This window comes from Neoarius graeffei, chromosome 16 (assembly GCF_027579695.1).
Source record: "Neoarius graeffei isolate fNeoGra1 chromosome 16, fNeoGra1.pri, whole genome shotgun sequence".
NCBI lineage: Eukaryota > Metazoa > Chordata > Actinopteri > Siluriformes > Ariidae > Neoarius > Neoarius graeffei.
Genome location: NC_083584.1, coordinates 35,881,963 through 35,954,051, shown reverse-complemented (window position 1 = coordinate 35,954,051; position 72,089 = coordinate 35,881,963). Strand labels below are relative to the sequence as shown.

General features: G+C 42.0%; 3 protein-coding genes across 4 annotated transcripts in view; 2 read left to right on the top strand and 1 right to left on the bottom strand.

The window, feature by feature from the left end:
* bzw2 (basic leucine zipper and W2 domains 2) overlaps positions 1-24,136 on the top strand; it is a 33,067-nt gene extending 8,931 nt beyond the window's left edge. Inside the window, exons 1-12 of one of the 2 annotated variants that reach the window (XM_060942849.1) lie at positions 9,851-9,992; positions 10,978-11,048; positions 11,961-12,137; positions 15,300-15,403; positions 15,636-15,701; positions 17,011-17,146; positions 19,137-19,246; positions 20,047-20,217; positions 21,471-21,617; positions 21,960-22,098; positions 23,605-23,727; positions 23,860-24,136. In XM_060942849.1, the coding sequence (XP_060798832.1) occupies positions 10,985-11,048; positions 11,961-12,137; positions 15,300-15,403; positions 15,636-15,701; positions 17,011-17,146; positions 19,137-19,246; positions 20,047-20,217; positions 21,471-21,617; positions 21,960-22,098; positions 23,605-23,727; positions 23,860-23,885 (1,263 nt within the window). In that variant the 5' untranslated portion in view covers positions 9,851-9,992; positions 10,978-10,984 and the 3' untranslated portion in view covers positions 23,886-24,136. Of the gene's footprint in view, positions 1-9,850; positions 9,993-10,977; positions 11,049-11,960; positions 12,138-15,299; positions 15,404-15,635; positions 15,702-17,010; positions 17,147-19,136; positions 19,247-20,046; positions 20,218-21,470; positions 21,618-21,959; positions 22,099-23,604; positions 23,728-23,859 lie in introns of those variants that run through there. The other variant, XM_060942850.1, reaches the window with a different exon arrangement.
* Positions 24,137-29,416: 5,280 nt separating this feature from the next.
* On the top strand, positions 29,417-52,388 carry rbbp4 (retinoblastoma binding protein 4). The gene is made up of 12 exons (XM_060942847.1): positions 29,417-29,572; positions 30,197-30,344; positions 33,236-33,381; positions 33,490-33,663; positions 38,881-38,996; positions 39,090-39,250; positions 45,995-46,121; positions 46,255-46,332; positions 46,418-46,494; positions 46,601-46,658; positions 46,745-46,855; positions 51,611-52,388. The coding sequence occupies exons 1-12, from the start codon at positions 29,557-29,559 to the stop codon at positions 51,671-51,673; spliced, it is 1,275 nt and encodes a 424-aa protein (XP_060798830.1). The 5' UTR covers positions 29,417-29,556; the 3' UTR covers positions 51,674-52,388.
* Positions 52,389-52,525: 137 nt separating this feature from the next.
* On the bottom strand, positions 52,526-65,574 carry sync (syncoilin, intermediate filament protein). Its single transcript, XM_060942846.1, has 5 exons — positions 65,454-65,574; positions 58,709-59,463; positions 54,926-55,348; positions 53,037-53,161; positions 52,526-52,954 (listed from the first exon to the last, which is right to left on the bottom strand). The coding sequence occupies exons 2-5, from the start codon at positions 59,447-59,449 to the stop codon at positions 52,897-52,899; spliced, it is 1,347 nt and encodes a 448-aa protein (XP_060798829.1). The 5' UTR covers positions 59,450-59,463; positions 65,454-65,574; the 3' UTR covers positions 52,526-52,896.
* Between the last annotated feature and the right edge of the window lie 6,515 nt (positions 65,575-72,089).

Genomic DNA, 72,089 nt, shown 5'->3' with positions numbered 1-72,089 from the left:
CGGTGCCGCACTCGGCTGAAGAGTTTGACCATCGATTACTCTCACTTGGTCAAACGCATGCCGCAGAGTCTCGTCCCGCGACTGCTCTAACGGGAAATCCCCAAGGGACTCCCCGAGAGAGGGAGGAGCGGGCTGCTCCTCACTCTGACGTGGTATCAACGTGGACGGCTCTGCGACAGCTTCTCCAGCCAATGCCACACCCGGATCTTCCCATGACCTACTAAGGCAGGACCCACTACGTGTTAAATACTCCATTAATTCTTTAAATCACGGTGTGGCAGCGGGGGCGTGGTCAAGTGCCAGTCTGTGACAGGAGGGCGGAGTCAGGGAAGGTGAGTGGCAGAATCACTACACCTGAGAGCAATTAACCTGTTTGTGTGTCTTCCCAGTGACCGCGCCCTATATAAGGAGGGAGAGCAGATAGCAGAGGAGCTCAACCCTGAACGAGACACTCGTCATGTGTGTGTGTCTATTTGAATTGTTAGAATGAAAAGTGTGACAATAAACGCTAAGTTGGACCTGATCTCTGTCCTGCCGTCCTCTGTGCTCCACCCACCAGTATTGAACTACTACACACGGCCAATCAGTTCCCAAAATCAACGAGTGGGTAAGACAAGGACTAACCGCCACCTTTATTCTATGCGTTTGGCCCCGGAATAGAATATGGACAGACACTAGTGGGTAATGGTGAACATCCCCGTGCACACACAACACCTTCACCGCTTGTGCTCCCCCCAATGCCTCACCTTGCACCAGGCGTTGGTGAATTGAGGTCTGATTACGACCGGAATCCACCAAAGCGTGATATGTATCCCCTTGAATACTCACCGGTATGCGATACGTTCCGGCCCAATTGGGGGGCGGTTTCTGGAGCGTCGGGCATCCGGATGACAGCACCCACCTCCCTTGCGGAGCTCTGACTCTGGAGACACTCCGATTCCCCGCCGCGCCAGCACACCGGCTTAGGCTTTCCCTCTGCACTGGTGTTATGGGTGTCACTCACCTGAGGGGGAGACAACACAGACACAGAAGAGGGAGATGGGAGGACACCACGGGTGCGATGGGCCGGCTGGGGAGGAGCCAGCCGCCGCCTTCGTGGCAGGGGAACGGGGTGGAGAGGGGGACAAGAGACAGGAGAGAGGGAGAGAGAGAGAGAGGGAAGAGAAGCAAGGGGAAACGCCTCATCTGCCTGCCATCAGAGACGCCTCCAGATTGTCCTCCGCCAGCTCGATGGCTCGTTCCAGCGACGCCGAGCGGCGACACTGGACCCATTCCGCTGTTCCTTCCGGAAGTTGAGAGATAAACTGCTCCAGTGCCACCAGATCGATGATCTCCTCAGCGTCGCGGTCTTCCGCCCTCAGCCACCGCCGGCAGGCGTCCCGGAGTTGCTGGCCGAATGCAAATGCCTGGCCGACCTCCTCCAGTGTCAGTGTCCGGAAGCGCTGATGGTGTTTCTCCGGGGAGCGGCCGAGCCGCTGCAGGATGGCTTTCTTTAGGCCCGCATAGACCAGCCGGCTGTCAGCAGGGAGCTGCTGCGCTGTGAGCTGCGCCTCGCCAGTCAGGAGCGGGAGGAGGCGCGCCGCGCGCTGCTCCAGCAGCCACCCCCATGCCTCGGCTGCTTGCTCAAAGAGAGCGAGGAACGCTTCCGGATCGTCCCGCGGTCCCATCTTCGTGAGGGTGGCGGCAGCGGTGGCCGACGCCCCGGCTGGTGTGAGCAGGTGCCAGAACGCCTGGTGATCTTCCTGCTGGGCCAGCATCAAGGCTTCGAAGTGCTGCTGCTGCTGCTCCTTCCGGAGGGTGATCAGCGCTTGATGCTGGTTCTGCTGGGCGGTAGCGAGGGCAAGGATGAGCTCTTCGAACAGGGAGGACTCCATGGGGTGGTTCTCTTCTGTGTCCCGGGTTTCAGCACCACTGTAGTAATCCCTGATGTGGGTGGGGCACAGAAGCATGGCAGGCGAGAGTAAGTGTTCACACAGATACTTTATTTTGCTGTTTTCCTTAGCTTTTCAGCTTTTCTCAGTCACACACGCAACACACACGTGTTCTGGTCAGGGGAGAGCTTCTTCTCTCCTCTCCCCCTCCCTTTAAGCCTCGGTCACAACCGGCCTTACGTGCTCCTACGGCCGGTCTACGTGCAAAAAACGCAAGAAATGCACGGAGGGCGCGCGTGAAACGCACGGAGGGCGTGCATGTGACGTGCTGATTTTCGAGCCATAGACTGGCCGCAGACCGGCCGCAGAGGTTCTTTGTCATGTCAAACAAACTCTACGGGCGCTTACGTTTTTTTCAGGTTGCAAGACAAACTTATGGCCAACGTGCGTCTTTCTCCATGAACAGAAAAAACGCAGCGATTTGGGAAACGTCAAAAATCGCACGGCCAAAAAATCGTACGTCCGGTTGTGACCTAGGCTTTATACTCCATCCCTGCAACAAACACACACACACACACTAATTGACACCAGGTGTAATGACTTAGCCACTTACCTTCCCTGACCCCGCCCTCCATTCACAGACTGCTGCTTGGCCACGCCCCCGCTGCCACAGTGGTAAAGTGCCAACCGTGTTAAGAGGCGCTTACACGCCATGCATGTAATACATGCCGGTCCCTGGCAATTTTTTTTTATGACACAACATGGACCATCGGAGTAACGGTCAGTCGGGGAAGGTATGATATGAGTTAGATCTGGATGGTCATGTATTGTAATTGAATGGCTGAAGCTGAAAATAAAGTTGACACTTAGTGAACATCAACTGGTTGTTTTATTCTTATTCCATAAATATGTCACTAATATAGTTGAATATTAATTATAAGTCTTCAATCAAAAACAATCACAGCAACTTTTACCAAAAAAAAACCCCAAACCTCATTAATATTACCAAAAGAGTGACTTTCAGGGAGGTCTGCAAGTGCCAGGAAATGCACTCGAATGCATCTCCGAGCATGTAGAACCCATGAGCTTTCGGAGGCCTAAGGCGGCCCCTGAACCCCCTGGTCACTATGACTGGTGCTACTAAGCTGATATTTTGGTCTAGTTAGAACTCTGATTGATATATATCTGCACTGCCTAAAAGCTGAGCTCCCGATGAGTGTAAAATGTGTTAGTAAGTAATCCCATGTTATTTTTAAAACGAAAAAAAAAAGCACTGGATAAAGCCCATCTATATCGTGATTTGGCCTAGTGGTTAGTGTGTCCGCCTCTTGATTGGGAGATCGCGAGTTCTACTCATGGTCAGGTCATTCCAAAGACCATCATAAAAATGATACCTACTGCCATCTGGCAAGGCACGCTGCAATACAGATGTGAGTGGGGAGTCAAGCTCTGGCAGTTACCAGAGGACTAGCCTCCCACTGTAACCCTAGCTATGTAATAGGCGAGAGCCTGAGGGCTACGGAAACGGAGATCAGTGCCACATGGTGTGGGAAGGACTTTGATTTGATTTGAAAACCCATCTATCTTATGTAAATAAAGATACAAATTTTGTTGTCAAGTGTTTATGAGATACATTACCCTGCACTTCCGATCGGGTTCCCGTTGTACGGTTACAAAAGGCATCAATAATCAAGTCGATGCATTACCTTATTCTCTTACGTATGGAGCTTCGCTAAAATATTTTGTAGAGAAAAAAGTATAATACAGGTTGTTTTTGATGTGGTTTTTTTTTTTTTTGTTTCATATACCCAATCTGTGTTAGCTAGATAGTATTTTCACAATTGCTAAAACGCACACCCTTGCATAAAAGGACACATTTTAGACAAAGGGATTGAACCACTCACTTTCTCTACACAGCTGCAGATAAACTTTCGTTAGTCACTACCAGGTATCAAGAGTTCTCAACCCTAACAACTTCTCAACTGGGTAATTAAACAAACTCCCCAACAAGGACTATTATCTATCACTAGAGTCACTAGCTTCCACACCAAATTAGAAAAAAAAAGCCTTTTTCTCCCTCGATAGTCCAGTGTCAGACTTTCATTATCACACTCCTATTTGTTTAGTCTCTCTCTCTATCTCTCACATGCTATTCACCATGTAATAGGATTTATTTTGTGCTTGAATTTGGGGCGTGATGACATTTGATGTTTGAGCTTTGCTTACAGGTTTCCTGCCAAATCCGAGCCAGCACAGTGCTGCAAAGTACTATTACAGCATTGTCAGGGCAACTCACATCAGCTCCAGAGCATAATGTAATATAGTATTTTTTTCTTCCTTCATACAGGTTTTTTTTTTTTTTTTCATTTTTAACAAAAAGTCCTTCTCACTATAACTTTGGAAAGCTGTGTACAATACGACTGTTTGAGCAGAACAGAAGTATGTGATTGTTGCATATTGTTAGCTTAACAAAAGAACAAACGTATTACAGGATATAAGATATAGTGTGTTATTCAGTCTAATAAAGTATAGGTATAATAAAGGAGTGGGGCTTCTTCTTTCTGTCGCATATGGACTCTTATCTGATGTAATTAAAGGGTGAGGCACGACTCAGGCTCCTCATTCATTTGAGAGGTGTGATCTATCTCTCTCGGTGACTCAGTTTCCCAGCTAATTCTCACTGTGTAAATTAACCCAGAGATGACACCCAGAGACTTCCTCTAGCATCAGCGATACCAGGTTATGGATATAGCCAGTGCTTGTGTCGGATACATTTTGTGCATACCGAACAAACGCAGTGTTGTCATTTTTAGCATACAGTGGATGAAGAAATCGGAGCCAGTTAAAGCTGAAGTGAAAACAGACCTTGTGGAACTTGTACAACCCTGATTCCAAAAAAGTTGGGACAAAGTACAAATTGTAAATAAAAACGGAATGCAATGATGTGGAAGTTTCAAAATTCCCTATTTTATTCAGAATAGAACATAGATGACATATCAAATGTTTAAACTGAGAAAATGTATCATTTAAAGAGAAAAATTAGGTGATTTTAAATTTCATGACAGCAACACATCTCAAAAAAGTTGGGACAAGGCCATGTTTACCACTGTGAGACATCCCCTTTTCTCTTTACAACAGTCTGTAAACATCTGGGGACTGAGGAGACAAGTTGCTCAAGTTTACGGATAGGAATGTTCACCCATTCTTGTCTAATGTAGGATTCTAGTTGCTCAACTGTCTTAGGTCTTTTTTGTCATATCTTCCGTTTTATGATGCACCAAATGTTTTCTATGGGTGAAAGATCTGGACTGCAGGCTGGCCAGTTCAGTACCCGGACCCTTCTTCTACGCAGCCATGATGCTGTAATTGATGCAGTATGTGGTTTGGCATTGTCATGTTGGAAAATGCAAGGTCTTCCCTGAAAGAGACGTCGTCTGGATGGGAGCATATGTTGCTCTAGATTAGAACCTGGATATACTTTTCAGCATTGATGGTGTCTTTCCAGATGTGTAAGCTGCCCATGCCACACGCACTAATGCAACCCCATACCATCAGAGATGCAGGCTTCTGAACTGAGCGCTGATAACAACTTGGGTCGTCCTTCTCCTCTTTAGTCTGAATGACACGGCATCCCTAATTTTCATAAAGAACTTCAAATTTTGATTAGTCTGACCACAGAACAGTTTTCCACTTTGCCACAGTCCATTTTAAATGAGCCTTGGCCCAGAGAAGACGTCTGCGCTTCTGAATCATGTTTAGATGCGGCTTCTTCTTTGAACTATAGAGTTTTAGCTGGCAACGGTGGATGGCACGGTGAATTGTGTTCACAGATAATGTTCTCTGGAAATATTCCTGAGCCCATTTTGTGATTTCCAATACAGAAGCATACCTGTATGTGATGCAGTGCCGTCTAAGGGCCCGAAGATCACGGGCACCCAGTATAGTTTTCCGGCCTTGACCCTTACGCACAGAGATTCTTCCAGATTCTCTGAATCTTTTGATGATATTATGCACTGTAGATGATGATATGTTCAAACTCTTTGCAATTTTACACTGTCAAACTCCTTTCTGATATTGCTCCACTATTTGTCAGCGCAGAATTAGGGGGGTTGGTGATCCTCTTCCCATCTTTACTTCTGAGAGCCACTGCCACTCCAAGATGCTCTTTTTATACCCAGTCATGTTAATGACCTATTGCCAATTGACCTAATGAGTTGCAATTTGGTCCTCCAGCTGTTCCTTTTTTGTACCTTTAACTTTTCCAGCCTTTTATTGCCCCTGTCCCAACTTTTTTGAGATGTGTTGCTGTCATGAAATTTCAAATGAGCCAATATTTGGCGTGAAATTTCAAAATGTCTCACTTTTGACATTTGATATGTTGCCTATGTTCTATTGTGAATACCATATCAGTTTTAGAGATTTGTAAATTATTGCATTCCGTTTTTATTTACAATTTGTACTTTGTCCCAACTTTTTTGGAATCGGGGTTGTATTTCTTGTGTCCAAATTCTCTTCAGTGACCGGCGTAGTACTATTTTCATCAGGGCTGTGCCCCTCACAAAATAGTACTATACCGGTCACCTCAGATAATCAATAATTTCAACCAGAGCCTCTCAGTGCATGGTATATTTGATTACTGCACAATGTAAATAAACTATGGCTCCTCCAGTTGAATTAGGCATTATTTGTCTACGACACTTCCTTTTTGCTGCAGAAACTACTTCAAAATCAGGTATCAAATTCAGTTACAATGGCTTTCTTTGGGCTATCTTAAAATTTCAGTAGTTAGGGCTGCATGGGCAGTGCTGATTTCTAATTAAGCTACAAATGATTGATTGTGCAGGTTTGGATATGCACTGATAAAGTTCAGAAAAATGTCAAAAATACTTTCCAAAAAAGTGAATTTGGGAAATGTTGCTGAGGGAATTAAGATTTTCGATATTTTTGCGATTCCTGGCTTTTTGAATGTTGATACTAATGGATAGCTTGATTTGGGAACCATCAGTGGTTGTGTATATGCAATTACCATTCATAAGAATTTCAGCACATTTCCCTGTACTGAGAAAAGAATGGAAAAGCACAACATTTACTCAAAAGCTGCTTATAATGCCTAAGGGCTAGTGTTGAAGAGGTCAGCAAATGCTAATGCAAAACACTTTCATGAATTCTACAATTAAAGGGTTTTGTCCTTTCAGACATGAGCCTGCATTTTCAAAAGGAAGAATCTGTACTTATGCAAAACCAACCAGAATTTTTTAAGGAAAGCAAAAGGAACTGTTAACTGCTGTGGAAAGTTTGATAAATCCAAACAAAGTGCACTATAATCAATTATTATACATACAGGCCACCTTTCCATGGAATAAATACATGTATTCTATTCCCTTCTAGTGGGTTTATTGATGGCATGCAATATTATCATATCGCTTATCCTCCATGTATTATGCCACTCTCCCCAATGGAGAATGAGCGTGAAATATTATGACAATATTGCACGTTGTCAAGACAACATGACGTCACATATCGGAGCGCATGCAAAGATCCAGTGACAAAACTTTTCTGTTGCGTATGTGCACAATCATTTATTTGTCAGCCGGGACAGAGAGAAGACGAGGTTCATCCAGTGCTAGGTTTAAGCATTAAATAAATAAGCTGAAAACTGAAACTAAAGACGCGCTGAACACCCGAAAGGCTACCAGAAGTTCATTATATAGTCTTCACGCATATTTACAAGAGAAAAACATACCAATGGACATTGAAAAACTGGAAAAGAGACATATTGGAGACATAAAACTTCTGCACTAGTGAGTGACTGCGACAGTTTGTACACAAACATGGCTGCCAGGTTTGCTTCATTAAAAGCGGAAGATTTTGAGAGAATTTTGGCTGCCAGGTCGCTCCATTGTGTGTAGTTGTCGATGTTGATTTGAAAAGTAACTAAGTAAATTACACAGGGAAAATAATAAGAAGAAGAACAACAACAACAACTTTATTCATCACACGCTTGTGAAATTCTTCTCTGCATTTAACCCATCTGAAGCAGTGAACACACACATACCCAGAGCTGTGGGTAGCCATGCTAACAGCACCTGGGAGTTCAGTGCCTTGCTCAAGGGCATCTCAGCCCAAGGCTGTCCCATATTAACCTAGCTGCATATCTTTGAACTGTGGGAGAACCAGAGAAAACCCATGCAAACACGGGGAGAACATGCAAACACCACACAGAAAGGCCCCCTGCTGGCCGCTGGGCTCAAACCCAGAACCTTCTTGCTGTGAGGCGACCGTGCTAACTACTTACACCACCGTGCCGCTCTAATATTCAGCTTGACTGCGCTAGCATTGCCCTGCGCTAACACTACACTGGCTAGAGGGTAACTGGACTGCCATGCTAACAGCACCGAGTCACACGTAAGCTTGGATTGGCTTTCACTAACACTACTGCTCAATGCTACACCGACTAGAAGGTAACTGGACTGCCACGCTAGCAGCACCAAGTTGCAGGTAAGCTTGTGTTGGCCTTCGAGAATGCTGATATGAAGAGTATGCATGTATTATAATAATAATAAATTGTCTGGCTTTTTTCATGGTCTATGAGATATATTCCATTCAGCTAGCATGATATTGAACTTGTCTTTGACTCGTTCAATATCATGCTAGCTGATATTGATGGAATATATCTGATAGACCACTCAAAGCCAGCCAATATTATTTAATTATTTTACATACAGGACACTTTTTCAGTGGAATAAAAACATGTATTCTATTCCCTTCTCGCGGGTTTCATTCATTTGGTTTGATATCATGCAGTATTGTTAGCATATCACTTATCCTTCATGTATTACATCACTCTACCCAATGGAGAATGAACGTTGAATATGGTTTACGATATTGCATTGTTGTCAAGACAACATGACGCCACACGTCAGAGACGTAAAACTTCCACGCTAGCAAGCGACTGTGACAATTTGTAAACAAACATGGCCGCCAGGTTTGCTTTGTTAAATACGGAAGATTCTGAGGGAATTTTGGAAGAGAAAGACGCACTGAACACCCAAAAGGAATGTGTATGTATAATAATAATATTGGCTGGCTTTTTTCGTGGTATGTCATCTCATCTCATCTCATTATCTCTAGCTGCTTTATCCTTCTACAGGGTCGCAGGCAAGCTGGAGCCTATCCCAGCTGACTACGGGCGAAAGGCGGGGTACACCCTGGACAAGTCGCCAGGTCATCACAGGGCTGACACATAGACACAGACAACCATTCACACCTACGCTCAATTTAGAGTCACCAGTTAACCTAACCTGCATGTCTTTGGACTGTGGGGGAAACCGGAGCACCCGGAGGAAACCCACGCGGACACGGGGAGAACATGCAAACTCCACACAGAAAGGCCCTCGCCGGCCACGGGGCTCGAACCCAGGACCTTCTTGCTGTGAGGCGACAGCGCTAACCACTACACCACCGTGCCGCCCGTGGTATGTCATATATATTCTATTCAGCTCGCATGATATTGAACTTTGACTTGTTCACTGTCATGCTAGCTGAATGGAATATATCTGATATACCACTCAACGCCAACCAATATTATTTAAATATTCTCATCTTGTTAATATTGTAGTTTTTAATGTCATAGTTAAAACTACTACATTAAGTTAGTAGTTTTAACTACTACATTATAGTGGTAGTATTACATTATAGTAATTTTTAATGTACTGTACTGTATATGCATACTTTAATGTTTATTGATGTAAATCAACTGACCCGAGGCTTTCATAAGTAAGTTTTGACTGTTCTTTTTTCAGTACAAGAAACGGTAACTATTATAGAGAAATGACACTAGAGCATTCCATTAACCGTTGTGAAATCCATTTGTGTGTGTGTGTGTGTGGGCGTGCATGTGCACAATGCCAGGCTATGGACTATGCTCAGACATGTCCTTGCTGTAATACGACACATGTCCCATGCCTGGCTTACTGAAGTTTACGCTGTCACAGAGATGAGCTCCTCTATATTTAGCACAGAGCAGCGTGAGCCTGACCACGGCAGTCACTTTGTGCTGGAGTGCTCACAGAAACACACACACATCACACTCACTCCGTAGTGGAAAGGACATTACAGCTGGTAAGCTTTTCAAACAGCAGGCTTTTTTTATCGTTCTGTGATAATGTGTGGGAAATACCTGGCACAGAAGCAGTTACTGAATATAAAGGAATGAAAATGTTGGGTGTTATGAATTCACTGTTGCTTTGCTTTCTGAATAATGGTGTGGTGTTTTTTTTTTTTTAATGAAGTGGTATCAGATTGTTGAGTGTTATTAACTGGATCGGCTTCAGATTCTACCATCTTCTTTTCGGACTGCTTAATATAACAGAAGCACTTCTAATTTGCACATAAGCTGTGCATTAAAGCAATACACCATCAGTTTTTTAGACATAATTTGTATTTGCTGCATTTGTAACTACTATGGAAAAAAGGTGTGAAAAGAACAGAACAATCCTAATAATGCAAGTCTAAGGGCAGTTACTGAATTGTCAAATATGCTTAAACTAGACAGCTATGCAATGTGAATTCACACATGTGACACAAGCATGAAAGAGCGATACAAAAACAAGCTGCTTTCCTGAGGAGTTTGTGGTTTCTGTGAGCTCAGGTGGAAACCATGGCACTTCTGTATTTACTTAGCGTTACACTGGTTATACAGAAGCACAAATTATTCTGTCTGGAAGAAGTAATCTGAAAGGATGAAGTATACAGGTTTAGAGCTTAGTTTACCTTAAACAGAAGAAGACATGAATATTTCCTCCAAAAATGTTTTGCATATAACAAAAGCCCCAGCAACTGCCCCTAGACGTTGAAGGTTAAGTGAGTTTTGTATAAACAGATGTCGAAATGCTGGTCCTTAATAATCACACATACACGACAGAGGCTGAGATGGAAATTAGGTTGAAAATCTATGGGTTATTCATGTAATGGTCTGGAAGTATTTCAGCCTGCTGGTATCTTTAGATTTCTTTAAATTAAGTAGATAAAAATGCACTCCTGTACGTGTGTCTGGAAAAAAGCATTTGGTCAATTCAGTAAATGTAGCATCTGTTTTTCTTTTCAGGACTTTTATGAATACCGGTAAGCAACAGAAGCCAGTGCTTACAGGCCAACGGTTTAAGACCAGGAAAAGGGGTGAGTGTCCATTTTCAGCACTGTCCATCTACACTGTACAGTATGTTACAGCGATTTAACTAGACTGCATAGCTTTTTTTTTTTTTTGCTTTTTTTTTTTACTTGAAGACTGTTAAACATTTTATTTCCATACAAATTGACTTTTATCCAAGTTTGTCTGGGCGCTTATCCAATAAACACTCGGCTAAGGTACTCATGTGCTGTAGTCTCACTCACTGTTGCAAAAGTCCCTTTTGTGGTTCTCTGCCTTCCATTAATAGCTTGTGTTCACTCTTGCACAACACTAAGCTGTGGCCAAAGCCCCTACCACCTCACTACTGCTGCCACTTTTCCACCTGAGCAACACACACACACACACACACACACACACACACACACACGATCAGATGCAGCAGCACTGAGGCTGCTTCAGATACAGGACTTTTCAAACAGGCTTTACATGATTGAAATGCATTCGAGCTAGAGCACTGCGATTACAGCATGGTGCTTTATAGACAAATGCTCATGAAAAAAAAAACTGTTTTTCATCCTGAGCCTGGCTTGGCCAACAAAATGTTCCTCATGGGCCTGTGACTGCCAAATGTGAGGGTGTTTTTTAATCACAAGACACTGGTGTCACACTTCAAAGCCTTACTCTGTAGATGTTATTGACTGTTCAAATGTTGGGTTTCACAGCCACAGCCAGACTGTTTCATGAACCATGTAAGGTAATGATGGACTGTAATTAGCTACTCCAGCTCATTAAAAAGTGCAGCAGAGCATCCGCAAATGCTCACATTTGTGCACAACTACTATATCAGTTATACAGACAAGAAATGTCTTTAGTGAACATGTCATGAATAGTAGCGTATACCAGTCTGTACCAGTCCCACAGTTAACTTGGTTCTGATTACGTCCCTCTGGTTATTGCAGATGAAAAGGAGAAGTTTGAGCCGACGGTTTTCAGAGACACAATTATTCAAGGCCTCAACGAAGCTGGGGGTGATCTTGATGCTGTAGCGAAGTTTCTGGATGTCACCGGTTCAAGATTGGACTACCGCCGCTATGCTGACACTCTGTTTGACATCCTCATCGCTGGGAGCATGCTTGGTACGAACTAAGGAAGAGGAATGTTAATGGTTTCTGCTATACATTTTTTTCCTTGAATATATTTTAAAAGCTTTCTTCACATTTACAGTACTATCTTTATTATTAATAATTATATATATTTAACATGAACTGGGTCGGATCAGTCTTAACAGGTGTCTGTCACTATGTGGCAATTTATTGGCAGTGCTGTGGTTATGCTTAGCTTAGTATCATGATCAAGAGCAAAGGTGCATTGCCTACAGAATCACTGCACTATACTTTATCCCAAATTAGCTCATGTTCCAGGTTTCTCTGTAAACCTAGCAGCTAAATGGTGTACTTTGGGGTGTATATATAAAGTTGCACTAATCAGAAGGACAAGTATGAAATTGTCTTAAAGAAACAGTTCAGGCAAAGTGATTAACAGTGAGTAGAAGCTGCAGTTATTCAGCAATTAAAGAAGAACTGAAGTCATTTTTAAACTTGCTTTATTTCTTAATTAACGTGTTATTCAATTACGTTTTCGGTTTTAGTGACCTCATATCATGACTCGTATTGGCAACTAATTGCAATTAAATATTACACTTATCGGCCTATTCGGTTTTTAGCCATGTTGAATTTACTTCGTTTGGTCAACGGCAGACGTCACTTATCCACGCGATCTTCACGAGACTTGTGCGAGACTTCGAAACATGAAGTGTCAGCCAGGTGTCAGCGCCACCATTTTGAAAACCGTTTTCCAAACGAAATATTGCACAAAAACGAGTTTAAATGACGATTACTGACTACTTTTTTCAAACTTTCCTGATTGCTATCAAAACAAATAAAACTTCCGGCTTGATTACATCAGCATTCAAAAGAGGGCGCGCGCATCTTTTGACAGCGTTGGCAGATGTTGGTCACTTTGATTTCCGCTGTATGTTTTACTTCCGTCCTACGATGCCTCACACAGGTCTCAACGAATCTCGTTTACGGCCGTTGCTTTGACATATGGACTGATATATTACAGAGCATATTTCAAACACTCATAACTTGCTATAGCAGCGACAAAATAGCTATCAAAATGCATTCCTATATTTAATAAAATGAGATAAATAGATTTGATAATAAAAAATGTGCCTTCAGTTCTCCTTTAAATGTATGTGCACATACAATAGATATGCAATTACTGTACATAGTCTGTTGCTATGCACAGTTTGACAACCCCATATTCACCTAAATAAAGCTAATACACCTAACAAACCTAAACAACAGCTCATTTTTACATTCATACATCAATTTCATCTGCCTTATGTATTATCCTATTTGTTATTTATAGTGATATTCATTTCTCTAGATTGTTACACTATGACTTAGGACGCTCCTTAGTAAAATAATTAATGGCTCTTAATGCCAAGATGTGTATGTGATATGTCCAAAATATTGTAGACACTTGGGAAGGCCACTCCCACATGTTGACTTTTGCTAAATTGTCGCCACAAAGTAGGATGTCTTTGTATGCTGTCGCATTATAATTTCCCTTTACTGCAAACAATGACAATGCTCCTGTGCACAAATGAGGTCCATGAAGACATGGTTTGCTAAGTATAGAGTGGAAGAACTTGATGCCTTGGTCAGATGTCTACAAACATTTGGCCATTTATGGCCCTTTTCCACTACCCTTTTTCAGCTCACTTCAGCCCAACACGGCTCGCGTTTCGACTACCTCAGAGCAGCGCGACTGGGCTCACTTCAGCCTTACTCAGCACCCAAAACTTGCACGGTTTTGGAGTGGGGCTGAAGCGAGCCAAACCGAGCCGAGTGGGGCTAGGGGCGTGAGAAGACACTCCCCTGTGCACTGATTGGTGAGGAGGAGTGTCCTCACATGCCCACACACGCCCCGCGAGCACGCTGGGATCTGTAAACACCATAAACCCGGAAGAAGAATAATTACGAATTACGAGAATTTCTGAAGCCTTATGCGCCTCGCCTCATCTATACGCTCTTGCCAGTATCTGTTGGCGTTGTCGGTGACAACAAGCCACAGCACCAAGACCAGCAACACTAACGACTCCATGTCCTCCATGTTTATTGTTTACTATCCGGGTCATGAGACTACCGCTTAAAAGGTCACTGATGTCACTGTTTGCGCCACCTAACGACATCACGTGACGTCCACCCACTTTCGCTAACTCCACCCAATGTGTCCACCCACTTCCAGCCAGCACGGTTCAGCGCGGTTGTAGTCGAAATGCAACCCCAACAGCCCCACTCAGCTCGACTCAGCACCGCACGGCTCAGCCCAACTCAGCCGCGTTGGTAGTGGAAAAGCGGCAATAGTGTATTTGGAGGCTTACATACACACTGCAGGTGGTGTAGGTGTGAGGTGTTGTGGGTGTTTTTTTTCCTCCCTTGTTGCCATCATCTCCTTAAAGTGCATATCACGGGTAAATCCAGGAGTGAGATCAATGTAATTCTCCTATTTTATATTAAACTTTGGTCAAATATCTGTCACATTTTGCATTTTGTGCAATTTTTTTACCTTGCGCAATACCAGAAAAATTCAGTTGAAATCAAGCCATTTGAGGCGAATTCGTCCGCATCTGAAAAAACTTGCCATTTGGATTTCCCGGCAAACACTGATTTTCGTGACGTCACGTGCGGGACGCCTCCTTCTGAATCCTACATCAGCGCTGGTTTGTTTATGAGAAAACGACCGTATTATTTACATCCCCGGTGTTGTCTCCGTCGTCTTCACTACTTGAATCATCATCAAATCCAAACAGATGAAGCCCCAATTCTGACATCTCATTATATTCTTCATCCAAAGGTGAAGTAACATTGCACTCGGGTCACAATTCCATATTTCAATGCAAAATCGCTAGCTGCTAAACTTGGTCTACACAGGCTGTGCACTGAAACCGTGCAAGCTCTCACAACCTGCTGGCGCTTCCGCAGGTGACGTCACGAACCTGGCTCCAGACTCCCTTGGGATTTTTCCAGACGTGTTTTGTTATTTTATTTTTTTCTGCTGTAGACAGATGGCCTTGTGCAAAATTACCCTTCTGGATGAGTGTGTAAAGGGACATACTTTCATATAAAAAAAACACAAAATTGGTCCAGGATATGCACTTTAAGATTTACTGATATGAGCAGTGTACAGTTGTGGAAGCCATTAACCTCTAACCTCTGTTTCTTCCCCAGCCCCCGGGGGAACACGCATTGATGATGGAGACAAGACCAAGGTGACTATCCACTGTGTGTTCACTACAGAGGAAAATCACACTGCTGCTCGCAGCTATGCTCAGGTAATGCTTGGCAATACTCAGATGTTGCTTCCATAAAACCTCCTTGCTGAACAGTAATGCAGGATATCAGTCATGCCATGTCACAACTACTCTGAAGTACAGATCTACTCGACACCGCCTGTATTAAAAAGTGCTTTATAAATCAATAAATTTTGAACACTTGCCTGGCTGGAAATGACATTTATTGAATTTTTTGTTTCTTATTTTGCTTTGTTCGTGTACGTATCACCAGGTTTTCAATAAACTTATCAGGAGATACAAATATCTGGAGAAGGGATTTGAGGAAGAAATAAAAAAGGTACTTTACTTGTACTCTACTTGTTCCAACAGATGCTGTTTATACTGTGTGGAGATAAAACAGTTCTTGCATCGTTCATCAGTCAGCCTAAATACCGCTATGGTATAAGACCGCCGTGCTGTTTGTTGTGATGAGTCACTGCTGTCTATGTAGCTCCCATTTATAACTCATCTGACAGGCTGCCATTATAAATTTGCACCTTAATTATGAAATGGACCGCATCTGAAGGAACATTTTTATTTTGCCAGAGCTTTACTGCTTTATAAGAATAGTATGCTGAGATCAGAAAACTTTAATAGGTATGAAGGACATGGTGCAGTACTTATTATACAGTATACCCCTTATTATTCTATCCACATTTGCTGGATATGAGCAATCTCGCGCTCTGATTAGCTACTCTACTACTAGGATATCAACTCATATACCGTAAGTAGAGAAAAACAAAATGGCGGAGCGTTTTGTAAAACAAAATAAAAACTACTTGAAAACAAAACACCAAAAAATACAAAAAAAGCAAGAAAATATGTAATAAAAGTATTTCATGGTAAGAACATATCTTATTTTTATTTTTCAATAATTATTATTATAGCATTTTTCACAAGCTGCTACTGTCATTTTGCTGGTTTATTTAAATTCTTCATCTTTAAGCATTAAAATTTGTTTAATTTTTTTAGTCTAGTTCAAAAGCGCAAAGAAGTTTGAAAATTACAGAACTGAAATGTCCAAGGAAGAATTAGTATAAAGGAAGAATTTGTATAAAGTTTTTATTTATCAAATTTGCAAAAAATAAAAATGCTCTGTTTCTCAAAATCCAGTGAATGTGGATAGAATAAAACAGTTCTTCCACTCAATCTCATCGTACATGGCTTATAGCCAGCTCGGCACTTTGTGCCTCGTCGACTATCAGCTCATATACGACTTGATTTTGTGGAATAACTGTTAATTATATTATCCCTAAATAGCCTGGGCTTTGGGCTTTAAGTGGTGTGGTTTTGTTTGTGTCCATCATACTGACTCATGATACTGACTCAGATACCTCATAGATATTTCACAATAAGGTGTACCCAAGGCATAATGATCAAACCACAAAACTGAGGACCCTTGAACACTGGTTTCTGGTTGTTATATAATTAAGAAGTTAACTATTCAGTGTTAATCTGGCTGTTTTATGGCTTAGTAAAAGATGGATAAGGATTTTTTCAGGTAATGTTTTAAAAGAACTCAGATCAAGGCTGAGGTTTTTTTTCTTTCTTTCTGTTTAAAACCCATTTAACATGGACACTTTTTGTTCACTTTTTATCATGGACAGCTGCTTCTCTTTCTGAAAGCCTTCAGCGAGTCTGAGCAGGCAAAACTGGCTATGCTGACAGGGATCCTGCTCGCCACTGGCACACTGCCACCTGCCATCCTTACCAGCCTCTTCAGTGAGAACATAGTGAAAGAAGGTTTGTGTAATGGATAGATTTCACATTTAATTTGACATTGATTAATCTTCAATCACCACTTTATTATTTTATGATTATGATTACATACACGGGCGGCACGGTGGTGTAGTGGTTAGCGCTGTCGCCTCACAGCAAGAAGGTCCGGGTTCGAGCCCCGTGGCCAGCGAGGGCCTTTCTGTGCGGAGTTTGCATGTTCTCCCCGTGTCCGTGTGGGTTTCCTCCGGGTGCTCCAGTTTCCCCCACAGTCCAAAGACATGCAGGTTAGGTTAACTGGTGACTCTAAATTGACCGTAGGTGTGAATGTGAGTGTGAATGGTTGTCTGTGTCTATGTGTCAGCCCTGTGATGACCTGGCGACTTGTCCAGGGTGTACCCCGCCTTTCGCCCGTAGTCAGCTGGGATAGGCTCCAGCTTGCCTGCAACCCTGTAGAACAGGATAAAGGGGTTAGAGATAATGAGATGAGATGAGATGAGATGAGATGAGATGAGATGAGATGAGATGAGATGAGATGAGATGAGATGAGATACACTCACTGAGAACTTTATGTAATGCCCACATCAACCATCAGAATGGGGAAAAATGTGATCTCAGTGATTTTGACCATGGCATGATTGTTGGTGCCAGACAGGCTGGTTTGAGTATTTCTATAACTGCTGACCTCCTGGGATTTTCACCCACAACAGTTTACAAAGAATGGTGCAATAACGAAAACAACATCCAGTGAGTGGCAGTTCTACAGACAGAAATGCCTTGTTGATGAGAGAGGTCAATAAAGAATGGCCATATTGGTTTGAAAGGCTACAGTAACTCAGATAACCACTCTGTACAATGGTGGTGAGCAGGAAAGCATTTCAGAATGCAGAACACAGTCAAACCTTGAGGTGGATGGGCAGAAAGCAAAAAGCCACATCAGTATCCACTTCTGTCAGTCAAGACCAGAAAGCTGAGGCTGCAGTGGGCACATGTTCACAGCTAAAGGCTGGAAAACCACAGCCTGGTCTGATAAATCTCGGTTTCTGCTGAGGTACACAGATCGTGGGGTCAGAATTTGGCGCCAACAGCATGAATCTGTGGGCCCAACCTGCCTTTTATCAACCGTCCAGGCTGGTGGAGGTGGTGTAGTGGTCAGTGTTGCCAGACACTGCTGACGTTTTCCAGCCCAAAATATGTTCAAATCCGCCAAAATGCACTTAAAACCGCCCAATCTGGCAACACTGGTAGTGGTGTGGGGAATGTTTTCTTGACACACTTTAGGTCTGTTAATACCAATCAATCATCACTTGAATCAATCATCACTTATATTTGAAGTTATTAAACTTATTTAAATTTATTTTATTTTTATTCTTTTTTCAGACGATTTTATCTTCTATTTTTAGACATGTTTACTTCTCTGATTCAGGAGCTTTGTAGCAAATTTGAATTTCCCTCCGGGGATAATAAAGTAATTCTGATTCTTATTCTGGTTCTGAATGCCACAGCCTACTTGAGTATTGTTGCTGACCATGTGCAGCCCTTCTTGGCCACAATTTCCCCATCTTCTAATGGCTACTTCCAACATGATAATGTACCATGTCACAAAGCAAAGGTCATCTCAAACTGGTTTCATGAACATGGCAACTTTTTCACTTCTGCCAACCTTAAGAATTTTTTGAAGTTCAGCCTTTTTTTTTTTTAGGAGTTCTCAACATTTCATTAATTAGATGCATGGAAATCCCTGTAGTGATCCCTGTAGTGCTGGGACACGTTGCATGTTTGTGCTCATTAAGCAATACTTAGCTTAGTACTTGCAGTCAATCTTCCATGTAGGTTTAAATTCTTTTGATTTTAGAAACATGTCTTTTTTTGTAGAGTAAACATTCACTGCCAGTAAAGCTTATTTGGAATTTTACACCATATCAGTGCACCCTAAAGGTTTTAGAATCATACTTCTATGTGGGATGTGGGACATTATGATTGTTTCACTTACCTTTGTGTCAATCTTATTATACAGGAATCGCTGCTTCCTTTGCAGTGAAGCTGTTCAAGGCATGGATAGCTGAGAAAGATGCCAACGCAGTGACTTCAGCCCTGAGGAAGGCCAGCCTGGATAAGAAACTCCTTGTATGTTTGTGTGTGCGTGAGAGAGATTGTGTGCGGTTTCAATAAAGCATGATATTTAATATTGTAAACATGCTAAATATTCATGACCGTGAGAACTGGACATGGTAAATGGAGAGAACACAGGATAGACTTTCAACTTATTACTTTGGGCTTGTGTATTATTAATATATATATATATATATATATATATATATATACAAGCACAAAGTAATAAGTTTTTTTACATATACCGTATACACACACACACACACACTATAGGGTGTTTCAAAACATTTGATATTATTTGAGATGTAAATATCCCACAAACTACATAGTCTAGGCAAATGAAAGTGAACAGGCTTAATGTTAAGCAATATGAGATTTATCCCTCAAAATTTGAATGAGAAATTCAGAGGTATGTGGATTCCATGAACAATTTCACAAATTTTCAGTATGCTTGCTGCCTGAGACACGGCACACGTCAAGTCGGTGAATGGCATTTCTATACCTAAGAAGATAAAAACAAAAAACATTAAACATAAAATTTTGACCTGTTTCCGCACATGCTGTTAAAATTTGAGGTCAATTGAATGAGAATTGGCAAAATTATTAGATTGATAAATTATATCAAATTTTTTGAAACACCCTCTATGTGTGTGTATATATATATATATATATATATATATATATATATATATATATATATATATATATATATAATCATTTTAGTATTTATAATTATATATAATTACTAAATGTATTGCTATTTAATTTTCTTTTAACCTGGTTTTCATGAACTCAGTCTCATATAATCTGCTCAGGAACTCTTTCCTGCCAACAAACAAAATGTGGAGCACTTCTCCATGTACTTTAATGAAGCTGGGCTGAAGGAGCTGTCAGATTTCCTGCGTGTGCAGCAGTCTTTGGGCACCCGCAAGGAACTGCAGAAAGAACTGCAAGAGCGTCTGTCTCAAGAGTGTCCCATCAGAGAGGTGAACATACCTCCATGTTTATATACTTGCTTCTAAAGTCATGATCTCATTGGCTGTATTTTAACATCGGTAACTTCACATACGGTATGCTTGGCAGATTTCATATATAGCTCAAAGAAAGATTCTCAAAATTAACACAGATTCATTAGTAGTCTTATTATATGCTTTCAGTTGAATATTATAATTGTAACTGGGGCGGCGATGGTGGTGTAGTGGTTAGCGCTGTCGCCTCACAGCAAGAAGGTCCTGGGTTCGAGCCAGTGGCTGACGGGGGCCTTTCTGTGTGGAGTTTGCATGTTCTCCCCGTGTCTGCATGGGTTTCCTCCGGGTGCTCCGGTTTCCCCCACAGTCCAAAGACATGCAGGTTAGGCTAATTGGTGACTCTAAATTGACCGTGAGTGTGAATGGTTGTTTGTCTCTGATGCTCCTTTTCCACCAAAGCAGTTCCAGGGCTGGTTCGGGGCCAGTGCTTAGTTTGGAACCGGGTTTTCTGTTTCCACTGACAACGAACTGGCTCTGGGGCCAGAAAAACCGGTTCCAGGCTAGCACCAACTCTTTGCTGGGCCAGAGGAAAGAACTGCTTACGTCAGCGGGGGGGCGGAGTCATTAAGACCAACAACAATAGCAAGACTGCGAAAAGTCGCCATTTTTAAGCGACGAGAAGCAGCAGCTGTACAAACGCGAAGTCATCCATTATTGTTGTTGTTGTTGTTGCTGCTTCTTCTTCTCCGTGTTGTTGTTGCTTCGATGTTCGCGCCAAGGTTTATGCAAATGCAGCGACGTAACTGACGCATGCAGCGACATAACTGACGTATACAGCGACGTAATGATGTGGCTCCCCTTAGCACCGCGAGCTATGGAAAAGCAAACTGGTTCTCAGCTGGCTCGCAAGTTGAGCGAGTTGTGAACCAGCACCAGCACTGACCCTGAACCAGCCCTGGAACTGATTTGGTGGAAAAGGGGTATATGTGTCAGCCCTGCGATGACCTGGTGACTTGTCCAGGGTGTACCCTGCCTCTCGCCCATAGTCAGCTGGGATAGGCTTCAGCTTGCCTGCGACCCTGTAGAACAGGATAAGTGGCTATAGATAATGGATGGATCGGAAGAATGGAAAATCATTTTGACCTCGGTGACCTTGGGTGTGCTTGCTAAAGATGGTTTGTTTGTTTTTTTAAAGTCTAGAAAAATCTATTTTTAAAAACTTGCCTTTTTAAGTGTATGGATATTGACCAGATGTGCAACATTGTCTTCAGATTGTGGTGTATGTGAAGGAGGAGATGAAGAGGAATAATCTGCAGGAGCAGGCTGTGATTGGCTTACTCTGGTCCTGCCTTATGAACGCTGTAGAGTGGAACAAGAAGGAAGAGCTGGTTACTGAGCAGGCCCTCAAACATCTAAAGGTACATATGTAGGCTGAGGAAATGTTCTCCTCAAATGCATTAAATACATTTGCCATCCTATTGTAGTGACTTTGAATCTAATTTGCATGGCCCTGGGTGTAGGTAATAGGAAAGCGAACCAATTTATTCATACTGCAGGTGTTATGACATTTATACAAGAATTGCGTTACGGACAGTACAGACTGCACACAAAGCTTTAAATCCTGAACAAAAGTGTAGAGAGTACTTCTTGTACAAGATCTTTTCAATGTTAAGAGTCTGTTCTGCTATTTCATAAGTGTATTTATGAGCCTTTACAACTCTGCATGGTTAGTTATACTGATGTCTCACTCCTTTGTGTAGCACTACGCTCCTCTGCTAGCTGTGTTCAGTACTCAGGGTCAATCTGAACTGGTCTTGCTACTGAAGATTCAGGAGTACTGCTATGACAACATCCACTTCATGAAATCCTTCTCCAAGATAGTCGTACTGTTCTACAAAGGTACTGGTTAACAGCAAAAACCCACTTTTTCCCCAAGCTCAGTTATGGCATGTAGATATGAATAGCTTGGGGAAAAATGATATTTAGACAATTTACCCCTTACCCTGAATGAAACTGATCAGTGATCAGTCAAAAAGTGTTCGGTGTCCAACCAAATATCTTTTGTCCCCAAATGACATACTTGCTTCAAATGATAATGCTAATTAAGCTAATCATCTCTAAATAACTGATTTTTGTATGATAGTCGGATAATCTGGACATACAGTAAACTTCTCAGTGAGGTATTGTCTAGGTATACGAAGGGGGAAAAATATTCCGTTGTCTAAATTGGCTTCTTAATATTATAGCATTTGGCTGTACAATTAGGTTTTGTCCATTTTTCTCGATTACAGCAAGTCATACACTGTCCTGAATCACATCTTCAAGCCTGTCTAAATTTAATCAAATATCCTTAATTGTGACATTAGCTTTATGATGTTTGAGACTCTAAGGAATTATAGCAACACATAATTAAGCAATGAGAAGCACACCCTATTTTACACTCCATTAGGGTTGTGCGAGATGACAAAAATGTGATATCATGATACTTGAGTGTTTTTCTATGGCAGTGTATGTATATCATATATATATATATATATATATATATATATATATATATATATATATATTAGTGCTGTCAAAAATGTTGCGTTATTATCGCGTTAACTTGACTCAATTTTAACGGTGATAATTTTTTTATCGCGAGATTAACGCTCTGTGACATGATGTAGGTTTTTCATAAGCTTTTGAAACTGCCAGGAACTTGGAATAGAGACTTTGCTTAGAAAAACGATAGCAGCTAGACTGTAATGCCACGCTCCGCACAGCCAGAGTCCTCTGCCCTCCCCCCAAAGAACCAGCGCGGGCAGGGCGCGCTAGCCCCGCGCCTCGGGACAAAGAGCCACGGTGCTCGGCTTAGGTTTCGTTTTCCCATCGGCGGCTCCAGCCCGACTTTGCAGTGGCTGTGACAAGACGTGTTATGCTCTGCAATAAAAAAAAAAAAAACATTGGTACAAAGCAAGCCCATTCACTTTTTTATGCTGATAAGAGAATTACAATGGTTTTTCATGTGACAAAAATGTGCGATTAAATTGCGATTAATCGCGAGTTAACTATGACAGTCGCGACATTAATCGCGATTAAATATTTTAATCGCTTGACAGCACTAATATATATATATGTATATATATATATATATATATATATATATATATATATATATATATATATATATATATATATATAAAGCTACTTCACCAAATGGTGGATGTTTTCTAACCCTTTTTACTAATGTGTACAAGGGATGCCAATAATTGTGAAAGGCACTATATATATATATATATATATATATATATATATATATATATATATATATATATATATATATATATATACTGTGTATATAGACATTGTGTAAATTTGATTTTTCAAATGGTGTTCATGTGACCATGCACCCTTCTCTGTTAGCTGATGTCCTTAGTGAGGAAGCCATTTTAAAATGGCACAAAGATGCCCATGCTGCCAAAGGGAAAAGCGTCTTTCTGGAGCAGATGAAGAAATTTGTGGAGTGGCTTCAGAATGCAGAGGAAGGTATGCAGGTTTTACATAAATGCTGAAAAGTATAAACTCTGTGTCATTCTGTTTTGCTTGATTGCACATACAGTATGCCAGCTAATAGTGAAGTAAACAGTCATTATGTGTGTATGACATTCTGTCTGGCAGAGTCTGAATCTGAGAGAGAAGATTAGCATTCAGGACGACTGAAGATCACGCCACACTGCTTTCTGAAACCAGCCTGTTAGTGCACTGTAGTAGGAAACCTCCTGGACACACAAGCACAGCCAATGGAGAAGCCATAGATAACCTTTTAATAAAAGACACACATTCTTTATCAATCCTGTTCAGGACCTCAGTGAATCAGATTCTCAAATATTCAACTAAATAAACCCACTTGTATCTATGACTGCTTTTTATTAATAAAAAAGGTTTTTATATTTACCATCTCTTGTTGAAAAGTCACTTGAAACATCTAAAATCCAGAATTATAATTTAGGCTTTGACCTATGGTGGGGAATTAGAGGTTTATGGTGCGTTCATGTGCTATGGGAATTATGGTAAATACCAAACGCCGACATGGAAAGCACACATGAACGCCCCCTCTTGTGGTATTTTCCACTGGGCAACTCGTAGAAAATTTTGATACACGAGTTGCCGAGATGAGATGAACTTTAACCTTTTCGACATGGCGGCGAGCGGTACAAGACACTTGAATGATAAGCATTGTACGCTACTAAAGTTTTTTTTTACTAGTACTAGTGGGTAGTTTTTGGTGTCTATGCAATGTTGCGTCATTAACAAGTGTAATATAATACGTTAGAAATCCGTTTCCTTTAAAAATGCGTTGTTATGGTTTGTTTTTACCTATCCAGAGCAGACGCTATTGCTAACGATAGCTAACGATTCTGAATCTGGTCCACTATCTTTAATTTGTCAACAACAACAAAAGCATGTGAACACAACACACTGGTAAATACCACTTCCCAACTGGAAAATATCATCTTCCCATAGCACATGAACGCAGCATTATAGTCCCCCCCGAAAATATAATACCATGAAAATACAAAGTATTTTATTGTATTTTTTTTATTTACCAATAAAGTCTTTTTTAAAAGCCAAATGTTTTAATGCTTTTACCTCCCAGTGTAGAATTTTCTTATGATTATTTTATTTTTCTTTAACAAACTTTAAATAATCATAACAAGAAGTGTTGCCAAGCAAAACAAACCTCGGTAGCACTTATAATGAATATGAAGGAAGATATTGCGAAAAAATGATTTTGAACTTTTTTTTTTACCTTGACCTTGATTTTGACCTTGTGTGAACATACTTGGCCAATAAACATAGTTCTGATTCTGATTCTCTGCTGTTCTCAGCCAATCAAAACAAACTGTACTGCTTACTGCTCTTAGCCAATCAGAACACACCGTACTGCTCTCAGCCAATCAGAACATACTGTACTGCTCTTACACTACTGCGCCATTGTTACACTCTTACATTCTTACAATGCGATGACACTGTAAATGAGCCACAAACACTTTGACTGGACGACCCTCAAAATGTTGGAGGTTCTATTTGAGACCAATGGCCATCTATCCTGAAAGTTTCATGAAGATTGGTCCAGCTGTTTTCCCATAATATCATTTACAAAAAAAAAAAAGAAACCCCACCGAAAACAATACTTCGCCCCCTGGTGGACTCCATCCCGGGGTGAGGTAATAATAATAATAATAATAATAATAAGTTCTAAAATACACTTTCTGGTGTTAGACACATCTTCGGTGATGAACCTGGGGTCATCAGGTGTTTCAGGTCTTTAATCATCAGACACTCTCACCCAGGCGACCCAACCAGGGGTCATTCACAGCCACCCTGAGGCCTTTTCAGCAGCTTGGGTATTTATTCCTTTTGCACTTGTTGGCTTCTTCAGTCTAGTCTTCCCAGGGGACAGTCATTTCCAGCAGGACCACTTGCTTTGCCAACTCTGATGTTAAGTAGTTGCAATATTTTTTGGGAACTTGAGCTGCTTTCCTGGGTCGAATTGGAGCTGCCAGTCGTGTGCAGTGGAAAGGAGCCCTCCTGAGGATCAAGGCTGATGCTGTGTCGGTTCCAGTGATGCCCCCCCCCCCCCCCCCCCCCCACACACACACACACACACCTTCTGAGGATGTGCTGTAATTTTACATAATTAAGTATTAATATTTTAAATACTCACATACTTGTAATTACAAAAATAAAACCCATTGGGCAAACTTTATATTATGAGACAGCGAAGGAATGTTACTGTAATGTTCCTGAAAGATTATTGGTACAAAAATTACTACCGAAAAAGCAAACTTTAGCAAATGTTCCTCGTCTGTTGTCATATAATCATACGATTAAATGTTGAGCCACAGAGTGTTTTAAAGTTCCCAGGACTTTTTGGGAACAGCACTGACTTTGTTAAACAAATATAATGTTTTCAGAATATGATGAAATGGCTCCCAAAACGAGGGCGGCACAGTGGTTAGCACTGTCGCCTCACAGCAAGAAGGTCCTGGGTTCGAGTCCAGTGGCCGGTGAAGGCCTTTCTGTATGGAGTTTGCATGTTCTCCCCGTGTGTTTCTGTGTGGGTTTCCTCCGGGTGCTCTGGTTTCCCCCACAGTCCAAAGACATGCGGATTAGGCTAATTGGTGGCTCTAAATTGACCGTAGGTGTGAATGTGAGTGTGAATGGTTGTCTGTGTCTATGTGTCAGCCCTGCGATGACCTGGCGACTTGTCCAGGGTGTACCCTGCCTCTTGCCCATAGTCAGCTGGGATAGGCTCCAGCTTGCCTGCGACCCTGTAGAACAGGATAAGCGGCTACAGATAATGGATGGAAGAATGGAAAATCATTTTGACCTCTGTGACCTTGGGTGTGCTTGCTTAAGATGTTTTTTTTTAAGTCTTGAAAAATCTATTTTTAAAAACGTCCATTTTTAAGTGTATGGATATTGATCATCAGGCCCTGCGATAACCTGGCGACTTGTTCAGGGTGTACCCCGCCTCTCGCCCATAGTCAGCTGGGATAGGCTCCAGCTTGCCTGCGACCTTGTAGGACAGGATAAGCGGCTACAGATCATGGATGGATGGATGGCTCCCAAAATGTAACCAAATGCTAATGATAGGGAATCACTATGTAATGTGATATTAACTTCTGTAATAATCAAGTGCATCATCTAGTGCTTCATCCTTGCACTATGCTGTCTATACATATATTTACCCTTCTACATGTACATAGCTTTTTGTTTTTGTCTACGCTTTTTATCTGTTTGTACTAAGAGAGCGAAGTGAAACCGGAGTCAAATTCCTCATGTGTGTTCACATACCTGGCAAATAAAGTTTTAATTATTATTATTATTATCTAATGAGGAGAGCAAGAGTCCCGGCCCCCATCATGCACACATTCTACAGAGGCACCATCGAGAACATCCTGACCAGCTGCATCACCGTGTGGTACGGCGCCTGCACTGTGTCCTGCTGCAAGACTCTGCAGTGCATCGTGAGAGCAGCTGAGAGGATCATTGGTGTCTCTCTTCCTTCTCTATCGGATATCTATAACTCCCGCCTCACCCGCAAAGCCATCAGGATTGCAGGTGACCCCACCCACCCATCTCACAGCCTCTTCAGCCTGCTGCCGTTGGGGAGGAGACCGCGGAGTCTCCGGGCCAAAACCAGCAGGCTCAAGGACAGTTTCTTTCACCAGGCAGCCAGGAGGCTCAACTCCCTCCCTGTTCTGCCCCTCCTCCCCCCTCTGCCCCCTGCCACAGATTCTGCTCGCACACCCCCCTGCCCCCCTTCAGCATCTGACATGTCACCCTCACAGTTCCCCCCCCCAACACACACACACACACACACACACACACACTCAACGTTCATTAACTCACTGAACTCAGGGACTGCACATTTCACTTTACCTCACTCATTTGCACTATTCTGCACTACCTCACCTTAACAGCTATAAGTTTATTGTTTATACTGCTTATTTCACGTTTACCTGCTATACCTCTAGTGCCCTTGGTGTTCCAATCACTTCCATGGCCATAGGTGAGGTGTATAAAATCAAGCACCTAGGCATGCAGACTGTTTTTACAGTTTGGAGCTGGCCCCTTCCTCTTCCAACATGACTGTGCACCAGTGCACAAAGCAAGGTCCATAAAGACATGGATGACAGAGTCTGGTGTGGATGAACTTGACTGGCCTGCACAGAGTCCTGACCTCAACCCGATAGAACACCTTTGGGATGAATTAGAGCGGAGACTGAGAGCCAGGCCTTCTCGTCCAACATCAGTGTGTGACCTCACAAATGCACTTCTGGAAGAATGGTCAAAAATTCCCAGAAACACACTCCTAAACCTTGTGGACAGCCTTCCCAGAAGAGCTGAAGCTGTTCTAGCTGCAAAGGGTGAACCGACATCATATTGAAACCTATGGATTAGGAATGGGATGTCACTTAAGCTCATATGTGAGTCAAGGCAGGTGAACAAATACTTTTGGCAATATAGTGTGAGTGTTTATGTCTAGTTCTTATCTAGAGTGTTTATACTGTTTGTCTAGTTCTTTTATCTCGAGTGTTTATACTGTTTGTATTGTTTATTTAGTCTATGTCTAGTTCTTATCTAGTGTTTATACTATTTGTATTGTTTATTTAGTCTATGTCTAGTTATTTTATCTAGAGTGTTTGTACTGTTTGTATTGTTTATTTAGTCTATGTCTAGTTATTTTATCTAGAGTGTTCATACTGTTTGTATTGTTTATTTAGTCTATGTCTAGTTTATTTAGTCTATGTCTAGTTCTTATCTAGTGTTTATACTGTTTGTATTGTTTATTTAGTCTATGTCTAGTTATTTTATCTAGAGTGTTCATACTGTTTGTATTGTTTATTTAGTCTATGTCTAGTTTATTTAGTCTATGTCTAGTTCTTATCTAGTGTTTATACTGTTTGTATTGTTTATTTAGTCTATGTCTAGTTCTTTTATCTAGAGTGTTTATACTGTTTGTGTTGTTTATTTAGTCTATGTCTAGTTTATTTAGTCTGTCTAGTTCTTATCTAGAGTGTTTATACTGTTTGTATTGTTTATTTAGTCTATGTCTAGTTTATTTAGTCTATGTCTAGTTCTTATCTAGTGTTTATACTATTTGTATTGTTTATTTAGTCTATGTCTAGTTCTTTTATCTAGAGTGTTTATACTGTTTGTATTGTTTATTTAGTCTATGTCTAGCTTATTTAATGTCTAGTTCTTATCTAGAGTGTTTATATTGTTTATTTCAATTATTCTATTTTTTATTTATTGCATTGCCTGTTTGCACCGTGGGTTAGAGAGGACTGAAATTTCATCTGCGCTGTATGTCGAGCATGTATAGCGTATTTGACAATAAAGTTGACTTGAGTTAACTCCGAAAAAAAAAAAAGGATCTGCCTCATCTAAATTTTGTGGACAATGTGGCCCTCCCGGCTGCTGCTCTCTGATTGGTGGAGAGTGTGCCGTTCCAGTTGCTGCTCTCTGATTGGTGGAGAGTGTGCCGTTCCAGTTGCTGCTCTCTGATTGGTGGAGAGCGTGCTGCCCCTCTTGCTGCTCTCTGATTGGTGAAGAGCGTGCTGTGCCGGCTGCGGTTTCTTCTTATTGGTGTCTCGGCTTCTCTTTTCTGAATGGTGGACATTTTTGCGGTTCCAGATGCTGCTCTCGGATTGGTGGACGGGTTTTGCGGTTCCGGCTGCACTTGGCGCGAACGTGCACGGCAGCGCGAAACAAAGAGCCTCCTGCTCTCGTCAATGTGGACAGTGTGTTCGTGTTGCTCGGTTATCGGACTGTAGGTGTGTAATTACCTCTGACTGACTCGGCATGGCTGATAAGGAAGGTAAGCGCTGTTTAAGGAAGCTGTCTGTGAGGTTGTTTTAAAGTCTGAGAGGTTTGTTCAGCGACACTGCCTGAGCTAATGATGCTAATTGTTAGCCATTTGCGAATCAACACAGGCCGCGCGCGCCCCGCCATATTAACAGCTAACGACGTTATAAACACGGTTTCAGTGCTTTTAGCGTTTTATAAAGAGTTTAATGTGCTGGAGAAGACTGTCGTGTGATACACTTTGAGTTCCGTCCGGAATTAAAGTTACACTCGTGTAAATGAGTGACCGGTTGGTGCGGGTGATGTTGATGCTAGGTGCCGGTGGTAGGCGGCAGTTATTTGAATGAATTAGCATTAGCATGCTAATCTCAGTTAGGTTTATTTTGTAATAAGGATGCGGTGTAAAGTAAATCATGGCTCTAAACTGCTGTATGAGTATTTGTGAACGAGTTCCTTGTGGAGCTGTATGTTTACACTGTCTTTACAAATGTGATTCATAAAGCTAAAAGTTGTCTGTTTTTTTTGGAGTGTTGTTAGAGAGATATGGAGTGTGTGTGTGGTGCCTGAGTTGAAAAGTTTGATAGTTTCAACACATGTGGCTCACTAAGTGTCTGGTTTTCTGTTGGTTGTGTTGCAGCTGCTTTTGATGATGCAGTTGAGGAGAGGGTGATCAACGAAGAGTATAAGATATGGAAGAAAAACACACCTTTCCTCTACGACCTGGTGATGACCCACGCACTCGAGTGGCCAAGTCTCACTGCACAGTGGCTTCCTGATGTCACCAGGTACTTCATCACACAGCCATTATACTCTATGCTGGGGTCAGACTACACATCTCATCTCATTATCTCTAGCCGCTTTATCCTGTTCTACAGGGTCGCAGGCAAGCTGGAGCCTATCCCAGCTGACTACGGGCGAAAGGCGGGGTACACCCTGGACAAGTCGCCAGGTCATCACAGGGCTGACACATAGACACGGACAACCATTCACACCTACGGTCAATTTAGAGTCACCAGTTAACCTAACCTGCATGTCTTTGGACTGTGGGGGAAACCCACGCGGACACGGGGAGAACATACAAACTCCACACAGAAAGGCCCTCGCCGGCCACGGGGCTCGAACCCGGACCTTCTTGCTGTGAGGCAACAGTGCGAACCACTACACCACCGTGCTGCCCCCAGACTACACACATTCACCCCAATTTTACATGATTTTGTCTCTGCTGACAAACGTCTACCATCAGGCCTGAATGTGAACGTCAGGAAGGACAAATAGACATTGTAGACTAACGTAATCAAAGAACGCCGACGTAGTGTCTGAGACACCCCACAACACCCCGATGAAAAGTCTAACGTGTCAGAATCTTCCCACCTTGGTTGGCGACTTGGACAACCTTTATTGTCATTCAGTATGCAACAAGTGTACACCGAATGAAATTTCGTTGCAATTTGGCTCAGCACAGAAATAAATATGAAGCGTATTAAATTAAATTATGCAGCAGCAAAAATATTATAACGTGACCTGTGGAATTAGGAATGTTCAAGTTATAAATAGAAGTTTAGAGTTTGGGTTTGGAGTTCAGCAGTCTGGTGACCTGGGGGGAAAAAGCTGTTCCAGAACCTGGTGGTCCTGCACCGAATGCTGCGGAACCTCTTTTCATAGGCCAGAGGGAAGAACGGTCTATAGTGAGGGGTCACTGATGTTTTCTGGCTCTGGTGATGCGTTCCTTGATTGACAGTTTCTTGACCCTCCTCAACAACATGCAAGGATGTGAATACTGACAAACTGGTAGTGTTGTGTGTTTCTCAACCAAGACATAGCAATAATTTACGGCACTATGATTGCCTAATCTGACATGGTGACCATCATGAAAATATTGTGTAGTCTGATCCCAAGATTATACTGTAGAGCTTTTTCAGTTGAGAAGAGCAGTGCAATACCAAAATCTGGAGCATCGCTGCCCAAAAAACTTAACAGTAAATATTTAACACACAGCAAAAGCTTTACTGAAGGTCCGCTAAATATATTTCAACCATGCAATAGCAGTGTGTGTGCTCTGATGTCAATTAAAAACCAAACTTTGTGATTGCTCTGTCACAGAGTGTAGCAGTGAAACTCCTTGGATTAACGAAGGATACAGGTCAGTTCGTCCAGTAGTTAAGACATCTCGTTCAAAGCCTTTTTTATACGCACTATCAATTATTTTATATTTTGGGTATTTTTTTTGTTCAAAAGATTCAAGATTTTTTATTTGTCATATACACAATAACAGACACAGTTTATTATTGGGTAATGAAATTCTTATTTTGCAACTGCCCAACCAAACTACGCTTACCAATATAAAAAGAAATATATATGTATATGTATAAAGTGCATATGGAATGCAAAAATATAAAGGTAGAGTGAAAAATGAAGATAACATTTAAAAAAAAAAAGAGGCAAACAAACAGTGTGCAAATATAGAGGTAGATATACTGTGCAATGTCTTGAAAAAAAAAAAACTTAAAGGAGGAATTATCAGTGGGATTTGACCGAAGCAAAAACATTTTTGCAGCATGTAGTTTAACCACTTGCCAAATGAGAGTTGTGAAATCTAATGGTGAGTAAAGATCACCCCAGACTTGTCTTTCTCAGCAAGTGTAGTCAAAACAATGGGTTCCTACCTAGCATTCATGTAAAATCCAAGAAATATTCGACAAAAACTCTTTCCTTGTGCGTGTTGGGGGCCGCCATTGCAAAATGAAAACGAAACCAGGAGTGATGGGAATTGGCGAATGTCAACTTCAGGCGCGTTTGGCTGGGGCCGCTTGTGGAGAGAAATCGTTTTTATTAGACAAAATTACATAAATCTTTACTCACACTTGCCAGATATCCTTTTTTATTGTCACCACATATAAAATAATTGATAGTGTGTATGAAAAAGGCTTTGGATGAAATGTCTCAACTACTGGATGAAATGGTCATTGGACGAAGTGTCCTGATCCCTTAATGAATTATTATTGGCAGTGCATGTTTATATTAATCTGTTCGTAGAGATCTATCTTTGTTTCAGACTTCCTTTGGTCATCAAGCATGATGAATAACCGAAAAGTGATTTCAGTAATCAAATTCTGGAGTTTTAAATGTTTACTTTGATTATCTTTGTACACACACCTGAGACTTGTTTTGTGAATAGACGTGTAGAATTTAACTGGTGCTGGCCAATGATCTTGCTCGCAGTAGCTGTAAAACTTAATCTTCAGATTTAGTGTGACAATAGTGAACGATCTGCAGACATTAGCCATTCTTATCAACATCGGTACAGCTTTGACAACTTTTCTCTCTCTAACACTTCATTACATGAATTTCTTTACTGACCAGTGAATGATGAGTCAAAAGTCACTGAAATTGGTGGAATGACAAGTGTGGATATAGCAGTAGAAATTCATGCTCCTCTTTCTTTCTCCCCCCGCCCCGTCAGGTCATGTCCTGTGTGGATTGTGTGGTACTTTTTCTCATGTAAAAGTGTTTCATGTCGGTATAATGGTATGGACAAAATCCATACCTTAAAGAAGAAATAATCAATCCAGGGTAGCAGCAGCAGCAGCCCCCCCCCCCCGAGTGGCATTACTTTAAGGTTTTATTATTCATTGCATCTGCTATGGAATTAAGAAAGGGTTTGTCGTGTGCTCTGCAGGCCTGAGGGGAAGGACTACAGTGTCCACCGGCTGGTCCTCGGCACCCACACCTCTGATGAGCAAAACCACCTGGTCATTGCCAGCGTTCAGCTGCCGAATGATGATGCCCAGTTTGATGCCTCGCATTACGACAGTGAGAAAGGGGGTAAGAGTGTTTATGTAATTTGGTGATAACCTACTAGGTATTTGATACACACACGCTTGTATGTGTATCATTTTTGAGTCTCATTAAGAGCATCCCGTCTGTTTTCAGAGTTTGGTGGCTTTGGATCAGTGAGTGGCAAGATTGAGATTGAGATTAAGATTAACCATGAAGGAGAAGTGAACCGGGCCCGCTACATGCCTCAGAACCCCTGCATCATTGCTACCAAGACTCCAACCAGTGATGTGCTGGTCTTTGATTACACCAAACACCCATCCAAACCAGGTATGAACACCTTTTCTGCGATGATTGTGTAGAATAACCGGTTTATTTCTAATCTGTATGTTGAAGTGCTAATGAAAATTGATGTTTTAGGGCTTTGTGTATGAGTCCAGTGTTTCCCACAGACCAGGTAGCAATTTGTGGTGCTCCACTGTGCCGATGAGGGAATCGTGCGTGGTGGTGTCGTGGCGGTCGGTGGAGTCGGTCATTGGGGTGTATGCAAAGTGTTTACAGCGGGCGGTGTTCAAACACAGTATTTTTCTTCAGTCTCACCTGCTGGGACTATGACCAAGTTCAGACTGCACCCTGAAACGACCCATATCCGATTTTTATTTGCCCATATGTGACCTGTATCCGATTTGTTATTGACAATCTAAACGACACAGATCCGATTTTTTCACATGCGACCCAGGCCGCTTGGATATGTGGTCCTAATTCCGATGCACATCTGATATTTTCACATGCGACTGCAGTCTGACCGGACAGGTCACATTCATGCGACCTACACGTCATCAACAAGAGACAAACGTCGCTATTCTGCGTTGGCTAATCCCGCCTCTTTGGTGGAAAACAAAAACATTTATACAGTTTTCAGAATTTAAATAGACTTTTTTATAGAATTGATCAAGCTAATGGTGGATTTGGTAGGGACCTGGATGTTAAACCATCCTGTATTATAAGATTGTTCTGGAAATTTCCAGTAATTTGACACCTTCGGTCTCATTAGTCTGCTGCCCACATTAATCAGATTATTGTGCGAGTTCCGCCGCCGCCACAAAAACCACATCGCCAGGTCTCGCCTCATCTCCATGCTTTACTTGCAAACTTGAAGAGTGCGCTTGTTTTTTTTTTTTTTTTTTTTTACGTATTACGTAGATGTGCTTATTACATGTCAATTTGCGCATGCGGGACACTTTTGGGTCGTTTTCCGTTCATATTGGAGATCGCATACAAGTCTCATATAATTGGTAATGTGAACGGCCTAACAAAAAAATCGGATTTCACAACAAATCGGATATGGGTCGTTTCAGGTTGCAGTCTGAACGTAGTGTATTTTAAAGCTACAAGAAGCATTTGAGATTATTCAATTCAATCTAAATTCTAAGTTCTTTTTAAGAGAAGACAACTAAAACAATTTTTACCAGAACCCTGCCTGGTTTCATTCCTCGACCCAACTTTACATTACAGGGCAGGCCATTAGTTTGCTGGGCTTGATGTTGGTGGAAAACCCATCTTTTAAATTTATGAAAATTACTCACCAAAATTGAAGTTAAAGTTTAGTTTTTACCTTAGTTTTTTGCCTTTTTGGTGGCAATCTTTCAATCATCTTTAGTTGACATTCAAGGAATAAATTGCAAAAAACAAGCTGGAGGTTCAGTACTCATCTGGGTTAAAGCAGCAAACATTGAGAGTCAATGAAATTATAATAGTCAAATAAATACGAAGTTATTATTAGCCTATGGGCATCCTACAGTAGCCTCTCTCAACTACCGCATTTTATCTTTATCACATTGTTTGCTGCGTTTCCAACGTTATAGGCTGACAGCTGGATGTTCAATATTGATAACGTTATAAGGCTAGCAGTTCATAAAGCTAGCATAAGGCTACCTTTTCTGAGTTACATACTGGGCAGGTGTGTTTGAGCACAGTACATCATACTAACCTTTGGTATACTCCAGATATCGCTGACCGTCTTCTCTGTGCTAAATATCACGCAGCATTGGGTTTTCCTCTTGATAGCCCTCGAGCAGTATGTGCGGAGAGGAGGAGTGGGCGAATCAGCTGCCAGTGTGTGTGTGTGTCAGTGATGCAGTGATGGTTTATCTACTTCGCCAATAAAGCTAATAAAGATGTTTCTTAAACTATTCAGATTTTATGCTTCAGATAGCATCAACTAGGCATCCCTGCGAGTATAACATTTTTATTTAGGCTAGCAGGAAATCTTTATTTATTGTGAATGTCAAGCCATTATTAATAACTTGCATGAATGCTGAAGCGGGATAAACGGGATAATGCAATAAGGCCGGTTCCTCGCGTCAAGCTGCTACTGTATGCATCAAAATTGGTTTATAGCCTGACTCAGGGATGTCCGTTTCCTGTAAGCCAAGAAGGCTATGATAAAGCTCATCACAAGCACGACGTAGACTACCTTTTAAAATAAGGGGTCGGAAGGTGAATCGGGAAGGCTGCGTTATTTTTAATTAGCCTAACAGGCCTACTTGCAGTCCGGGTATATGTGCAACTGCAGGCCTGTGTACATGTCTCTGTGTGTGGGTGTGCGCGCACGTGAACGAGAAAAAAGAGCACTATGAATGAACGGAACGATACGCAGCGGAAATTTTTTTTTTCCAAAATCGCGAGTCTGATTGTGTGGTGATAGGAATCCATTGTGTGTTGCTGCGCCACACAATGGTCTATGTATGGGAAACCCTGTGAGTCTCTTAGCTTTATGCTAATTTACATTTTTGTAGATTTTTTTAAAAATTATTTTAGGGTACAATTTTATGTACTTTATGTAGTCTTACTGTATGTTGTGCAAGTCTCTCATGTGTTCAAATGTGAGGTCACCACATGTTTGAGAGGTGGCATAGTTTGATATCCATTCGTGTTTTGGTCTGACTATTTGAACTGAGAAAGCAGAAAAGGCTGCTTTTTCAGGTGTCTCCCATACTGCTCAGGGCTCGACATTAATTTTTAAACCCATTTGCCCTGGGGGGCAAGTGAGGGTAAATTTCCACTTTCCCCCTATTTTGCGAGTATTTTTCTTTATTTCTTTCTTTATTTATTTATTTTAAGGAAAACCAGTTGTGAATTGCAACATAAAATGAAGATCACACATTGAGTTGAAGTTTGGTTATTGATTAAGTTAATTAAATTTGGTTATTGGTTACTTTTTATTTGTAACAGACAATAACAATTTTGTCCAAAGTAGATTTTCCTGCCGTAGTCGACTCATTTCCATTTCACATGCATGCAGCTGTTGTAAAGTTCAGTGTGTTTGTGTAGAACTCTGACAGTAGGTTCATTAATTACTCGATAATATAGAAATCTGTAACAAAGTTTGCATGAAGAAAACAATAGGGTGCCAAGACCTTTGAACAGTACTGTTTGAGAATATTTATATATCTGGGTTTTTTTTTCTTTTTTTTTTTTTTAAATATATAAAGTTATCATCCACCTCTAGGTTTAAAAAAAAAAAAAAAGGGAGAGGAAAAAAAAACATGCTGTGTCATGACAGACAGGATGATGTTTGAGTTTAAAATTTAGTGTGTAGGTTGTGGGTGTTTTTATACAGACCTGGCAACCTGTAACTGAATCAGTGCAGCTGCTCTGTCATGACGCAGCATGGTTTTATTTTTTAAATATATAAACCTTGAGGTGGATTTTTGTGTTTCTTTGATAAAGCTCCAGCTCTCTCTGCTCTTAATCTGTTCTGTTCTTTCAGGATTTATCGCGCATGTCACCCCTTGTTGATTTTTATTTTTTTAAATGCCAGAGTTGTTTGAAACTAATCTGGGTTTTCTGTGTTGAATAAGGAAGTGGCTTCACCTTTTAAGAAAATCAAACACTTTCATGAAGGTGCTAACTTGAATGCGAGCAGAAAAAAATTAAACAAGATTCTTAAGCAAACTCTTCCATCCTCCCTTCTGACTTTGTTTTTGTAAAATACATTTTAAATATAATCGTGAATTTCGCTGGAGTTTTCAGGCCGAGCTCCTCTCCTTGTATTCTTTAACCACTTCTCTCCTCATTGTTCTTGAAGCATTTGCTTCAATTTGGTAACATTTTTCTTGATCACGGGGAGACGGTAATGCCTTTTATCTATTTCTCTGTTTGAACAAGCAAAAACAGCACAAAAATTAACCATATTGAAGACAGATTAAGCCTTGCTTGTATGAAAGACGGTGTCTGACCTCAGCTGTAATTATCATGTGATGCATGATGTCATGCACAAGAGGTCTATAAACAGTATGTGTACCAACAGCAGGGGTATATAAAATAACTTGTAAAGCAGTAAATGAAACCGAGACTAAGAAAACAGTCAAGACATAATGGCGGATACGTAGTGAGGGACGCTTTTAGGAACTGAAAAGATCAAAAAGCCTAATTTTTGTGGTGCTAGATTGTAATATATGCTCATTCCAACTTGCCTGGACGGGCAAGTCAGGGACATATCCCACTTGCCCAAATGCATGTTTCACTTGCCCCGGGCAATCGGGCAGTCCTTAATGTCAAGCCCTGTTGCTGTAGCAATGTATGAACTTTGAGTCACATTTTTATTATGTTGTATGGTAAATCTGCAGTGAAGGTTTTGTTTTTTTTTTTTTTAAATAAATTATTTTATGTTCTTTGTATGGTGATCTTGAGCTGCTCTGAGTTGCCCTGCAACCTTGTGTTTGTAATTCAGAAAACTAATGGGAAATTTGTACATGCACATCACGCACCAGCTCAGGTAGATCACGTCATCATGCCCCACCTTTAGGCATGAAAGAAGTTTGGGCATGGAATGGCACATGGGAGCCAGCAACCAGTAAACTAACAGGGCAGAGTGTGAATAAGTCTGATATACTAATATAAAAGGGGGAAATGGTTTCAAGACTGGCGTTTTTGTGGACTTGATGGTGTATTTCTAAACTAGTTGAGAAATTGCTGAGGTAGAGAACTCGAGAGACAATTAGTGATTAACAGGAGGTGAAGTGAGGTTTCTCTGTATTTTGTGCATTTTAAGCCTGGGTGAGTGGTGTGTTTTTTTTTTTTTTTTTTTTTTTTTTTTAAATGAGCCAATTTTGTCTTTACTCTGTGGATTTTAGTGTTCCAGGTGTTCTAGTTCATGACGACCCCCCCCCCCCCCCCAAACTGCAGACCAAAATAAACGCTACACTATACTGCACTATTTTGTCTAGAGCTAGTGGGCTATTTGCAGCATCCAAAACTGCATACTGCTAAATAGTAACTCACGACGCACACCATTGGTGTCGTTTACTATTTAGTATGCATTTTGTGGTTTGGAGCACTGCCTAGAATTCAGTCTAAATGTGCGTGCTCATGGCAGGGAGATTAACCTGTGCAGTGGAGGAACAACACTGTAGCTTGAGCTGTTATTCCACAGGCATCTTGCAATGTCATTTTTCTGCCAGAGAGTCTTGAACCCAACATGTTGGAGCATGGAGCTTTATGTGAAGTCTGTCATTGCATTTACACTCTGCCTGTTCCCTGCAGACCCCTCTGGAGAATGCACTCCTGACCTGCGATTGAGAGGACATCAGAAAGAGGGCTATGGTCTGTCTTGGAACCCCAACCTAAGCGGCTGCCTGCTCAGTGCCTCTGATGATCATGTAAAACATGTCATTCCTGTTCTCACAGCTGAATATACCGTTTTGTCAGATCACTGTGTTATAGATCTCTGATTTTCTTTTTTTTTTTCTCAGACGATCTGTCTGTGGGACATCAGCACAGTACCCAAAGAAGGGAAGATAGTTGATGCTAAGACCATTTTCACTGGTCACACAGCTGTGGTGGAGGATGTGTCCTGGCACCTTTTGCATGAATCGCTCTTTGGATCAGTCGCAGATGACCAGAAGCTGATGATGTAAGTTGGCTTAGATGAAGTATGTCTTAACAGAATTTTCTTCAGGGACCCCATAGGCATCTGGGCCTTTTAAGTCTCTTGAGTATCAGAAATGTATCTGGATAGAAATATCTACAGATAAATGCACCAAGGACTCCCTTAAAAGCTTCATTTGCACTTGTCGATCACTTTAAGAAGCCGGAATGGAAATGTATCTGTGTCCGAGCCACACTGCCAACCAAAACCTCACTTAAACCACGATGCTATTAAACATGTGGTCCATTTCTCATCATTGAAATGTGTCAAGCATGATCTTGTGCATAAATCGAAGTAAAAAAGAAAATGCAATCCCAGAGGTTCAAAGTAAACTGTCCTTACTGGGAACAACTGGAAACCAAGGGCATTTTGTTACCAGCCAATGTCAACAGAAATTGAGTTTCTGTCAGAAATCTAACTGCAAGTGTAAATGTTTTTGATTTAAAATCTTCCTGGATGGATGAAACGCCCAGCTATAAATAGAGGTCTTGATAAAGCACTACTTTTATAAAAGCCCTTTTTATTTATTTATTATTTTTTTTAAATACAATAGTTATGAATTAGCCTGGGAAATCTCATGCTGCTTTGCACAATCGTTCCGATCTGAAAAGACAGCATGGAAACTATGGTCTAAAGGCTCACCTGAGTTAGGGAGCCAATCAGAGAGTGGGGAGGGGTGGAAAGACGGTGACGCGTACTACTCGACAAACGGAAGCTTGTAGTTTATTTGGGACTGTTTACGGATGTCCAAATACGGAGGGTCCAGCTTCTCTCATTTGTCTTGCACAAACGGCAGTAATCGTTCGGTGCCATTGTTTTCCTATTTTTGTTTTGTTTTGCCTTCTCTTTCTCTTTCCTTCTCTTCTTCGCCTCTTCGTCGCTCTAACTACGTCACCGGGTACAACTGCCATGATTGGCCATGGGCTACGTATACGCCAAATGATAGACATTCACAATGTCCAATAAACGGCCGTTGACAATCGTAAACCACACCTCCCCTACGAGAAATTCAATAGGCGGATTCCAGACCATATTTCACTTGTGATATGGTCTGGTGTTAACCAGACTAGTAATGAATAGGGCTGGGGGATAAAACGATAATAGCTATTGAGGAATAACTTTTCCTCAATAGATATATGAAACATGGTCGATATACTTTTCGATAGATTACATTCGTCCATCTTTTGACGGACAATACGAATATAGACATGCCAACCATTACGGCTTGCCTGTAATCATTACGGTTTCGGTGGTCCAATTACGCTATTACGACTTTGAAGTCGATTATTATGGTTTTTGCTCATAATTGATATTTTCAAATTTGCCGCCAGAATTCCCACACTTGTGATTTCCCAGTCTCCCGGCAGAGGGCGCTATTACTTGAATGTCAGCCAATGCTTTAGAAACACGGTCTCCATGGGCAGCTCTACCGGGGTGGCATAGGGTGGCAAATGCCACCCTAAAAGAAAGCCTTGCCACCCCAGTTGGCAGCGACAAATTCAAAGAAAAATTACGGCCAATTTTGACATTTATGTGCGCGAATTTCCAATGTCCGACTGCGGCGAATGCAGCCAGAGATTGGTTGTTTTGGAAAATTGAGAGGCGCGAAGCGAGGGAGCCAGGAGTCGCGAGGAAAGGAGACACGGGAGGACAGAGGTAAAAGCTGATTAACTATCTATCAAGAAATGAAATTATAATGAATGAACAGTGCTAGCATAGTTGCGATGCTGATTTTGAGAGGATAAAAATCAGGTTGGAGAATGTTATTTAGCTAACTATACATGTAAGGCCAAAAAAAAGTGTTTCCGGTAACCCGACCGACCGAGAATTTCCGCGTCGAAATTGCCGACCGTAAAGTTTTTATTACAAATTTCCCTTGATATTTTAGTGTAAGCGGCGTTAGTTTGTCATAATTTTTTGTTTCAACGCATTCAAGTTGTGAAAGAAACGATAAAAAGTAAAATGTTTTCGCCACTTCTATCAGCCCTCCTGCATAAACATGGAAGCGCACTTGTATACTGAAGGAGGAAGGGAAAACTGAGCCGAGGCGCCATTTTGAATCCTCATTCAAGGCTGTAATGCAAATTGCTTCCTCTTCAGTATGCAAGTGCACTTCCATGGCAGGGAAAAACACTACATTTTGCTGCCTATGTAGTCCCCTCTTTATACAAATAGGAGTCATTCAGGATTCAGCCATGTTTTTGCTCGACCCAAGTTCTACAGTAGGCTAGACTAGGCCGTCTGCTTTTAATGGAAGTAGCCTAGCCTAGGATGTTGTTTTCACGTTATTTCTTGATAAGGTGTTTTCACGTTATTACATGAAAATATCATGAAATAACGTGATAATTTCGTATCATGAAATTACGTGATATGTTATTACATGATAAATATATTGTAAAAACGTGATAACTTTGTTAACAATATCTTTTCACGTAATTACTTGATTCTAAGCCTCTTTTTTTTTTTTTTTTTTTTTTTTTTTTGGAGTGTGGCAGCAGTACGCTTCCGTAGATCATAACTCGAACTCTTGCGATATTTATTTTATTTTTTTTATTCGTTTAAAGATTTAAAACACTATTTTATTATGATGTGTGGTATAACGGATTCTGTGCCAAAATACTATTTTGTAAAATGTTTGTTAATTTTTTCGAACAAAATAAAAAAATTAAGAAAAAAAACCCCCTTTTTCCTACCTACCAACCTTTATTTTAGTATTTCATGTTACCTGAAATATATATATATATATATATATATAAAATTTTTTTTGGCCTAATGTTAGCTAGGTCTGACATTAGTTTTGTGTAAAGTCGGCCACAAAAGTTAATATTGATTCAACGTCTGTCAAGGAAAACGTTGCTATTGGCTGAAGCTTATGATTCAAATATTGAGGATCTTAAACATGAGTTACATCAGACGAGGAGAGTACTAGACAGAAAAAAGGGGGAACAGGAGAGTCCTACCACTCTCATGGAGTTCACTCAGTTTTTGGACCCATACCAAGATTTTTTTTTTTTTTTTTGAGTTGTTCAGGTTGTGTAAAATAGCGGTTGTCTTGCCTGTGAGCATCCTGTGAATGAAGCTTTTCATCTCTCAGGCTAATAAAGACTTATTTGCGGTCGACTGTGACAGAAAAGAGACTATCAAGTTTGGCTGTACTCAGCATTGAATCAAAGCGCACAAAAGCATTAGATCTTGATAAATTTGTGAAGCATTTTGCTGAGCAACATGGAAATCGCCGCATTCAGCTGTTGTAGGCATGACAAGTTCATGTTATGCTCACTGGTGAGCCTTTACAAAGCGTGAGAAAAAAAAAACTATAAAATGTGACACTGGTGTAAATGGTTTAAATCATGTTGAACTTGAAGTAGTGTTATTGTTTTTTAGTGTCTGTTCTTTTGCATATACAGTATAAAACTGTCCAGAAACGGTATAGACCTCATCTGAGAATGTGTGTTCTTCGTGAACAATAAAAGCATGCGATTAAGTTTGTCTGTATGAGTTTGTAAATGGCAGCCCGTGCCCTTTTGTAGTGTGTACATACTATTTGTCATCAAACTGTGATAACTGTGGTTAAATTCAGTATATATACGTCTGTAATACGTTGCCACCCCTCAAATTCCTGCCCCCCTCTTGCCACCCCATAAATATTTTTCTAGATCTGCCCCTGACGGTCTCTGATTGGTTAACCTCAGCAATTTTATCAAATTTCGACCAATAAGAGCCCCGCGCATATTTTGTACTTTAGAAGAAGCAAAAAATGGCTGACAGTTCAACCGATCCGTCTGACCCGCCGCCGAAAAAAGCAAGAAAAACGATCGGCAAAACTAAGACCGTGTACCAAAAATTTAAAGAGGAATACAGTACCTTGTATCCAGTTATCACAAAATCAGGAAAATCCGCGAGTCATGCGTTGTGCACCGAATGTCCATTTCTCTGTAGCATATTCCGGTGTTAACGATGTCAGACAACACGTGAGTTCTGTCTCGCATCAAACTTTGGCTAAATCTGGAAGTGCGAACCAGACGATCACCTCGATGTTCGTTGATCGATCCTCGATTGACAGCGTGACAAAAGCTGAAGTTTTATTCACAAATTTTCTCGTGGAACACAACCTGCCAATCGCCGCAGCTGATCACAGTGGGCCTCTCTTTAAAGCCGTGTTTCCCGACTCCAAAATCGCTTCGAAGGTAAGTCTGTAGATCTCTAGTCTGTTATGTGATCAAGTTATGGAATAGTAAAGCAGTTGTTAGCGACTCGTATTTTCGTTGCTTTAGCAAAATTCTTAGTATTTGCCTACAACTTACAAGATGTATGAATATTAAAGAAACGTTGATAAAATCACGTTTTTAATTTTTTTTTCTTGTGTAAATTGTTGAAAATTAATCAAAACTCTCTCTCTATGGAGCACTTGCATGTGACGTCACAGCCGATCCAGATTGTGACAGACGCCATCGTGTCGGTCAAACGCCATATTCCGCCTTCTACTTCTGGTTCTACTTCTGCTTTTACTTCTACCTTTTCTTCTGGAAAACCCTACTATATACAATTCAATTCTACTACAACGGCTGCGGCTACAAGCTCTCCCTACCTGTGCACGGTTTTTGTGTGTATTTTTGCGTGTTGTTCGTCTGTACCGGACTTCGATATCCACTACAACCGTATGGACTTACTGGACATTGGTTTCCAGCAGAAAATGACGGTTTGTAGCGATTTCCATCGCATGCACAACATTCCGGATGAGAAAAAAAAACACATTCCGGGGTCTCCGTAGATTGTTATTGGAAGCAAAGCGAAGGAGGCGGCGCCGGGAGCAGAAGCAAAAGCGAGGCTACAGGCAGAGCCGGCCTGTTGACTAAGCTCAGAAAACAGCTACTCAAACCTCCACTGCCAAGCCTCTACCTCTCCAACGTCAGATCCATGTAAATAAGACGGACGATTTGGAATTACCTTATTCTATTCTATAATCGGCTGGTCAGTGCTATACTCAAGACTTAAGTGACTTACCCATCCAATGAGGATTATTTTCTTGTTTACAAGATGCCACATCTGAGTCGCTGACACATCCTGAATTTCTGTAAAGATAACTGTCCAGAGATTTATAAGCACGCAGTGCTTCACCACTGAACAGCGAGGGAAGTTGATGAGGTAATAATACACGTCCGGGTATTCCGCTGGCAGTTCAAAATCCGGTCATGAAAACTCCATCCGGAAAGCCATAAGGGTCACAAATCTGTAGATCGTTTATTTTAGACATATATCTAGTTATCTGTTCATTAGAAAAATGAGCCGTGTAGTCCGTCGGTTGAAATTGATCCATTCTGTACACGAGTGCAGCAGTATTCAGCGGTGTTTTTGACCGACAAGATGGGGGTTGTGTACTTTCCGGTCACGTGACTGCAAGATCTCTATACATACATACATACATACATATATACATATATATATATATATATATATATATATATATATATATATATATATATATATATATATATATATATATATAAAATAAATATATAAATAAAAATAAGGCGCACCCCCCCCGGAACCTCCCCATGCACGCTCTGCGTGCATTATGTCTGCCGTTGGCAGACATGGACAAATATCTCAAAACAACCATTACAGTTTGCTATCATACAGGGTTGGCATGTCTGTGAATAGCCAATGATGAGTTGCGCCGCACTGAACGAATCGCGTGGCTGGAATAGACCCATGCCAGCAGCTAGTCGTGGCGTGTTTGTGCAGCTGCAGCCGTATGAACAAAGAAAATGAGTGCTCCCTCGGAAGAAACGACAGAAGACACAGCCCAAGGCATAAGGGATGACATTGTTGATAAGAAGGGCCCGAAAAGTTCAGTGGTGTGGAGGTATTTTGTTTTTTTTGAAGTCCGACACGAAAGTAGTGTGCACTGCAAATTATTTCGAGCACATGTTCCGACAAAGACAGGGAATACCACTTTTTCATCACCTGAAGCAGCACCACCCGTTTGAGCACGGAGAATGCAAACTTTTACAAACAGCCCGGAACAAGTGCTAATGTTCCCCCAATAACAACGCCTGTGCAGCAGCAACAGAAGACCATAGAGTCTGCTTTATCCAGCGCCATGCCGTATGACAAAAAAAATCTAAGAGACACCGTGATATTTCAAATGCAGTAGCTTCTTGTATTGCAAAAGACATGCTACCAATAAACACAGTGGGAAAATAAGGGGTTCAAGTGGATGCTAAGTTATGGACCCTCGTTACAAACTGCCTGGGCGTAAACATTTCTCCCAGTCCACACTCCCACAGATGTATGTGTAGAGAGAGAGAGTCGAGACATTTGACTTTGACAAAATAATGTCTGTTTTGTTTATGTTCTCCTGCTAAACTTGAAAGATTTTAAGTTTTAGAATTTTTTATTTATTTGGAGTTGACCGGTCAGGTATAGGATTTTAATTTAAAATACCTGTTCTGTATTTATCAAAAACAGTTGTATAGTGTTACATGTCGTGTTCAACTTTTGACAGAAAATAAATATTTAATTAAAAATTAACCTACTGATATCTTCAAATCTCAATTAAGTGTAACAGGGAGCATTTAAAATTCACAAAATAGTGATTTGTTTTATATTGTGATGTATATCGATATCGCCTGATATTTAAAAAAAAAAAAATCGTGATATGACTTTTCCCCATATCGCCTAGCCCTAGTTATGAGAATCTAAATCTGTCCACATTTTCTGTCTCAGTTGGGATACACGTTCCAATAACACATCCAAGCCCAGTCATGCAGTGGATGCACACACTGCAGAGGTCAATTGCCTGTCATTCAATCCTTACAGTGAGTTCATCTTGGCTACTGGATCTGCTGACAAGGTAGGAACAATAATGGAGGAGCCTTTCTCTTATCCTTCTATAAAGACTGTTTATTTTGTCCTTCATGGATGATGTTCTTAAATAGAAGGTCCTCTTTTGATCCCACCATAAACTTTAAGTCTTTCTTTTATAGACTGTTGCCTTGTGGGACCTCAGAAACCTTAAGCTGAAGCTGCATTCCTTCGAGTCGCACAAAGACGAAATATTCCAGGTATTGGAAATGGCTTTAAAATTCACTTGTAGCAGCTGCTTTGAGCTTGAGTGCAAATTTCCCTGACCTCTTAATGTGTTTACAGGTTCAGTGGTCGCCTCATAACGAGACCATCCTGGCCTCCAGCGGAACAGACAGACGTCTCAATGTCTGGGACCTCAGGTGGGTTTCCTCATTTACTCTCACTCCATTTGTGATTCCTCAAAGAACAAAACTGTTTGCTGTAATTCATCACACTATCATGCTGCTCCTTTTTATTTTTGTGCAGTAAAATTGGTGAGGAGCAGTCACCAGAAGATGCAGAAGATGGGCCTCCTGAATTACTGGTGAGGAGGCTGTAAATTGCATCACATTGACTTAGTTATTTAGATGTTCATAATTTTTTTTTTTTTTTTTTTCTCTTTTCTGTCAGTTCATCCATGGTGGGCACACAGCAAAGATCTCAGACTTCTCCTGGAACCCCAATGAGCCATGGGTGATCTGCTCTGTGTCTGAGGACAACATCATGCAAGTCTGGCAGATGGTGGGTAAATATGGTCTGCATATTAACCTTGTCTGAAAGTTATGGCCCTTTTCCACTACCCTTTTTCAGCTCGCTTCAGCCCGACACGGCTCGCGTTTCGACTACCAAAAAATAGCACGACTCAGCTCGCTTCAGCCCTGCTTAGCCCCCAAAACTCGCACCGTTTTGGAGTAGGGCTGAAGCGAGCCAAACCGTGCCGAGTGAGGCTGGGGGCGTGAGCAGACACTCCCCTGTGCACTGATTGGTGAGGAGGAGTGTCCTCACATGCCCACACACGCCCCGTGAGCACGCTGGGGTCTGTAAACACCGTAAACCCAGAAGAAGGAGAATTACGAATTACGAGAATTATGAAGCCTTATGCGCCTCGCCTCATCTATACGCTCTTGCCAGTATCTGTTGGCGTTGTCGGTGACAAGCCACAGCACCAAGACCAGCAACACTAACGACTCCATGTCTCATCTCATCTCATTATCTCTAGCCGCTTTATCCTTCTACAGGGTCGCAGGCAAGCTGGAGCCTATCCCAGCTGACTACGGGCGAAAGGCGGGGTACACCCTGGACAAGTCGCCAGGTCATCACAGGGCTGACACATAGACACAGACAACCATTCACACTCACATTCACACCTACGGTCAATTTAGAGTCACCAGTTAACCTAACCTGCATGTCTTTGGACTGTGGGGGAAACCGGAGCACCCGGAGGAAACCCACGCGGACACGGGGAGAACATGCAAACTCCGCACAGAAAGGCCCTCACCGGCCACGGGGCTCGAACCCGGACCTTCTTGCTGTGAGGCGACAGCGCTAACCACTACACCACCGTGCCGCCCCGACTCCATGTCCTCCATGTTTATTGTTTACTATCCGGGTCGTGAGACTACTGCTTAAAAGCTCACTGATGTCACTGTTTGCGCTGCTTAACGACATCACGTGACGTCCACCCACTTTTGCTAACTCCACCCAATGTGTCCACCCACTTCCAGCCAGCACGGTTCAGCGCGGTTGTAGTCGAAATGCAACTCCAACAGCCCCGCTCAGCTCGACTCAGCCCGACTCAGCACGGCATGGCTCAGCCCAACTCAGCCGCGTTTGTAGTGGAAAAGCGGCATTAGTGTAAATGTGTCAGCTGTTAATGTTCACAACTACAACCCCGATTCCAAAAAAGTTGGGACAAAGTACAAATTGTAAATAAAAACGGAATGCAATGATGTGGAAGTTTCAAAATTCCATATTTTATTCAGAATAGAACATAGATGACATATCAAATGTTTAAACTGAGAAAGTGTATCATTTAAAGAGAAAAATTAGGTGATTTTAAATTTCATGACAACAACACATCTCAAAAAAGTTGGGACAAGGCCATGTTTACCACTGTGAGACATCCCCTTTTCTCTTTACAACAGTCTGTAAACGTCTGGGGACTGAGGAGACAAGTTGCTCAAGTTTAGGGATAGGAATGTTAACCCATTCTTGTCTAATGTAGGATTCTAGTTGCTCAGCTGTCTTAGGTCTTTTTTGTCGTATCTTCCGTTTTATGATGCGGCAAATGTTTTCTGTGGGTGAAAGATCTGGACTGCAGGCTGGCCAATTCAGTACCCGGACCCTTCTTCTACGCAGCCATGATGCTGTAATTGATGCAGTATGTGGTTTGGCATTGTCATGTTGGAAAATGCAAGGTCTTCCCTGAAAGAGATGTCGTCTGGATGGGAGCATATGTTGCTCTAGAACCTGGCTATATCTTTCAGCATTGATGGTGTCTTTCCAGATGTGTAAGCTGCCCATGCCACACGCACTAATGCAACCCCATACCATCAGAGATGCAGGCTTCTGAACTGAGCGCTGATAACAACTCGGGTCGTCTTTCTCCTCTTTAGTCTGAATGACACGGCGTCCCTGATTTCCATAAAGAACTTCAAATTTTGATTCGTCTGACCACAGAACAGTTTTCCACTTTGCCACAGTCCATTTTAAATGAGCCTTGGCCCAGAGAAGACGTCTGCGCTTCTGGATCATGTTTAGATACGGCTTCTTCTTTGAACTATAGAGTTTTAGCTGGCAACGGCGGATGGAACGGTGAATTGTGTTCACAGATAATGTTCTCTGGAAATATTCCTGAGCCCATTTTGTGATTTCCAATACAGAAGCATGCCTGTATGTGATGCAGTGTCATCTAAGGGCCCGAAGATCACGGGCACCCAGTATGGTTTTCCGGCCTTGACCCTTACGCACAGAGATTCTTCCAGATTCTCTGACTCTTTTGATGATATTATGCACTGTAGATGATGATATGTTCAAACGCTTTGCAATTTTACACTGTCGAACTCTTTTCTGATATTGCTCCACTATTTGTCAGTGCAGAATTAGGGGGATTGGTGATCCTCTTCCCATCTTTACTTCTGAGAGCCGCTGCCACTCCAAGATCCTCTTTTTATACCCAGTCATGTTAATGACCTATTGCCAATTGACCTAATGAGTTGCAATTTGGTCCTCCAGCTGTTCCTTTTTTGTACCTTTAACTTTTCCAGCCTCTTATTGCCCCTGTCCCAACTTTTGAGATGTGTTGCTGTCGTGAAATTTCAAATGAGCCAATATTTGGCATGAAATTTCAAAATGTCTCACTTTTGACATTTGATATGTTGCCTATGTTCTATTGTGAATACAATATCAGTTTTTGAGATTTGTAAATTATTGCATTCCGTTTTTATTTACAATTTGTACTTTGTCCCAACTTTTTTGGAATTGCGGTTGTAAACCAAATTGTAGAAATGGTGCAAATGGTTACAATAAACAGTCAGGCTGATGTGTCATCTGTTTATTTTACCTGAGGGGTCATGTCCATGTGTCGAGATGTCATGTGGGGTGGTCAAACCGTATCCTTGTAGACCACAAAACTAGCTTCAGTGCACCTTGGCACAAAATGTACAAATCTCTAAAACCGTATAGAATGAAAAGAACACAATTCCTCCAAATATTTAATACTTAACTAGTGGTGGAATGATGGTACAAAATCATCCATAAGTGTTGAGTTGGGTTGAAATCTGGTGACTATGAAGGACCCAAGATATGATTTACATTATTTTCATACTTCTCAAACAGTTCAGTCTGTTCATGTGCTTTGTGGGTGCTAGTGGGACCATCCCAGAAGACAGCACTCCCATCAGGGTATAAATGTTTCACCATAAACGTGATCAATCAGAAAAACTTTGACTTGATTTGCGGTGAGAGAAAAGTGGACCAAAACCATGATAGAAAAACGCCCTGAAAAGATATAAGCCTTTTGGCTGTTCTTTTACATTGTCATCCAGTGGTTTTGGATAAACCATGCTACAATTTAACATGGCATGCTACGTATTCTGCGTGTGAGCCCATGCACTTCCGTTTGTGTATGTCAGTAAAGGAGAAATGTCAAAAGCTATTACTGTTGCCTCCTGGAATCTCTTCATGATCAAGGAACTCCCTTGAAACAGTTCTATCATGTTATCTCTAGCCACTTTATTCTGTTCTACAGGGTCGCAGGCAAGCTGGAGCCTATCCCAGCTGACTACGCGCAAAAGGCGGGGTACACCCTGGACAAGTCGCCAGGTCATCACAAGGCTGACACATAGACACAGACAACCATTCACACCTACGGTCAATTTAGAGTCACCAGTTAGCCTAACCTGCATGTCTTTGGACTGTGGGGGAAACCGGAGCACCCGGAGGAAACCCACGCGGACATGGGGAGAACATGCAAACTCCGCACAGAAAGGCCCTCGCCGGCCACAGGGCTCGAACCCGGACCTTCTTGCTGTGAGGCGACAGCGCTAACCACTACGCCACCGTGCCGCCTCTATCATGTTATGTGATGCGGATTTGATCCTGTATTAGGGAGGTGCATCTTCATCACTGAGGCCAGTGTGATTTCACATCTCGTTGCATTACCAGTGATCTGATGCATATGAAGCAATTACTAATGTAAAACAGTTCACCCTTATTGCAATGCATGCGGTTTAGCACGATTTGATTCAGTGCAATATGATTCAAAGTAATGCAAAAGAATGTTGCTGTGCAGTTCAATATGGTAGCTCTTCCTCCTTGATGATTATCCTCCATGTGACTTGAGGAGGGTCTGGCATGAAAAGGGTCTTTTTTTTTTTATTTTGAAATCCTGTTGAGCGCTGGTGATCGAGCGACCACATCTCCCATTCTCACCATTTACTCGTGTGATTTGCGTGAACACCTCTCCAGTTATCAAGAGACTTGATGAGAATTAGCCAGTGACTACAGTAGAGATGAGCGAGAACTGTTGGACTGTTTAGAGTGGAGGAATTAATCTAAATAGAAAATTTAGTGATTTTTCTAAATAATAAAGGCAGAGGGCCCAAACTAATTAATTAATTAATTGATAGGATTTAAGCAGTGCAAAGATGTTAGAAATGATGCATTGCTTTTAAACTTTTACATCGGTGAATTTTACCATCTTAGTGTCCATATAAAGATGCGAAATCCCTTTTTTTTTTCCTTTATTTCCTCACACAGCCATAGGATGGTGAGCTGTTGCCATCATGCGGCGTCTGTCCGTCCACAATTCGCAAAAATTGCTACTCCTCCCTGAGTTTTCATTGGATTTTGATTCTGATTGTTTTGTTTGGAAGATCAAATTGTTCTCATGAACGACTTGGCTAATTATAAATGCATCCAGTTTCTCATGATACAGCAGTGTGAGCTACTGCGTCGTTGACACTCTGGTTCCGTTTTGCGTTTGTTTTTCTACAGGCAGAGAACATCTACAATGATGAGGACCCTGAAGGAGCAGCAGACACAGAGGTCCAGGGATGAAGAGCAGTGTAGAACTTTCTGCCTCTGCCATGCCTCACTGTCTCACATGACCATGCGCTTTCCTGTTTTCTGAAGTGTTGAACTGCATCGGTCACATCTTCAGCCACTCTCATATACCCAATGCTGTTTTCTTGAGAGAAAGAGGGGAAAAAATGACTCAAAGTATTTCTCTTTAATATGAAAAGTGTATTTTTCTAAGAGAAATTGGTTGCTCTTAATTTTCAATATGGCACATTAAGCTCCTGTCCTTTTTTAAAAAAATGTTTTTCCTATAACCTTCACATCCTAAGGGGTTGTCTTGGGTAAAAGGATGTAAAGTCAAAAGCAAATGATGCATAGGCCCACGTACATAATTACCATGGTCAAATTGTCGTGGATGGCAGTAGGGGACTTATTTTAGATTTATTTTTATGTGGCTGAAAATTGAGTCATTCAAGCACATGTTGTCAAGGGCCCACAGGGTGACTTGTGTGCTCTTAATTTTGTACTTTTCCTCTGCAATGGTTTAATGTCATGGTATTGTCTTTTTAATATTCTAAAATGATTTTGATTTTCATTGTCTTTCTTTACGTCTACCCTGTTGTACAGAACATTTGACTATAAACTGTTTTTCATTGAACTGATTCAGCCATAATTAATTATACCATTTGGCTCAGATGTTTTGATTTATTTATGTTCATACTGATCATAATAAAGTGCTTCAGCTGTCTTATTATTGAGGCTTATCTTAATCTGCTCAGCGTCATTCAGGCAGCATGATCTCAGAGTTCTACTATCGTGCCCAAATATGTCCATGTTCTCTCATGTCTCGTCTTATTTGTGGTCATAAAAACAAGTCATTAGCACTCGGACTGTTGTGTATAAAAGCTTTATTTCCTCTGCTCTGACTCACATCCCTATCAACACTGAAGGTACATCTAGAGAGTTCTGAGCTGTTAGTGGGTAGATAAAAATCTGGGTAGTCTCCATCACACATTCCTTGCTGATGTGACACTGCAGAGAGGTTAAGTGGTGCTGGTAAATTTCATATTCCCTTTGGCCTGCTTTGGAATATTTATAAAGGGCACCCACATGCATGTTTATTGCTGTTAACATTATGGCAGCACAATGAGAGATTTATTTACATTTAAGAGTTAAACAATCAGACCAAACTGTAGAAACACCAATAATTTCTATCACTAATACCAAACTGTGCAACGTTAGACCATGTTTGCCTTCGTCGATCAGGTTTTCTCGTTCATCGGTAGGATCGTCTGTGGACGTTGTCCCTCTACGCTGTCTCTGTATAATAAAAAAATACATGTATTTGGTAATTCATCTTGTAATTTGTAAATAAGGTTCATACATGAATGAGAACACTTGCCTATAGAAGTATAGCTGCTTGGCCAGATTGTTCTTGAGTTCCTCCATCTCTTTTATCTTATTTATCTGTATCCGAAGTTCAGTTTTCAGGTCTCGGCTGCTCTCCTCAAGGCGGTCTATTGTTTCCTGGGAAATAAATAAATGGCTTTAGTACATTATAATTTGCAACCGAAGTTAACCATTGCTTCAGGAGCTATATACAGTTAGGTCCATAAATATTTGGACAGAGGCAACATTTTTCTAATTTTGGTTCTGTACATTACCACAATGAATTGTGAACAAAACAATTCAGATGCAGTTGAAGTTCAGACTTTCAGCTTTAATTCAGTGGGTTGAACAAAATGATTGCATAAAAATGTGAGGAACTAAAGCATTTTTTTAAACACAATCCCTTCATTTCAGGGGCTCAGAAGTAATTGGACAAATTAAATAATTGTAAATAAAATGTTCATTTCTAATACTTGGTTGAAAACCCTTTGTTGGCAATGACTGCCTGAAGTCTTGAACTCATGGACATCACCAGACACTGTGTTTCCTCCTTTTTAATGCTCTGCCAGGCCTTTACTGCAGCGGTTTTCAGTTGCTGTTTGTTTGTGGGCCTTTCTGTCTGAAGTTTAGTCTTTAACAAGTGAAATGCATGCTCAATTGGGTTGAGATCAGGTGACTGACTTGGCCATTCAAGAATATTCCACTTCTTTGCTTTAATAAACTCCTGGGTTGCTTTGGCTTTATGTTTTGGGTCATTGTCCATCTGTATTATGAAACGCCGACCAATCGGTTTGGCTGGATTTGAGCACACAGTATGTCTCTGAATACCTCAGAATTCATCCGGCTGCTTCTGTCCTGTGTCACATCATCAATAAACACTAGTGACCCAGTGCCACTGGCAGCCATGCATGCCCAAGCCATCACACTGCCTCCGCCATGTTTTACAGATGATGTGGTATGCTTTGGATCATGAGCTGTACCATGCCTTCGCCATACTTTTTTCTTTCCATCATTCTGGTAGAGGTTGATCTTGGTTTCATTTGTCCAAAGAATGTTCTTCCAGAACTGTGCTGGCTTTTTTAGATGTTTTTTAGCAAAGTCCAATCTAGCCTTTTTCTTCTTGAGGCTTATGAGTGGCTTGCACTGTGCAGTGAACCATCTGTATTTACTTTCATGCAGTCTTCTCTTTATGGTAGATTTGGATATTGATACGCCTACCTCCTGGAGAGTGTTGTTCACTTGGTTGGCTGTTGTGAAGGGGTTTTTCTTCACCATGGAAATTATTCTGCGATCATCCACTACTGTTGTCTTCTGTGAGTGTCCAGGTCTTTTTGCATTGATGAGTTCACCAGTGCTTTCTTTCTTTCTCAGGATGTACCAAACTGTAGATTTTGCCACTCCTAATATTGTAGCAATTTCTCGGATGGGTTTTTTTCTGTTTTCGCAGCTTAAGGATGGCTTGTTACACCTGCATGGAGAGCTCCTTTGACCGCATGTTTTCTTCACAGCAAAATCTTCCAAATGCAAGCACCGCACCTCATATCAACTCCAGGCCTTTAATCTGCTTAATTGAGATAAGCTTTGGGACAGGTACGAGTGTGCCTTTGAGTCAATTGTCCAATTACTTTTGGTCCCTTTAAAAACAGGGTGGCACATGTTAAGGAGCTGAAACTCCTAAACCCTTCATCCAATTTTAATGTGGATACCCTCAAATGAAAGCTGAAAGTCTGGACTTTATGTCCATTATATAACTATAACTTGAATATCTTTCAGTAAACAGGTAAAAAAAACAAAATTTGTGTCAGTGTCCAAATATATATGGACCTAACTGTAGCTATTTGTCTCAACACCTATTGATAACTGTAGGCATATTCAAAATGTATACAGACTCAAACTACATACACGGTATTGCTCCACATTTTCCTTTCGCTGCTTTTCCATTAGATGGATGCGCTCCTCCATTCGGGTCCTCTCTAGTCCCAGCCTCTGCGCTTCCTCTTTCAGGGGCCCCAGCTGTGTTTTCAGCTCTTGGCACTGCTCTTTGTACTTTAATAAGGCATCAGTGCTGCTTTGTCTTCTCTTTAGTAAGGCCACCAGTCTGGGCTCATACCACTCCTCTAGTGCTTTGATTCCACCCTGCAGGTACTGCTGTAGATCGAGGGATGCACGTCGGCTTTGGGACAGGTATGAGTGTGCCTTGTCCTTGCTGGACTCCTGGGTCATGTTGTCAATCTGGTTTTGTAGGACCTGCACTTGGTTTTGGTGTTCAGAATGAAGCTGATCGATGACTTTGATCAACTTCTCAACAAAGGCTTTCATCTCATCCTGATTGAAGAGGACATTGTAGCGTTAGACATGACGCGTTGCCGTGAAATGGTTTGGGTACATGGTATATTTAAAAAAATTTAGGAGAGTACATCAATATTTTAAGTCCAACTGAATACTGTATACTAGGACACTTAAAAATCCATCTAGCACTCTAAATGGATCTTTGGTTTGTCCTACTGAGGAGTAAATCTTAAAGGTTCTATACTACAAATGATTTCCCTTCCAGAAAGGTTTCCAAGTAGAAACCTATTAGATAGCTACACCTTTAAAGAATAAAACTGAAATATACAACCCATAAACATTTTTTTTTCAGTTTCTCCTGGAACTGTTAAGAACAAAGCTGCTGGCACACATAGCTGTACAGGGGTGTGTGTGTGCGCACACACGCAGAAAGCTATGATGCACTGTGTCAGATGTTCTGACACCTTTCTATCATGGCCAACATTAACTTTTCAGTCATTTGTGCTACAGTAGCTCTTCTGTGGGATTGGACCAGACAAGCTAGCCTTCACTCCCCAACCACGCATCAGTGAGCCTTGGGTGCCCATGACCCTGTTGCCAGGTCACTGATTGTCCTTCCTTGGACCACTTTTTATGGGCACTAACCACTAATGCTTGCCTATTTTTCCTGCTCCCAGCACATTACTTTTGAGAACTGACTGTTCACTTGTTGCCAAATATATCCCATCCCTAGACAGGTGCCTTTGTAATGAGATGATCAGAATTAGTCATGAGATAATTAATGATGTATACACAGATCAGCCATAACATTATGACCAGTGACAGGTGAAGTGAATAACATTGCTTATCTCATTACAGTGGCACCTGTCAAGGGGTGGGATATATTCGGGAGCAAGAGAACAGTCAGTTCTTGAAGATGATGTGTTGAAAGCAGGAAAAACGTGCAAGCGTAAGGATCTGAGCAACTTTGACAAGGGATTGATTGGCTAGGTGATTGGGTCTGAGCATCTCCAGAATGGCACATCTTGTGGGGTGTTCCCGGTATGCAGTGGTTAATACCTACCAAAAGTGGTCCAAGGAAGGACAACCGGTGAACTGGTGACAGGGTCATGGGTGTCAAAGGCTCATTGATTCGCATGGGGCATGAAGGCTAGCCCATATGGTCCAATCCCACAGAAGAGCTACTGTAGCACAAACTGCTGAAAAAGTTAATGCTGGCTAAAACAGAAAGGTGTCAGCATTAAGTTTTTCAGCAGTTTGTGCTACAGTAGCTCTTCTGTGGGATTGGACCATATGGGCTAGTCTTCATGCCCCATGCGAATCAGTGAGCCTTCGTCACCCATGACCCTGTCGCCGGTTCACCGGTTGTCCTTCCTTGGACCACTTTTGGTAAGCACTAACCACTGCATACCGGGAACACCCCACAAGATGTGCCATTTTGGAGATGCTCAGACCCAGTCATCTAGCCATCACAATTTGGCCCTTGTCAAAGTTGCTCAGATCCTTATGCTTGCGCATTTTTACTGCTTCCAACACATCAACTTTGAGAACTGACTGTTCTCTCACTGCCTAATATATTCCACCTACTGACAGGTGCCATTGTAATGAGATAATCAATGTTATTCACTTCACCTGTCAGTGATCACAGTGTTATGGCTGATTGGTGTGTGTGTGTATATATATACAGTGGCATGCAAAGGTTTGGGCACCCTTACTGGAAATGTCTGTTACTGTGAATAGTTAAGCGAGCAGAAGATGAACTGATCACCAAAAGGCATAAAGGTAAAGACGACACATTTCTTTTCAGTGTTTTCTGTAAGATTTGTGTATTATTTTTGTTTTGTACAATTGGAGAGTGAAAAAAGAAAAGGAACACCATGCGAAAGTTTGGTCACCCCAAAACATTTGAGTTCTCAGGTAACTTTTACCAAGGTTCCAGACCTTAATTAGCTTATTTAGCTGTGTCTTGTTCAAATTCTTCATTAGGAAAGGTCAGATGATGCAGCTTTCAAAGCGGTATAAATTCTCTGACTCCTCCGACTTGTCCCTAAAATCAACAGCCATGGGCTCTTCTAAGCAACTTCCTCGCATTCTGAATAATAAAATAATTGATGCTCACAAAGCAGGAGAAGGCTACAAGAACGTAGCAAAGTGTTTTCAGGTAGCCGTTTCCTCAGATTGTAATGTTATTAAGAAATGGCAGTTAACAGAAACAGTGGAGATCAAGGTGAGGTCTGGACGATGAAGAAAACTTTCTGAAAGAACTGCTCGTTGGATTGCTAGAAAGGCAAATAAAAAAAAAACCTGTTTGACTGCAAAAGACCTTCAGAAAGATTTAGCAGACCCTGGAGTGGTGGTGCACTGTTCTATTATGCAGCGACACCTGAACAAATATGACCTTCATGGGAGAGTCATCAGAAGAAAACCTTTCCTGCATCCGAGCCACAAAATTCAGCGTTTGAAGTTTGCAAATGAACATCTAAATAAGCCTGATGCATTTTGGAAACAAGTCCTGTGGACTGATGAAATCAAAATAGAACTTTTTGGCCACAATGTGCAAAGGTATGTTTGGAGAAAAAAGGGTGCCAAATTCCAGGAAAAGAACACCTCTCCAACTCTGAAGCATGGGTGTGGATCGATCATGCTTTGGGGTTGTGTTGCAGCCAGTGGCACAGGGCACATTTCACTGGTCGAGGGAAGCATGGATTTGAATAAATACCAGAAAATTATGGAAGCAAACATCACACCATCTGTAAAAAAGTTGAAGTTAAAAAGAGGATGGGTCCTACAGTAAGACGATGATCCAAAACACACCTCAAAATCTACAATGGAATACCTCAAGAGGCACAAGCTGAAGGTTTTGCCATGGCCCTCACAGTCCCCTGACCTAAACATCATTGAAACTCTGTGGATAGATCTCAAAAGAGCAGTGCATGCAAGACAGCCCAAGAAACTTGTAGAACTGGAAGCTTTATGCAAGGACGAGTGTGTGAAAATCCCCCAGGTAAGAACTGAAAGATTATTAGCTGGCTACAAAAAGTGTTTACAAGCTGTGATACTTGTTAAAGGGGGTGTTACTAGGTACTAACCATGCAAGGTGCCCAAACTTTTGCTTTGGGCCCTTTTCCTTTTTTGTCATTTTGAAAATGTAAAAGATGAAAATAAAAAATTGTTTTTGCTTAAAATATAAAGGGAATGAGTCATCTTTAACTTTATGCCTTTTGGAGATCATTTGATCTTCAACTTGCTTAACTGTTCACAGTAACAGCAATTTTGACCAGGGGTGCCCAAACTTTTGTGTATATATATATATATATATATATATATATATATATATATATATATATGAGAGATAAAATGTATGTGTGCAGAACAAACATTTACATTTTACAGTACCTGTTCTTCCTTTAGCTGCTCCACTTCTTTCTGCTGTATGACCAAGGTTATCTGGCTCTGAGCACAGTCCCTGGCAGCAACAAATAAGCGTCTCTTGAAGAGTCGTATCTCATCCAGCAGACTCTGTCTCTGCAGCTTAGTCTTGGACAGGAGCCTCTGGGCCTCCTCCAGCTCACTTCTCAAAGCATGAGTCTCCTCCTCCATGGGCTTCTCTAGCTCCAGAAGCTCCTGCACCAGCTCCTCTTTCCTGCGCTCTAGTTGGCTGACCTCTTCAATGCAGCCCTCAAATGTTGTCCCCAGCTCCTTTAGCTTCATGGTTGCAGGCAGCCCTGGTCTTGTTTCAACAGTGCTGCCTTCAGTCTCAACTCCTGTCATAGATTCTGCTGTGTCTGAAATATTGTCTTCATACTTGCCACTATCCTTGAAGCAGCTTGTTTCTAAAATGTTCTCTCTTTCTGCCAAGAAAGCTGGTAGAGTAGATTTGGTCTCATGGGTGGCTTCGAATTCATTTAGCTGTGCCAACATCTGTCTCATAAGTACATTAAATTCAGCATGTAAAGTTTCTTGACATTTTTGTGAATAGGTCATGGAATCACTAGGAAGAGCAAGGGCAGCCTCGATCTCCTCCAAACAGTCTTCAAAGTAGTCATCATCTTCCGCAATAAATAAGGGATCTTGCTTTTCCTTGGACTCAGACAGAGACCCATAGGGTTCCTCCAAGTCAATGTCTTCATCCGCCATTTTCAGCTTATTACCTGTGGATAATTTTTTTTGTGTGTGCTGGATTACTGGCTAGATCATAATTTCAGCATTTACATACAAGTACATTCTTAAATAAAGGTTAAACCTAAAGAGATTTTTGGTCTGTCCCTCTGGGAACTTTTTAGTAGAGCAATCCCTTAAGAAAGCTTAGGGCTATTAATTATCCAAAGAAACTTGGTGAGAGTTGAATGTGTTATGAGAGAACTTGATTTTTGACTTGTTCCCACAGCAATCTTCCCTGCTTGATTCTCAGTGATGAGAGAGATGTTTGGATGGATTGTGGGTATATGGACAAGGAGGTGAGGTTGAGGGGAATCTAAGATCTGAGAAGCATGTCAGTCATTTAGCAGCAGCTGCACAAGCGTAATGAACAGCTGATTGATGATTAGCTTACAGACATAAATAAAGTACTGACCAAAGCTCAGAAGAAAATCTTTCAAAATGTTTAAAATGTAATTTGAGCTATTTTACCTTTTTTTTCTGTACAGTTACATGTGGTCCATTATCACAATCTACATCTATTTATTCAGGAGGGTAAATTATAGATGATGCATGCTGAAGTTTTCTTCACTGTGGCCCATATCACCCAGTGACACATGGTCACTGTCCAAACACTGCCAAACTGCAGCTTGATCCTCAGGTTTTGGGAATATACAGTGCCAGTCAAAAGTTTGGATACACCTTCTGATTCAATTTTTTTCTTTATTTTTATTAATTAAAATGCACTTTGTGTCTTAAAGTAATGATGGATGTCATTTTTCTTTACTTAGTTGAGCGGTTCTTGACATAATATGGATTACTACAGTTGCAGAATAGGGCTATTTACTGTATATTTATTATTTACTATTTACTGTTTTATCTCAGATGCATTAAGAAGGCAAGAAATTGCACTGATTAACTTTTGACAAGGCAGAGGTGGACAGTAATGAAGGACATTTACTTGAGTACTGTACTTAAGTACACTTTTTGAGTATCTGTTCTTTACTTGAATATTGTTTTTTTGGCAACTTATGACTTTAACTTCACTACATTTGAAGGACAAATATCGTACTTTTCACTCCACTACATTTCTGCCAAGGTCCTCGTTACTTGTTACTATGAAGTGGCTTTGAAAATGGATGTTTTCTTTTCTAAAACATCATTGTTTTGGGCGGCACGGTGGTGTAGTGGTTAGCGCTGTCGCCTCACAGCAAGAAGGTCCGGGTTCGAGCCCCGTGGCCGACGAGAGCCTTTCTGTGCGGAGTTTGCATGTTCTCCTCGTGTCCGCGTGGGTTTCCTCCGGGTGCTCCGGTTTCCCCCACAGTCCAAAGACATGCAGGTTAGGTTAACTGGTGACTCTAAATTGACCGTAGGTGTGAATGGTTGTCTGTGTCTATGTGTCAGCCCTGTGATGACCTGGCAACTTGTCCAGGGTGTACCCTGCCTTTCGCCCATAGTCAGCTGGGATAGGCTCCAGCTTGCCTGCGACCCTGTAGAACAGGATAAAGCGGCTAGAGATAATGAGATGAGATCATTGTTTTTTTCGCAGGTGACACTGAGACAGTCTATCAGTAATCACGAGGGTCATGTCAAGTCCATAGAGTGGATAAAATCCAGCTCAATGAGTTTTCTGCAGCGTTATTTGAACACAATCAGTTGATAAATATTTCCAGAGGTGGACAGTAGCGAAGTACATTTACTTGAGTACTGTACTTAAGTACGCTTTTTGAATATCTGTTCTTTACTTGAGTATTATTTTTTTGGCAACTTATGACTTTAACTTCACTGCATTTGAAGGATAAATATCGTACTTTTCACTCCACTACATTTCTGTCAAGGTCCTCGTTACTTGTCACTATCAAGTGGTTTTGAAAGTGGATGTTTTTTTCTTTTCTAAAACATCATTGTTTTTTCCGCAGGTGACACTGAGACAGTCTATCAGTAATCACTAGGGTCATGTCACGTCCATAGACTGGATAAAATCAAGCTCATTGATTTTTCTGCAGCATTATTTGAACACGATCAGTTGATAGCAGAATAGAAGGAGGCGGTTCTTCTGGGGAATGCACACACCCATGGCTATAGCTAGAACCCATGTTTCAGTTTTCTGAAAGGAATAAAGAGTCGTTTAGTTTTAAATGTTTGCTTTGTTTGCCTAAAACGGAGCACATCACCGCCTACAAAAACTCGTCGTCTAACCTGCGGAAGCATATTGAGGGATATAAACGTTTTATTCCAAGAGAAAGCTTGCAATGAAGTTGTCTGTGCTTTGAGAGCTAGCAATAACGTTGCAACAGCTATGCAGTCTGGTTAGTCAAATGACTTTCTATGGATTTACCCGACAAGTTGCCATCGCCTTGTCCACAGCTAATGTTAACACATAGCTAGTTACCTTGGACACTGTTAGTTAGCATGTAAAAACAGAGTTACGCTAACATGAATAACGCTAACTTAGCTGAAGTGCTTTCAGAAATGTTTTAGCATAATCTTGCTAAATAAACAAAATGTAGAAATCTTTCTTTTCTAGTAACGTTAGCTACCCAATATGATTGAGTTTGAAAAGAGTTTGCTAGCATGTCAGGTGGAGCTTCAATGACTAATTAGCTTAACGTTAAACCACCATGATTCCACAGGCAGATTCATATGTGCATGAAAACATACACTTATGCGTGCATGCATGCGTGCGCACACACACATGAGACCTGTGAGGTGGACAGTATTGTAGTAGTCAGTCACAACAAATTGTTGGAATTTTTTATTTTGATGTCAGATGATGGTCTTGGGGCGGCTTGGTGGTGTAGTGGTTAGCGCTATTGCCTCACAGCAAGAAGGTCCGGGTTCGAGCCCCGTGGCCGGCGAGGGCCTTTCTGTGCGGATTTTGCATGTTCTCCCCGTGTCCGCGTGGGTTTCCTCCGGGTGCTCCAGTTTCCCCCACAGTCCAAAGACATGCAGGTTAGGTTAACTGGTGACTCTAAATTGACCGTAGGTGTGAATGGTTGTCTGTGTCTATGTGTCAGCCCTGTGATGACCTGGCGACTTGTCCAGGGTGTACCCCGCCTTTTGCCCATAGTCAGCTGGGATAGGCTCCAGCTTGCCTGCGACACTGTAGAACAGGATAAAGCGGCTAGAGATAATGAGATGAGATTTTCTGAGCAAGCTGCATTTACAGCTATTCTACTGTCTTCCTGATTAGCATACACATACATGTATGCACACAGTGCCAGAGCTGGGTCAGAACACTACCATGCTGCTTTGTGGGGGTGAGGAGGAGTGTTACAATTTAAAAAAAAATGACAATGGTTCTTTTTCAGTTCAGTTGTGTTTCATTTTGTAACATTCTACCAGGTGTTTATTCTACAGGTTCTACAAGTTAGTCAGTAAATCCAGTCGGTTATTTCAGAGGCATTAGGTTTTGTAAGCGTTGTGGCAATAATACAACAATGCACTGACAGAAAATGTACTTTTAATACTTAAGTATTTTTAAAAGTAAGTACTTCAGTACTTTAACTTAAGTAAAAATTTGACTGTACAACTTTCACTTGTATCGAAGTAACATTTGACCAGTGGGATCTGTACTTTGACTTAAAGCAGATATGCAAAACCATGGCCTCACTTTTGTTTATAAATGCCTTGAGACCTCAAGAATGGCACAGGAATAGTTTTAAGCGTTAACAATAAATCTAATATAGTAATTTTTACGATTAAAGTGATTCACATAGGTAGCGGTCTGAGTGAATGACCTTGACATCCGTGATGTCACAGTGGGAAGGCTATCGGTCTCATCGCCATTTACGCTATACTAAAACACAGAGCTGACTGCAACTCCGATCCTCCATTTTGAGCTAATTTATCGCCATGCCATGTAGATGTGCTGCTGGCAGGTGCTGCAATATGACAGAAGGTGGCTTTACGTTGCATTCCTGGCCCAAGAATGTTCAAACTGCAAAGATTTGGACACGTTTTGCGAGTTGTTCACAAGCACATTGGGCGCCTACGAAGTGGTCTCTCCTCTGCTCTGCACATTTTACTGAGGGCTTGTACGAGACCTCTGATCTGTTGAGGAGCGTTGGCTATAAGCCCGTATTGAAAGAGGGTGCAGTACCAACAATTAAATAAAACTACAAGAAAAGGAAAGTATTTATTTATTTATTTATTTATTTTTAAAAAGGAAAGTAAGTTCAGTTGTACCAGTTCTTCCGGAGTGTGAGCTGAGGGTTGTTGCTAAAACCCGGGACAGAACGGGACGGGACAGGACATGACATATTATTGCTCGGGCAGTGACTTCCCCACAGTTGTTGCTAAAACCAGTGATGTCCTGTCCCGTCCTGGGTTTTAGTAATTGCCCGAGCCGAGCAGTAATGGCGGAGTACTCAGTATGGAGAAAATGGAGAATGAGTGGAGCAGCCGTCTGATTTCTCTGCTGGATATTGCTGCCATCTCGCCCTTATGTGGAAGAAGCGAATGAACAGAGAACTGAATGAACAACTGAAAGTCAGATTGTTTCAAAACAATCGGCCTTCAAGAAGCGAGAACACAGATGGGTAAGCTGCAACTCTCATTTGGATACAAAATAACAAAAACAACACGCTTACCTGCATCTAGATTAATACATGTAACTTGTATTGTGTGTTTAAGTTACCGGTATAAGATTACTTAATTTGCTTCAGAATGTGATTGTCTCAGTTCATCTGATTATTTAATTAGCCTTTTACGTTTTGTCAGTGAAAATGCATGCATGTACGGTACATGTATGTTGCATAAGTTATAACACCTATCCTGTTTTAATGAGAGTCAACCCACAATCAACGAAGTCAAATCAGTCTTAGTTGAGCAAGTTGGTAACGGTATTTCTTACTTTCACCATAAATTTTTATTTATATGACTTTGGTCTATAGCTGTCAAAGGCCTCGGCCTTAAAACCGGTTCCCGCTGTGACGTCACACACTCAGGGCTGGCTGGCTCAGCGGGGTAGCTCGAATGCCAACTTTGCGGTCAATTTTAACTCTCAAAAAAATATATATTTTTTATTCCCACTTATGCAGCATACAAGAGTCAAGGACGGAGATACTATCCACTCAGAAATTTATTTAAAAATAAAGGCTCTGCATATTTGCTTTAAGTAATGAAGTTGGGTACTTTGTCCACCTCTGCTCATGAAGCTGGTTAAGATAATGCCAGTAGTGTGCAAAACATCGTCAAGGTAAACGGTGGCTACTTTGAAGAATCTAAAATTTGAAACATTTTGTTTTTTAATACTTTTTTGTTTACCACATAATTCCATACATGTTCCATATGTTATTTCATAGTTTTGATGTGTTCAGTATTGTTCTACAGTGAGTAGCTGTGTTCAAACCTTTGACAGGTACTGTACACAGCAAAATCCCCAGTGTTGAATTAACACCCAGAGTGTTTATATAGGTCCAACTGGACACAAATTAACTCTGAAAGTGTTAATTCAACACTGAGGAATTTGCTGTGTACTGTTGGTACTGTAGCTGCACTTTTTCCATGTGTACCCTTGGGAGAAAATGTGATATTACTGACTACAATACCCTAAATGGTCTGAGAGAACATGTCCATGGTAAATGGGGTCAATGTGGGTACAACAGCAGGCTCATTGGGACCTCAGAAAGAGCAGCTGCCAGCCATGGGCACATTCCACCAGCCTCACACTCACACAAAGTCCACCACAAACAACCACTCATGATTTCTTTATTATGAGGAATATCTAAAATGTACATGCAATTCTTCCATTGTCTGTTTCCTCCCTTCTGCATCAACAACATTTCAAACAGATCTCAAGTATGTTTGCTTAAACAAATTTGACCTAGGCTGAAATTGGCCAAAGTTTCATTCAAAACATTACCAAACAAGGCCAAATGTCAGGCTTTTGCACGATTGAAGCTACACCGTGTAAGTGCTACACAATTACTTATATGTTACAGTGACCTAGATTTGTTTGAATGTATTTTGTATGAAATAAATTAAGATGCCAGGTACTCACCACGATCATTAGGTTTCTTTCCCTCACAGTCTCAGAGCAATATCCAAGTAGTGAGAAAGAGCCAGTAGAAGTCAGAAAGTGAGGGAGAGACACAGGACATCTGGTTTCTTTCTCCCGGACTGCCGAGTCACCCAGGCAACTTAGGCTCTGTTTACATTTATGAATAAACAGTAGGAGGGACGAAATATGAGCCAGTTAAACATAGAGCTCATCTTAAACTGAGCATGTACAAAGAGGTCTACTGGGAGCTGACATAAACCAATGAGGCTCTAGAAAGAGTATTTTATGTAAATAAATGTCAGCATGCAATTTAGAACCTATTGTTCATGACAAAGTAGAAGTATCGGCTGGGATCTATAAAAGGGCAGTCAGATAAATGTGACACTATGATGTCAAGGGAAAATCAGAGGGACAACTGGCTGCAGATCCGTGGCTGTGTTCAAAACATCATACTATTGTACTACATTAACATCATATGCTACTTTTGTTAATATGAAGTAAGCTTCATTGATGAGCCTTTGACTTGTCTCCTGAATAATGCTAAACAGTAACCTAGATTACAACATGACCTACTAGCCTGGCTATCATCAAGCATAAGGGTAACTGAAATCTACTGCAAACACAGAGTTAACTTGAGGCTGGAAGAGCCACACAAAGTGTATGTCTTGTAGCAAGAGTAACGGTTCTGAATTCCCTCCATGCTTATTCAATGCCACAGCTACTCTAAATAGGCACTGTACTTTACACGGCCTGTCAGAAGACTGTCGAAGATACTTTGGCTCTTTATTTCTTTGTTCACTTGATAAATAAAAGTAAATCATGTACTATATGATTTACTTTTATATATAGGAAACTCAAGCCATTTAAACACTACAATTTCCATGATTAGACAGAAATGAAAATAAAGCGAGTATAAGATAATTACATTGTTATTTCAGAATAATATCATTATCTCTCTTCATGGTTGAATTAAATTTTAGTTCAACAGTAATTTACAATTCATGCAGTATGTGACATATAGCATGTACTCTGTTATCATTTTCTCTCACCTGTTTTATTTCAAAGCTGAGCAAAGAATTAGATTATATGGATCTGCCTGTGATTCTCTTGAGATAGGTTTCATGGTTATTGTTCTGATTAGTGAAAATAACTGTAGAGTACTCAGGTCAATGGGTTAAGGTTCTGGGTTACTGATTCAGCATTGCCAAGTTGCCACTGTTGGGCCCTTGGGCAAGGCCCTTAACCCTATTGGCTCAACCTATCCACATTGACCCCACAGAGAAGTGGGGAATAAAAATGTAAAAAGAAGAAAATGAATAATAAGACTGTAGAGTACTCAGGTCAAGCTAAATAAATAAATAAATAATAGCACCAACACCATTAGCCTTAGTAACATTTATAGCCCAATTATGCAATTTTTGCATTTAAACATAATAGTAAAAATAAATAAAGAAAAAATTTGACATTCATTTAATAAAAGCCTTCATGTTACTGATCAGTGTTGGACATGTCTGCACATAGAAAGGTTATTATTATTATTATTATTATTATTATTATTATTATTTCCAAATAATAATAGACATTAATACTATGAAATACACATCAATTAAGCCTTTTCACACCTTTTACATTTTCTCGACCAGCTCCATGAGGGGGCGGCACGGTGGTGTAGTGGTTAGCGCTGTCGCCTCACAGCAAGAAGGTCCTGGGTTCGAGCCCCGGGGCCGGCGAGGGCCCTTCTGTGCGGAGTTTGCATGTTCTCCCCGTGTCCGCGTGGGTTTCCTCCGGGTGCTCCGGTTTCCCCCACAGTCCAAAGACATGCAGGTTAGGTTAACTGGTGACTCTAAATTGACCGTAGGTGTGAATGTGAGTGTGAATGGTTGTCTGTGTCTATGTGTCAGCCCTGTGATGACCTGGCGACTTGTCCAGGGTGTACCCCGCCTTTCGCCCGTAGTCAGCTGGGATAGGCTCCAGCTTGCCTGCGACCCTGTAGAAGGATAAAGCGGCTAGAGATAATGTGATGTGATGTGTGATGTGAGCTCCATGAGGGAGCTTCACCCAGGAAGCTTTTCTTAAAGTTCACAAATAGACAGAGCCCTCAGTGCTTCTCTTAATTTCTAAACCAAAATGACTCATCTCATCTCATTATCTCTAGCCGCTTTATCCTGTCCTACAGGGGCGCAGGCAAGCTGGAGCCTATCCCAGCTGACTACGGGCGAAAGGCGGGGTACACCCTGGACAAGTCGCCAGGTCATCACAGGGCTGACACATAGACACAGACAACCATTCACACTCACATTCACACCTACGGTCAATTTAGAGTCACCAGTTAACTTAACCTGCATGTCTTTGGACTGTGGGGGAAACCGGAGCACCCGGAGGAAACCCATGTGGACACGGGGAGAACATGCAAACTCCGCACAGAAAGGTCCTCGCCGGCCACGGGGCTCGAACCCGGACCTTCTTGCTGTGAGGCAACAGCGCTAACCACTACACCACCGTGCCACCACCAAAATGACTCATTTGGGAAGATTGTAAGTAAAAAAAATTTTATTCAGAAGTAAATTTATACATGGGCATTCACTTCACTAGTTATATTTTCCTTAGAAACAATTCCAAGCCTTGTTTTTAAAATGTCTTTGAGACCATGAAACATATACTACAGATGGGTAACAATTTAAAGGAGAAAACAACAGTATCTTATTATGGTGTTGGACCACCATGAGCTACCAGAACAGCTTCAATGCTTCTTGTAATTGATTCTACAAGTTTCTGGAACTGTACTGAAGTGAGGAACACCATTCTTCAAAAATGATGTTCCCAAGTGGTATTTTGATGATGGTGGTGGAAAGCACTGTCTAACACATCAGTCAAAATCACCCATAGGTTTTCAGTTCTTTCAGTTGATCTAGTGACTGTGAAAGCCATAGTGTATGATTTACATAATTTATATACACATCACACCACTGAGGAAGCCCTCATACCCTGTGATGGAGAATTGTATTCCTAGAAGAGAGCTCTCCTATCAGGATAGAGATGTCCCAACATAAGATAAAGCTGGTGACTTAGAAGAACTTTTGGTTGACTTACCAGCAAAATGCATCCAAAAGTATAACAGAGCCACTACCCCCCCCCCCCCCCCCCTTTAAATTCATCAACCTAAAGAATATTCAATCTAGTGTGTCCAAACTTCTGAGTGGTAGTGCATTTCAAGAAATCTAAATAAATGTAATGAAAAAAAATGCTAAGAGAAGTAACATTAAGAGAAAGACTTTTGCAAGTACAAGCTGTGTTGCACAGAGGGGTGTCGAACAGGTGAAGATGAGCGAATGGAAAAGAGCACTGGCTTCCAGGGGCTTTCCTGCAATCAGTCTTCCCAGGGTTCTCAGTGGTGTGTTTCTGCATTATGACCACAAAGAGGTGCTACTTAGCTTCTCTTTATCCAAGACTGCTGGGTGGTCTGAAAAATGTTCCTTTAACTATATTTTGTTTGTTTGTTTGTGTGATATTTTAATGCTATCATTATACTGTATGTTTTATTAGGATTTACTATTTTACAAGTATAGCGGTCAAACTAATAATAATAATAATAATAATAATAATAATAATAATAATAATGTTTTATTTTTTAAATTATGTTTTGTTAAGATATTAATTTGTAGTTTAGTATTTTTTAAACATTTGATGTTTGATTAATATTGTTTGAGTGTTCTGGTTAATAACCTGCTATTAATATCCTTCTTTCTTCTTCTTTTGGCTGCTCCTGATTAGGGGTCGCCACAGCAGATCTTTAATCTCCATTGCTCCCTGTCTTCCGCATCCTTCTCTACCACACCTGCCACTTTCATGTCCTCTCTCACCACATCCATGTATCTCCTTGTGGCAGCGGGGGCGTGGTCAAGCGCCAGTCTGTGACAGGAGGGCGGAGCCAGGGAAGGTGAGTGGCAGAATCGCTACACCTGACGGTAGTTAACCTGTGTTTTTGTGTGTGTTTTCCCAGTAACCGCTCCCTATTTAAGGAGGCAGAGAGAGAGCAGAGGGAGCGCGACCCAGGACTGGAAGCAGAGTGTGTGTGTGCGTGTGTATGTGGGCTTATGCTGAATCAGACTGAAAAGTTGATTAATAAATAGCCTCCTCTGCATCTAAACGTTGTCCTGCCATCCTCTGTGCTCCACCCACACTTTATTCACGCTACAGTGGTGCCAAAACCCGGGAAAAGGTGGAGCACCAGCCTTGCAGCCCCACGGAATCCTCCCCGTTCGCGGACTTGGTCCACGCCCTCGCCACGACCCAGCAGAGCCAGCACCAGGCACTCGTCACGCTCCGAAAGGAGCAGGAGCGGCGCTTTGAAGCCCTGGTGCTGGCCCAGCAGGAAGATCGAGAGGCGTTCCGGCATCTCCTCGCGTCGGCGGGATCCACCAGCGCCCCGGCCGCGGGCCCGTCTCCCCTCACCATGACCAAGATGGGCCCGCAGGACGACCCTGAGGCATTTATCACCTTGTTCGAGCAAGTCGCCGAAGCCTCGGGGTGGCCGATGGAGCAGCGCGTGGCGCGCCTCCTCCCCCTCCTCACGGGAGAGGCGCAGCTGGCCGCACTACAGCTTCCCGCCGACCGTCGGCTGGCCTACGCTGACCTTCGCCGGGCCGTCCTCCAGCGCGTGGGGCGCACGCCCGAACAACAGCGCCAGCGCTTCCGCGTGCTGCGGATGGAGGAAGTCGGCCGGCCATTCGTGTTCGGCCAGCAACTCCGGGACGCCTGCTGGCGGTGGCTGAGGGCAGACGATCGCGACGCCGAGGGAATCATCGATCAGGTGGTGCTGGAGCAATTCATTGCCCGCTTACCAGCCGGAACCGCGGAGTGGGTCCAGTGCCACCGCCCGGCGTCGCTGGATCAGGCCGTAGGACTGGCGGAGGATCATTTGGCGGCTGTTCCGGCGGCAGGACGGCCAACGACGCTGCCTCTTCTCCCCTCTTCTCTCTCTCTTTCTCCCCTCCCTTCTGTGTCCCATCCTCGCCCCATTCCCCCACCACGGAGGCGGGGACCGGCTCCACCCCAGCCGGCCCGCCGCACCCATGGTGCCCTCCCGTTTCTCCCTTCTGTGTCTGTCTCTCCCCCCCCTCAGGTGAGTGAGCCCCAGAACACAGTTGCAGAGGGAAGGCCTGGGCCGGTTTGCTGGCGCTGTGGGGAACCGGGCCACCTGCAGCAACAGTGCGCAGCTATGGAGGTGGGGGCGGTGGTGCGGATCCCCAACGTGCCAGAAGCTGCCCTCGATCGGGCCGGAGCGTATCGCATATCAGTAAGTGTACAAGGGGCTACATATCAGGCATTGGTGGATTCAGGTTGCAATCAGACCTCAATCCGCCAAAGCCTGGTGCAAGACGAGGCATTGGGGGGAGCACAGGGGGTGAAGGTGTTGTGTGTGCACGGGGATGTTCACAGATACCCGTTGGTGTCGGTCCACATATATTTCAGAGGGGCAAAATCCATAGTGAAGGCGGCGGTTAATCCTCGCCTTACCCACTCTTTAATTTTGGGGACTGATTGGCCGGGATTTCAGGGTTTAATGGCACGCCTAGTAAAGAGTGGGTCCTGCTGGTTGACAGGGGAGGGTCCCGGTGTCGCTTTGGCTGGAGCTGCGGTCGCAGAGCCGTCTACGTCATCTCCGCGACAGAGTGAGGAGCCGCCGGCTCCTCCTCTTTCTATTGGGGAATCCCTCGCGGATTTCCCACTGGAACAATCGCGAGACGAGACTCTGCGACACGTGTTTGACCAAGTGAGAGTAATCGATGGTCAAACGCTCCAGCCGAACGCCACCCCGTCCTTCCCCTATTTTTCCATTTTGAAGGATAGATTATACCGAGTGACGCAGGACACTCAGACGAAAGAGCGAGTCACCCAGTTATTAATTCCAAAGAGCCGCCGGGAATTGGTATTCCAGGCGGCTCACTTTAATCCCATGGCTGGACACCTCGGGCAGGATAAGATACTAGCCCGGATAATGGCCCGATTCTATTGGCTGGGGATTCGCGGCGACGTCCGTAAGTGGTGTACGGTGTGCCGCGAATGCCAGTTAGTACACCCAGCGGCCATTCCAAAAGCGCCCTTGCGCCCCCTACCATTAATCGAGACCCCGTTCGAAAGAATTGGGATGGATCTCGTCGGGCCATTAGATCGGTCAACACGAGGGTACCGCTTTATATTGGTGGACTATGCAACACGATACCCGGAAGCGGTGCCGTTTCGCAATATCTCAGCACACAGTATTGCAGAGGCCCTCTTCCACGTCATCTCCCGGGTTGGAATCCCAAAAGAGATTCTAACTGACCAAGGCACCTCGTTTATGTCACGAACACTGAGCGAACTGTATGGGCTACTGGGTATTAAGCCAATCCGCACCAGCGTTTATCACCCACAGACGGACGGTTTAGTTGAACGGTTCAATCGCACCCTCAAAAATATTATCAAAAAATTCGTAAGTGAGGACGCACGTAACTGGGATAAGTGGCTCGAACCCTTGTGATTTGCAGTGCGAGAGGTCCCCCAAGCCTCCACGGGGTTCTCCCCGTTTGAATTATTATATGGGCGTAAGCCACGCGGCATCTTAGATGTACTGCGGGAAAATTGGGAGGAGGGACC

Coding starts and splice junctions, on each gene's coding strand:
- rbbp4 (XM_060942847.1), top strand. Junction 33,382..33,489: donor TTACGACAGTGAGAAAGGGG/GTAAGAGTGTTT, acceptor GTCTGTTTTCAG/AGTTTGGTGGCTTTGGATCA. Junction 33,664..38,880: donor CAAACACCCATCCAAACCAG/GTATGAACACCT, acceptor TGTTCCCTGCAG/ACCCCTCTGGAGAATGCACT.
- sync (XM_060942846.1), bottom strand. CDS start 59,449: ATGGCGGATGAAGACATTGACTTGGAGGAACCCTATGGGTCTCTGTCT. Junction 55,349..58,708: donor AGCAGCTAAAGGAAGAACAG/GTACTGTAAAAT, acceptor CTCTTCAATCAG/GATGAGATGAAAGCCTTTGT. Junction 52,955..53,036: donor AAGCAGCTATACTTCTATAG/GCAAGTGTTCTC, acceptor TTTATTATACAG/AGACAGCGTAGAGGGACAAC.